The sequence below is a fragment of the Aulostomus chinensis genome, chromosome 1 (genome assembly GCF_037954235.1).
Source record: "Aulostomus chinensis isolate RoL2024-O1b breed Wild chromosome 1, RoL_Achi_v1.0, whole genome shotgun sequence".
NCBI classification, from domain to species: Eukaryota; Metazoa; Chordata; class Actinopteri; order Syngnathiformes; family Aulostomidae; genus Aulostomus; species Aulostomus chinensis.
The window spans coordinates 4,134,614-4,206,702 of NC_141320.1; the positions used below are offsets into that span (position 1 = coordinate 4,134,614).

General features: G+C 44.3%; 6 non-coding genes across 6 annotated transcripts; 2 read left to right on the plus strand and 4 right to left on the minus strand.

The window, feature by feature from the left end:
* Positions 1–5,746: 5,746 nt before the first annotated feature.
* On the minus strand, positions 5,747–5,828 carry trnal-aag (transfer RNA leucine (anticodon AAG)). The gene has a single exon. It is a non-coding gene; the product is annotated as a tRNA-Leu (tRNA).
* Positions 5,829–8,489: 2,661 nt separating this feature from the next.
* Positions 8,490–8,571, minus strand: trnas-gcu (transfer RNA serine (anticodon GCU)). Its single transcript has one exon. It is a non-coding gene; the product is annotated as a tRNA-Ser (tRNA).
* Positions 8,572–40,995: 32,424 nt separating this feature from the next.
* Positions 40,996–41,067, minus strand: trnae-uuc (transfer RNA glutamic acid (anticodon UUC)). Its single transcript has one exon. It is a non-coding gene; the product is annotated as a tRNA-Glu (tRNA).
* A 25,674-nt stretch (positions 41,068–66,741) lies between these two features.
* trnae-cuc (transfer RNA glutamic acid (anticodon CUC)) lies at positions 66,742–66,813 on the minus strand. The gene has a single exon. It is a non-coding gene; the product is annotated as a tRNA-Glu (tRNA).
* A 798-nt stretch (positions 66,814–67,611) lies between these two features.
* trnaa-cgc (transfer RNA alanine (anticodon CGC)) lies at positions 67,612–67,683 on the plus strand. Its single transcript has one exon. It is a non-coding gene; the product is annotated as a tRNA-Ala (tRNA).
* A 2,929-nt stretch (positions 67,684–70,612) lies between these two features.
* Positions 70,613–70,684, plus strand: trnae-uuc (transfer RNA glutamic acid (anticodon UUC)). Its single transcript has one exon. It is a non-coding gene; the product is annotated as a tRNA-Glu (tRNA).
* The last annotated feature ends 1,405 nt before the right edge of the window (positions 70,685–72,089 follow it).

Below are 72,089 nucleotides of genomic sequence, written 5' to 3' on the forward strand. Positions count from 1 at the left end.
GCAACTACCACTACATTACTGTCGCATCATTTGAAGTTCATGGGCAATTCTTCCGACATCACTGTCGCAATATTTTGAGGTTCGTAGCAACTTTTACTACATTACTGTCGCATCATTTTGAGGTTCGTAGCAACTCTCACTACATTACTGTAAGCATCATTTTTAAATTAGTAGCAACTCTCACTACATTTCTGTGGCATCATTTTGAGATTTTTAGCAACTCTTTCTACATTATTGTCAGCATGTTTGAGGTTTTTCGCAACTCTCACCACATCACAGTAGCATCATTTGTTAGGTCAATAGCAACTCTCATTGCATTACTGCAGCATCATTTTGAGGTTAGTAGCAATTCTTACTACATCACTGTCGCATCATTTTGAGATCATTAGCATTTCTTCCGACATCACTGTAGCATTATTTGGAGGTTAGTAGCGACTCTTACTACATGACAGTCAGCATCACTTTGAGGTTGTTCGAAACACTTACTACATGACTGTCAGCATCACTTTGAGGTTATTCGAAAGTTTCACTCCATTACTGTTAGCATCATTTTGAGTTCATTAGCAATTCTTACGACATCACTGTCGCATCATTTTGAGATCATTAGCAATTCTTCCGACATCACTGTCGCAAAATTTTTAAGGTTCGTAGCAACTCTTACTACATTAATGTTGCATTATTTTAAGGTTCGTAGCAACTCTTACTACATTACTGTCAGCATCACTTTGAGTTTATTGGCAACTATCACTACATTACTGTCAGCATCATTTTGAGTTGTTGAGCAATTCTCACGACATCACTGTAGCAGTAAATTGAGTTCATTAGCAACTTTTACTACATGACTGTCAGCATCACTTTGAGGTTATTCGAAACGTTCACTCCATTACTGTTAGCATCATTTTGAGTTCATTAGCAATTCTTACTACATCACTGTCGCATCATTTTGAGATCATTAGCAATTCTTCCGACATCACTGTCGCAATATTTTGAGGTTCGTAGCAACTCTTACTACATTACTGTTGCATTATTTTAAGGTTCGTAGCAACTCTTACTACATTACTGTCAGCATCACTTTGAGTTTATTAGCAACTATAACTACATTACTGTTAGCATCATTTTGAGTTGTTGAGCAATTCTCACTACATCACTGTAGCATTAAATTGAGTTCATTAGCAATTCTTACGACATCACTGTCGCAATATTTTGAGGTTCGTAGCAACTCTTACTACATTACTGTTGCATTATTTTAAGGTTCGTAGCAACTCTTACTACATTACTGTCAGCATCACTGAGTTGATTAGCAACTATCACTACATTACTGTCAGCATCACTGAGTTGATTAGCAACTATCACTACATTACTGTCAGCATCACTGAGTTTATTAGCAACTCTCACTACATTACTGTTAGCATCATATTGAGTTCATTAGCAATTCTTACGACATCACTGTCACAATATTTTGAGGTTCGTAGCAACTTTTACTGCATGACTTTCAGCATCATTTGAAATTATTCGAAACACTTACTACATTACTGTAAGCCTCACTGAGCTTATTAGCAACTATCACTACATTACTGTTAGCATCATTTTGAGTTCATTAGCAATTCTGACCCCATCACTGTCACATCATTTTGAGATCATTAGCAATTCTTCCGACATCACTGTCGCATTTTTTGGAGGTTTGAAGCAACTCTTACTACATGACTGTCAGCATCACTTTGAGGTTATTCGAAACTTTCACTTCATTACTGAAAGAATCACTGAGTTTATAGCAACTATCACTACATTACTGTTAGCATCATTTTGAGTTTATTTGCAATTCTTACTCCATCACTGTCGCATCATTTTGAGATCATTGGCAATGTTTCCAACATCACTGTCGCATTATTTTGAGGTTTGAAGCAACTCTTACTACATCACTGTCAGCATTACTTTGAGGTTATTCGAAACTTTCACTACATTACTGTTAGCATCATTTTGAGTTCATCAGCAATTCTTCCGACATCACTGTATCATTATTTTGTGGTTAGTAACAACTCTTACTACATGACTGTCAGCATCACTTTGAGGTTGTTCGAAACACTTTCTATATTACATTTAGCATCTTTTTTAGTTCATTAGCAATTCTTACCAAATCACTGTCGCATCATTTTGAGATCATTAGCAATTTTTCTGACATCACTGTCGCATTATTTTGAATTTGGTAGCAACTCTTACTACATGACTGTCAGCATCACTTTGAGTTTATTAGCAACTATCACTACATTACTGTTAGCATCATCTTTCGCAATTTTTACAACATCATTGTAGCATTATTTTTAGGTTATTAGCAACTCTTCCTCCATTACTTTCGCATCATTTTGAGATCATGAGCAATTCTTCCGACATCACTGTAGCATTATTTTGAGGTTTTGAGGTACCTTTGTTTGTAACCTCGTCCCCACTGATCCTGGATCTGCTCGACGTTCCTGTCTGTTAAAAGGAAGGTTTTCATCACCACTGTTGCAGGATGTGCTGCTGATGGAGAATTGTTGGGTGGAGGTTCATTGAAGGAGTTTGGTGCTGGACCTGCTCTACTAGTAAAGAGACATGAGAGAACTTTGTTGTGATTTGGTGCAATACAAATAAAAATGACTTGACCAGTGTCATTTGTGGTCTTTTGTTAATTGCATGTCACATGAAATTATTATTGGTCACTTTTCTAGCAACAGTCTCACAGCGTCAAGATAAGAACACTTCTACTTTTGATGATGACAGTTTGTTCAACACTAAACTTCAACCAGGGTGAAGGGTGACTGTCTCATTCAGGTTCAACCCTTTGTTAGACTCTATTAAGTCACTGACTCCTGCAAGGACAAACTCTGTAATCCTCCTTAGTAGCTTTGGTTCCTTGCAGCACAGAAAGTCCATTCACTGATGTAGGAACTGGAAAACTTAGAGCTCCGTTCCTTCCTCCATTGAGCAGAACAAACACAGAACAGAGAGCAGTTCCTCCTACAGTTCTCAGAAAGTCTGAGGGCACCAAAGAAAGGAGGGAAATGCAATCAATGTTGAATTATTTTACATTTCTTATATTTGATCAAAGATAGAACTTAATAAGCGTCCATCAACCTGCAGGACAAACTCCTTCACTGTGTGGGAGGTTCAGAGTCCCTGGTTTGATTGCAGCTTTGACCTGAGCAGGTGTTCATCCACATCTCAGTAACAGGGGACACTTTATCACAGCAGTGGACAAACATCAGCGTTCATCACCCAGCAGCTCCTCTGATCAACAGAACAAGCTGAAGTATTCTGAGAAGGAGGGCATGGATCCCTCTACCTCTCACATGCTAAGCTAGCACTCTACCATTGGAGCTAAGTCCCCTTTTGAGCTTCCATTTGAGTTTTCTGTTCCCATCTCTATGGTAACGGTCAGTTTTGACCCACATCTTCAATCAGCTGTAAAATTCACTAAAAACAATTTTCTATCATCCAAGTTGTTTCCATCTCTTGGTTTCCTTGTTAGGCTTCCTTATCCATGGAAATATTGGTTTGAATATTTTGTTGTGGGCCTCTGGACCTTTTTTTAGTCAGTAAACCCTCGCTTTCAATTAAAAAATGATCAAATGAACCTTTGGGTTTGGCATAAAAGTCTTTTTTTCAGCAACAGAACTTTAATATAAACACTAAATGAAAAGCAGAACAGGCCAGAACACAAACTCTGCTCTGCCGTCCTTCCTGGTTACTGGGCATGGACTGCTGGAAGGGGCATTTTCCTCAGAAAGTGACAAGACGTTCATCCACTCTCACCTCTGGCCCTGGGTTGAATGTTGGTGCAAGGAGCTGCACCCATCTTTCCCAGACATCCCCAATGGGGGCAAGCTTGTCAGTTCTTGCTCCGGTGTCTCTGTCGTCAAATCTGAGGACTCTTGATGTTTATTGAAAGTTCTGAAGTGGCCTTGTGGCCCAGAAAATATTTCTGCCTGTCGATGCGTCCCAGAGACGATCAGTGGCCTCACTGCAGGATCTGAACACTCCAGGAAGAAGAAGAACACCAATAGAAGCATCCAGGTGTCCCTCATCAATGTCTTTCCACTTGTCACCATGGACTTTTTTTCCTTTGAGGTTTGTCACAGCAATGCTGACTCTTTTTAGTGACAGTGGCATGAACAGAACCATCAACCATAAACAGCTCCAAACATGTCTTGATGTCAGTGCCTCTCGTCACAGCAAACCTTGTGATTCCAGGGCTCATTTTGATGACATCAGCAGCAGCTGCCCTGCCATGTACATCAGGAGACACTGAGCTCCAGCCAATGTTCCCTCTAGTTTTTCATGTGTCTGGTTATCCTCACAAGCTCCCTGAGCTCACTGAGGACCACTGTGAGCACCGTCTGAGGTAGGACCTGCATGGAGGGCAGAGAGAGAGAAGAATCAGGGACAAGGATCTGTCGGTTTGCTGCTTTATGAAAATATTGTAAATGATTATTATTCTTCATAATATTGTTTTAGTAACCTGCTTAGGAGTTGTGAATGATGCAGAGTCCATGGGAAACAGCTAATGCTGTGGTACCCCCCCCCCCCAAGTTACTGTACAAACCTCAGAAACCTTTTGCCATAATAAGACAAGATGTTGTTATAGAGATGTAAAGATAAACCTATAGGGATGTACATGTATATAGATGTAGTCAAGTCAAGTCAGTTTTATTTGTATTGAACCAAATCACAACAAAAGTTCTCTCATGACTCTTTACTAGTAGAGCAGGTCTCGAACCAAACTCCTTCAATGAACCTCCACCCAACAGTTCTCCACCAGCAGCACATCCTTCAACAGTGGTGACAAAAACCTTCCTTTTAACAGGCAGGAACATCGAGCAGATCCAGGATCAGTGGGGATGGCCTTCTGCTTTGACCGGTTGGGGGGAAAGAGAGCAGGAGAGCGGGGCAGAGACAAAGACAGAGAATGGAGGAAGACCGATATACAGAAGGAAAGAGAGGGACAGAGATAAAGAGAGAGAGAAGGGAAGAGACTGATGGACAGACGATGAGCAGGTGGAGCTACGGGTGGCAGCTTGAGCCTCTTCAGGTCTGCAGCCTCCTCCAGCAGCACCGACATCTGGGATGAAGGGAGAGGGAGTTAGTGACACATCTGAGTATGATTTATAAATGACAAATAAAGGAGGACAGAGAGGAGTAGAGAGAAGCCCAGTGCACCATGGGAGATCCCCCAGCAGCCTAAGCCTATAGCAGCATATCTAAGGACCACCCTAAGCAGCCCAACTATAAGCCTGATCAAATAGGAAGGTCTTTAGTCCGCTCTTAAAGGTCGAGAGGGTGTCTGCATCCTGGACTGAAACTGGGAGACGGTTCCACTGGAGGGGAGCCTGATAGCTGAAGGCTCTGGCTCCCAGTCTACTTTTAGAACTCTAGGAACCACCAGTAACCCTGCATCTTGGGAGCGAAGGGTTCTAGCTGGATAATAGGGGACTAGGAGCTCTGTCAGGTAGGAAGGAGCCTGATTGTTGAGGACTTTGTATGTTAGAAGGAGAATTTAGAATTCTATTCTAAATTTGACAGGTAGCCATGCAGAGAAGCCAGTACAGGAGTACTGTCTACTAGTTCTAGTCAACACGCGGGCCGCAGCATTCTGGACCAGCTGGAGAGTTTTCAGGACCTACTTCTTCTTTTGGTCACAGGTTTGAAGATACCTGTGGAAGTGAAAGGAAAGGCTGTGAGAGCCACACCTCTCCAGTGACCTGGGACATGATGGCAGTGGTGGGATTTGAACCCACGCCTCCTTAGAGACTGGAGCCTTAATCCAGCGCCTTAGACCGCTCGGCCACACTACCTCACTGTGCTGCTTTCTGAGTTGGTCTGCTAAAGGCATGTTGAAGAGGAAGTAACAATGATATCAAACTTATTCTGAAGGGGGACCCCTTCCCTCCACGGTCACAGGAAGTGACGACAGCGCTGCTAGAAGCAGGAAAGAAATGGTAAAAGGACTCAGTTTGTACAGAGCCTTTCTACCTCAGCAGCACTCAAGGAGCTGAACAATGTCCTCTCATTCACACACTCACACACTGATGCTGAAGGCTGCCATGCAAGGAGCCAACCTACTCATCAGAAGTATTTAGGGGTTCAGTCTCTTACTCAAGGACACTTTGACATGGTCACTGGAGAAAGTGAGGATCAAACCAGCCACCCTTTGGTTGCCAGACGGCCACGCTACTCCTGAGTCATGTGACCTGGATAAGATGGTGAACTACAGCTGATCGCCACGCTAGCAAACCTCTTTTGTTTGGTTTGTTGTTGTTTAGTGACTGTGGATGAATACACAGGAGAAGTTGAGCATAAATTTGTGTTCCCTGTTCACTTGAATATATGTAGGAGTGTGAGGTGGAAATAATACTTGGAGGAGAATGAGAGTTCAGTCTCAGCGCTATGACCTGTGCTGACACTAAAACATGTCAGCCCACAGAACAAAGATGGCAGTCCTCTGGGAGAGCAGGTACACCACACATACATGAAGAAACCCTACAGGAAGCAAATATGTTGCCAGAGACTTTTACTCTGTTTTTGTTGTTTACCCAAGTACAGGATTGGAGGGAGACTGATGGTCGCTGTTTGGGTTTTTGGAAAACAAGGAGGCTGTGGGTTCAAGCTGGATTCTCAGAGATTTCCCCAACCTCTACATTTGCATCTACACTGTCATCTAGTCATGTGACTGAAGTCATCCAGTCACGTGACTGAAGTCATCCAGTCATGTCAGTGATGTCACTTGGCAGGACTGTCATTGCCGTCTCATTCTAGAAAAGAATCCAGACTCCACCTGTGGCTCCATGATAACTGATGGACCTCTGGTTGGAGGCTGGACGATGATGTTTGGACTGGAAGGAAAACTCCTTGTCCAAATTCCATTGTGTTCAAGTTTAAAGTCCCACAATCAGAAGTAGCTGAAGCTGACAGGTGGAGGTTTGGAACTACAAGATGGTGATGTTTTCTTGACTTGATGCTCTGACTGTCAGGGTGGATGACAGCTTCTTCTGCTGCTGCATCTGAGTGGCTAGGATTGGAGGTTTTACCTCCCAAGGTTGTCTGGTTCCAGGGGAAATTTTAAAATTCCAGTCCCCAACCTTGGCTGTTCTGAAACTCTTCTCCTGAATCACTCCTGAGCTGCAGCAAGAACAAATACCAGTGCCAACCAGATCAACTTAATGGCTGCTAACAGCCTCAGACACTTGATTTCCATCAATCTGGAGCCAAGAAGGCACTCACCTGTGGTTCTCCTCCAGGAGGGTCCAGGTTCTGCCATTGGGGCTCCTGGTGCCACTGCCAGAGAGCCTCAGCTGCACACTGCAACATTTCAACAGGAGATTGACATTCCTTCAAATGTCCTGACATCTTATTCCAATGGTTCTGTTCCATATTTATATTTCAAAATAAATCATACAATGAGGGGTGCACGGTGGTGCAGTGGTGCAGTGGTCAGCACTGTGGCCTCACAGCAAAAAGGTTCCGGGTTTGAGTCCCAGCTCTGGCACAGTATCTTTCTGTGTGAGTCTCCATGTTCTCCCTGTTCCTGTGTGGGTTCTCTCTGGTACTCCAGCTTCCTCCACAGTCCAAAGACATCAAGAGAGGACGAGGCTGATAGATTCTCTAAATTGACTGTAGGTATGAATGTGAGTGCGAATGGTTGTTTGTCTCTGTGTGTTGGCCCTGCGATGGACTGGCGACCTGTCCAGGGTGAACCCCGCCTCTTGCCCGTAGATGCTGGTATAGGCTCCACACCCCGCGACCCTTACTAGTAAGGAATAAGTGGAAGATGACGACAACGATCACACAATGAAAGCTGCCACAGCTGGTTTAAGAGAGCGAACAAGCTAAGAGATCTGAAACCAGTAAAAAATGCTTTTCTGTGTGCAAACTAGTGAGGGGCATGGAAGGATATTTTACCACCAATACAGAACCCAGACTTTAGTCATGTGATGAGATGGCGACTCTGATTATGAAGTTCATGGACAAAATGTGAATTGAAAGAAAATACATTAAAAAATACGAACTAAACTAAATAAATAAATAAAGAAGCAGCACAAATAACGTTTTCTTCTGCACAAATTTACTGGAATTAGACTGTATTTTTGGTTAATGAGTCGATGAAAGAGTGTCACATATATATTATATACATGTGATACATGAACGTGGCTTTGGACAAAAGCTCAGTGAAACTGTAGGATTGTAGAATTATTTAAACGTACTAAGTGGACTGTTTCAGGTTTCTTGAAGACGCTTCAGCTCTCATCCAAGAGGTGTCTTCAGTTTTCTTCACTGATGGGAGGATTTTTGCTCTAAGGGGGCGGGACCTTCTCCAGAGGTGATTGACACATGCGAGCTCTGGATTTCAGAGTTGTTTTGGTCAGGTTATGTAAGGGAAGTTGACTCAACTGGTATCTGTGTCAGTTAAAAGCCTCACAGTCATTCCATAATCTAGGAGCAGAAACTAGAGACACTCGCGACGAGGATGGGATTCAAACCCACGCGTGCAGAGCACAATGGATTAGCAGTCCATCACCTTAACCACTCGGCCACCTCGTCTGCCGACAGCAACCCTGACCTCTGAAACAGCTGAACTCTTTGGAGCCCATTTGTCAGACATGGACCCAGCAGGAGCCACTGAACACAACTCTGACATCATCAGGCTTCTTCCCAGCAGCTTGGTGCTCCAGAAGGAAGAATCCAGACCATCGCTACATCATCAGAGTGAACACCAGCTGATGTTGACCAGTTTAACAAGCCTTTGACTGCTAAATGACATCCAAGCTCAGATTCTCTTGTCCTGGTAGAACAAGTCAATGTTGAAGAAGACGAGAGCACCAGTCTCTTTCATCCAATGCTGGAACAGCGTTAGACTGAAGGTCTGAAGGTCCCTGGTCTGGTCCAGGTTTCAACAGGGGACCAGCATCAGCCAGCATTTAAATGTGGACAACAGTGGAGGTGAAGCCCACATCAAGGAAACAAGCCTCCTATCACTGTCCTGTGCTGAGTTTCTTTCAAAAAAAGTGAGACAACCTCAAGATTTTCTGTTTCCTCTTGTAGGATTTTGCCACAGAGAATCAGAGCCAATCAAAAGCTTGTTGGACTTTAACGTTGGAGGACTGAACAAGTCATGACATCATCAGTTTTACCTTCACAGGTGCTCCATTTACTTTACTTTCAATTTTACAGAGGTAGAAGCTGAAATCAAAGCTGTCTGTCCAAAGAAGTGAGAGCTTCCCAGGTTGTGATGTTCTTGTCTACAGACTCTGTCTTGTATGGAGCTTCAGTCTTTAATGAAAAGACTCCTCCATTAATAACATCACTGTGCCTCTGCAGTGAATCAGTCACTCCATCCATTTTCTGTACCACTGATTTGTTAAAGGTTATGGGGGGGGTGACATTTGGTGAGAGGCAGGGTTCACCCTGAACAGGTCACCAGTCCTCAGGTCCACTGAACAGGTCCCCCATGTGAGATGATGGCGTTGAAGGCAGAGGAGAAGTCCAGGAAGAGAAGGCGGACATAGGAGTTCCTGCTCTCCAGATGGGTGAGGGCTCTGTGGACCACTGGTGAAATGGCGTCATCAGTGGAGCGGTGTTGCCTGTAGGCGTACTGGTGGGGGTCCACAGAGACATTGATGGAGACCTCTATGTGGGCCTTGACCAGCCTCTCAAAGTACTTCATGACTACTGGGGTGAGTGCAATGGGTCGGTAGTCATTTTGGCCTGTCACTGTGGAGCACTTGGGGACAGGGACAATAGTGGCAGTCTTTAGGCAGGTGGGGACAGATGGCAGCGCCCGTGAGGTGTTGAAGATGTCCGCCAGCACCTTGGACAGCTGTTGTGCACAGTCCTTCAGTCCTCACCCTGGGATGTTGTCTGGGCCTGCAGCTTTGCGAGGGTTGATTCCCTGAAAGGTCTTCCTCACGTCTGCTGTGGTCACACTGAGGGGCGTGTCGTCAGGTGGTGGTGTGAGTCTGGTGCTGGGGGGGGGGTGTCAGGGTCCTCGAAGCGGAGAAGAAACTGATTGAAGGAGTGAGGCGCTGGACCTGCTCTACTTGTGAAGTGTCATGAGATAACATTTGTTGTGATTTGGCGCTGTACAAATAAAACTTACTACTTAAATGGAAACTGTCTGGGGGGGGGTGTAGCCTCCATCAGGGATGTGTTTGATGTCTGAATTCTGTCTTTGATGTCTGAATTCTGTCTTTGATGTCTGAATTTTGTTCATTGATCTCCTGCTTCAGTCTTTGATCTCTGAGTGATCCTAAACTCATCAAAGTATCACATCACCTTCACAATCTGTAAAGAACCTGGGTGTCATTTTGGACTCTGAGCTGAATTTCATTCCACACGTCAAGAACATAACTAAGAGAGGTTTTTATCATCTTAAGAACAGAGCCAGAATCGCCCGTTCCTCTCAGGCCAACACGGAGGTGCTGATGCATGCTTTTATTTCCAGTCGTTCAGATTCTTGTGGTACCCTGCTGCTCTCTGGTCTCCCCAAAACAACCATCTACAATCTACAATGACTCCAGAATTCTGCAGGACGTGTGCTGACGAGGACCAGAGGGCGGGAGCTCATTACACCAGTTTTAAAGTCGCTGCATCGGCTCCCCGTGTGTTTCAGGATCAATTTTAAGGTTCTTTTAGTAGTTTTTAAGTGTCTTAATGGTCTTGGCCCACCTTATTTATCTGAACTGCTTTTGTCATATCAACCTTCGCGGACCCTGAGGTCCTCTGGCACCGGCCTTTTAGTCATTCCAAGAGTCAGAACTAAAACCCACGGGGAGGCTGCATCCAGCCATTATGGCCCAAAGTTCTGGAACAGCCAGCCAGAGAACATCAGGACAGCAGAGACTGTTGATGTTTTTAAAAGGAGGCTCAAGACTCCCCTTTTTAGCTTAGCTTTTAACTGACTTAGTCTCTCTTATCCTTTGGTAAGAGAGCTCTTAAAACTTTTAGATTTTATATATATTTTATGTCATTCTGATACTTTAATATGATTGTAATTTCTGTTCTTTCCTACTCTACCTTCTTTTAGTCTTTTAGTTTTTAGCTCCAGTGTTTCCTGGTGGGGGCCCTCCACACTGGGAGGTGTGTCTGGTCCGCCTGCGGGGGCGTCGTCCTTGGGATCGTCCAGGCCCGGAGAGCTGGGGGGCTCTGCATTATATGTGGAGTGTACCCGGTCTGTCCGGGTCGGGGGGTCTGGGTGGCGGCGCTCCCTGTGGTTGTGGGCTGTGGCACCTCCTGGTGAGGATGGCTCCCATAGGTGGTCTTTCCTCACTAGGATTTTCAGTGCCCTGCCATGTTCCTACTGACAGTCAGTGTGTGGTTGTGTGTATGCGTGTGTGTGTGTGGGGGGGTAGTGTGTGCATGTATGTGGTCATGTGGGTTGGGAAGGCCGGGTTCTTAACATGTATTTATTGTATTGTTTTATATTTTATTGAATGTTGCCTGTTTTCTCTCAGTTCTGTGAAGCACTTTGTGTTGCAGTCTCTGGATGAAAAGTGCTGTACAAATATAAATAAAGTAAACTAAAGCAGACGGACGACTCGAGAATGAGAGAGGAAAGAGTAAACAAAGCAGACTCTTTTGAGGTCTTCTCCTTGGTTCCTTCATTTTTTGAGAAGACACTGGACTCAACTGCTGTCCATGATTCTGGATTGTGTTGATTGCGTTGTGAACAAGGATTTGGCCAGGTTTTGTAGGCGGGATCACTGGTGTGCGAACACACCTGACGCTGTGGAGAAAAGATGGCGAGCCACCCACAGGAGAGAGACAGTCGGAGTGGAAAATGGCGCTGCAAACCTCACCCACCCAGGTGACACTGACCCTGACGGTGGGATTGTGGTAGGACAGAACTGACAGGTTTCACAGAGACACCTTGAATTTCTTTTGGACTGATAACGGACTGAACGAAAAGACTGGTGATGAACGGGAGAGACTCTGATCATTGATTTGTGAGATTGAGTTGTAAATTGAAATACTTTGGCCCTGAGTTTTATTTTTATAACTTTGTTTTGTTCACGTTTCCTGATTGTGTGCCAAATCGGTGTTCCATGAGTGGGTTTTTGAAAGGGAGTTCAAGCTTGGATAGAGCCGGTGAAACAAACCAACAGGAAGAGGGAACGTAGAACTAAAACTCATAAAAAGGCTGAACCAAGATCAAATGAGAACCTAGACTGAGGAAACTCAAATAGACACCGTGAAGTAAACAAACAATCATAGAAATCCAGCCACCAAATTAAACCTCAACTCAAATAAGTCGGGTTAACTTCAAATAAGACTCAAAAGAGGTCAATAACCTGATTCTCCTGAGGTTTGGTTTCTGTCTGTTGGTTGGAGGGAGACTCCTTTATTGAATGTGTGTGGATGTAAAGGGTTTGGAACCAATAGTTTTTGTTTTTCTGACATTTTCTGTCTATAAAGAAGTCGGCAGTTTTATTCACTGACTAGTCTGTGGTCTGTTATTCTTACATTAGAATCAACCACTCACATGAGCCTAAAATCTCTGGTCCTCCACCTGAAGTGAGCCACATGGGAACTTTGACCCTCATCAACCATGCAGGGAGGAGTTCTCAGAGTCTGATTGTGCTGATGAATCATCAGAACTCTCCATCACGCCGTGACGAGGACATCTCAGTGTCAAAGCTGTCATTTCCTGCTGCCAGTAGGTGGCGCTGTGGTCACTGCTGACCTGTAGATGTGTTCAGACTGGGATGTTGATCAAACCTGGAAGTTTCAAACAGATCTGACAGGTGGAGAGGATTCAGAAGAGTTGAAGCTTCATTTTAGTTGGAGCCTGAAAATGAGGTGAGACTGAGGGCTCACAGGAGTTGCAGGTAGGTGCTGCCCCCTAGTGACCCAGTGGAGAACAACATGTAATGACGTGAACGTTCTACATTTTTCCAGTTCTTGACTTCATTCATCCTCCAACTTCTTCAAGCTGGAAGAGAGTGAGATCATTTAAAGTAGAGAGTCAATAATCAGCATCTCATCACTCATTTGTTCTCTGGTGGTGACCTCACGACTCAGCAGTGTGACATCACACATTTCACTGATGTCATCCTCAAGTGTGTCACTCAGTTCATGCAGCCTTCATTGTTTTATTTTATTATTTCCTTTCACTTTGATCTTCACAAAGACAAAGTGCGTCTGATGGAGGCAACGCTGATAGAGTGGAATGTTTCAATGTTGCCATGACAACGTGAGGCCCCTCACCTCCTCTGTTCCTTCTGCCGGTCGGCGTCAGAAGAGCAAGATGGCTGCTTCTCCATCTGGGTGGATGAGCAGCTCCTCCCATCTCAGGCAGACGCTCCCTGGCTGCATGTCAGCAGCTCCTCAAAGCTCCTTCTGGTTTCTTTGCTCTCCTGATGCTGCGCTGGTGGATTTGTCCACCTCTCATTCTCCAGGGTTCTCAGCCTCATGTTCTCTCCCTCCTGTTCCAGCTCCTCCAAGTTTCCAGTGGAAGTTTGGCTTTTGTTTGCTACTTTGTCTTTTCTCCTCTGTTGGTGCTTTGAGTTCCTTTGTTGTTCTTTGTCTTTTCATCATTCAAGCCTCCTTTTGTTGAACGCTCCTCTCCCCCGTCTGTATTTGGGTCCTGTTCTCCTCCACTTTGGCCAAGAAGGCGGCCCAACAAGAGTCACCAGTGATGTCACAGCTCCTGGATGCCCCGCCCCTTCATCTGGTGCAGGTCGTGTGATGTCACTGAATCCCACTCAGACCAAACCAGTCAGAGATCAGTGTGTTTGTGTCAGTGATGTCATCGCTGCTGACATCACAGCCCTCCATCCACACACGCCAGACTGAGGTGGAGGAGGTGATGTTGGGGTTTTCAAGGTCTTCGTCATGAGTGGGAGGGGCTGAGCTGGTGAATGATCAGCTGACCAGGTCTGGGCTCAGTTCAGATGTTGAGCCACTGCTGACTGCCATTTGCCTGAGGAAGACCCAACGTTCCCCTCAAGAAATGGAGGGCAGTTTTTAGTGCAGCGTTCATTCTGGTTGGAGTTTTCCTTTCCTTTGCCCTGCACCTCTCTGGTGGGGAGGTGCTCCCTGTTGACAAGGACTCAGTGGAGAAGACTGGACCAGGACCTTCACTGGTTCAAGGAGCACCGAGGCAGAGGGAGGCCCAGACCAGCAGCCAGGTTGACCAGTTTGAAAAGCTGTTCCTCTTCCATGCTGACTTGTTGGTGTCTCCTCTTTTATTCCTGAGTGATTTTAATCTCAGCTCTCTGAACCTGAATGGAGCAGAACCAGGAAATCATTGCAGGAAATCATGGAGGAGAAATGAATGAATGAGACTTCCAGTCAAACTGAGACAAACGTCCAGGTTTGGTCATCAAAGATATCTGACATTCATCAGTAGACTGACAAAGATGCTCATTATTATTGCAGCAGATTAAACTAGAGAATAAAGAGGGTCTCACTTTGGAAAAAATATTGCAGGATATTTTTGTTTTATCAGAGAGGCTTTAATGTCTGTCTTTGATGTCTGAACTCTGACTCTGATGTCATTGGTGGTGACTGAATTCTACCCCCTGACAGACTGAAGGCTCATATTGGCGATACAGGTAGGTGCTGCCCCCTAGTGACCCAATGGAGAACGACATGTAATGACATGAAGATTCTACATTTTTCCACTTGTGAGATAAAAATACCTCACAGCAAGAAGGTTCAGGGTTCCAGTCCCGGCTGGAGCACAGGATCTTTCTGTGTGAGTCTCCATGTTCTCCCTGTTCCTGTGTGGGTTCTCTCTGGTACTCTAGCTTCCTCCCACAGTCCAAAGACATCAAGAAGGGACGAGGCTGATTGATACTCTAAATTGACTGTAGTTGTGACTGTGAGTGTGAATGGTTGTCTGTCTCTATGTGTTGGTCCTGTGATGGACTGGTGACCTGTCCAGGGTGAACCCCGCCTCTCGCCTGTAGATGCTGGGATAGGCTCCACCCCCATGACCCTTATCAGGAATAAGAGGAAGAGAATGGATGGATGGATATTGGAAACGACTACAATACAGTATATAAATATTCTAGTTCCATACATGGGAACCTGGTTCTTCTGCTCTTTAACATCCTCCAATAGGAATGGACCGTCTATGACAAAGTATCAATAAATCTATCAAGGAGGAAGAAGAATTCTGATCAAAGAACTGAAGTCAATCTGGAGATCAGTTGATCTCTGGAAGGAGGAGGAGGAGGCATCCTGTGCTTTTATCTCTCTGTTCATGTTTCCTGCTGAGTGTGTGTGTGTGTGTGTGTGTGTGTGTGTGTGTGTGTGTGTGTGTGTGTGTGTGTGTCCCAGCTGCAGCAGTCAGTTCAGGTTCCTTCAGTGTGACTGAGGGAGGTTTCTGTCCGATGGTTTCTCCCAGTGTGAACACAGCCTGACTGCTGATGCTGTGCCGACTCTGACAGTGGTTCAGTTTTTCTCAGTGGCTTTGTTGCTGCTCTCAGATCAGAATGAAAGTTCTCTCAACTCTGAGTTCAGCCTCCACAACATGGAGTCACTTGTTTCTCCTTCCTTTGATCAAATAGCGAACGCTTTTGGACGAGGAGGGAGGAAACCACGGCGTTTCACTGCTTTACATTTAGAATCTCACGCCAAGCCGGAGAAGCAGGTCCTGAATCAGTCACGTGGTCACTGCCGGATGGAGAGGCTTTGGACGTCACCACATACGTCATCAAAATGCGCTTCGAAAGAAGAAGAAGCGGAAGGTTTTCGTTTTCAAACAACAAGGAAAGAAGGAGAAGTCCGTGAACCACCGGCCTCGGTCTTTGTCTCCTGAAGGCTGAGTGGCGCACGCACACACGCACACACACACATAAACACACACACACACACACACACACACACAGCCTGTCTTCAGTATAAAATGGTCTTTCACGTTCTCTCACGTTGGAAGATTTCTCTGACTCCATTGTGAATACAGAGATTCTTCATCTGCCACCTGAGTCTTGATCCACTGATTCCTCTGATCCACCTCTTTCTGCTCCAACAAGGCTGACATGGATCAGGTGGGTCCATGTCAGCCAATCAGGAGGTTTCTCCTCTCAGTTAATTTTCTTCATCCCAGTTTAGATTGATTCTTCTCAGCCTGATGAAGGAGCATCTGATCAGGTGTTTGACTGCTTGTTGGTTGTAATTCCATAGATTTTAATCTCAGATGTTATAGAATTAATAAGAACATCATAAAGACCTTTGTCCAACACTTGAAACTCACCTGTCTGTCCAGGCCCAACTGGCCTTTGGTAGTGAGGTGGTGGATGCATGTGAATGAAATGAGGCTGGTGTTGCTGTGAGGAGCCACTAGAGGGAGACACCTGTCGTTCCTCCCAGCTGACAATGAGGCTTCACAGCTGCATTTGAAGCTGTCCTTTATTGGTCCCAACTGTCTTGAGCTCAGGAGCCAAACTCACCAACAACACTTCCTCCTGGTCATGTGGTCTGTTTGTCAGGAGATTCCCAATCCAAAGTTGTTGACACACAAGAGAAGAAAACACGTCAAAGTTTGTTCATTTTTATGAATCAAACTGAAAATGAACAGAAGAGTGACGATGAAAATGGATTCAAAAATAATAAATAATCATGAATAATGAATAAATGCTCAGAATTTACTGGCATTTGACTGCATTTTGTGGTTAATCAGTCGATGAAAGAGGAACATATATATTCTATACATGTGATGTACGTACGTGGCTGTGGACAAAAGCGTCTGCTCAATGAAATTGTAGGATTGTAGACTTCTATAAATGTAGAATATAATTGTAGAAATGCTCTCTCTCACCACCCCCAACGTCTGTGCCAGGGTCTCTGGCCAGTGGTCAGTGGCTCCTATCACCTGCCCAGGATGGATCCAGCTTGCTTGTCTTTGTAATTCTGCACTTATTAGAGACCTGGAAACAAAGGAATGCTGAAAAAGAGAAAATAGGACCTCACACAAATGGGCTTGTGACAGAAATTAAGATCATTTTGTGAATTTCCATCCTCTTCAAATGTGTGTGTGAATGTGGTCGTTGTGGCTGAGTGGTGAAGGCGATGGACTAGAAATCCATTAGGGTCTCCCTGCTCAGGTTGGAGTCCTGCCAGCAACGTTAAGCTGCTGATGTTCCATGTCAGGGTGAACGTCCTACCTGTGCCTGATTCAGTGTGGTGGCTCACACCTGAATTTATCCTAACAAGCTAACTTCTTAACGCCAATCTACACAGTTTGAATCATCAAAACCTCAAACTGCAGTAAGAATTTTCAATTCTCTCATCCACAACAATCCTCATCAATAAAATCTGGAAGAAGGAACCGCAGAAAGTCTGCAGGAGAACGTAGACGAGTGCTGCCACCGACCCGTCATGGGGAGGACCGGTAACGTGGCGACCCCACTTCCCAAAAGAAGCCGACCGTCCAGCGCACCCTCATCACCCAATAAGGACCTCGGGGACATCCTGGACTCAGTTGACAGGAAACTAACAAGTTCCGATGCTTGACTCTCTCGTGGAAATCCTCCACGAAGAGCCTCCATGAGTCTCTGGGACTCAGCCAGCAAAAGGTGGCTTCACTGGCCGCTAGAAATCAAGCCCTTCAAGCCTCCAGCCTCCCATCACTGTTTCCTCCCTCTCAAATATGTATCCTGAAATATGGATTTGAGTCTTTAGATGCTGTAACGTCCAAAGATCATATTCTTATTGACCCTCCCCCTTCTTTGTTCCACCATGGAAAGAGGAGAACTCTATTCTAGTTTAGTGGATGAACATAGAGGGACTACACCTGGATCTCTGTGTTTAACAAACAATTGAGTTAAACATCAGGAGTCATGAGTTTGCTCAAAACTAATGACTTGGACTGACTTCAATGAGTTCATAGCCAACAATTCTCCATCAGCCAGCACATCCTGCAAAAGCAATGATGACAATTTTCCTTTTAAAAAGCAGGAACGTTGCGCAGATCCAGGATCAGTGGGAACGGCTGTTTGCTTTAAACGGTTGGGGGGAAAGAGTCGATTTATTGTCGAGTCAATGTTATTTATATTGTGCCACATCACAACAAAAGTTCTCTCAAGACACTTGACAGGTAGAGCAGGTCCAGAACCACACTCCTTCAATGAATTCACGTATGTGAAGATATTCAACTGATGTGACAAATTCTCATGACAATGAGTCCAGAGAGCCTGTCAGCATTGACATTCCCCTGGTGTCAGGGAAGTCATGTCAACGGACCTGGGGCCTGTAGTTGGTGTCCATCCTTGATATCCTCACAAACAGGTCATCAAACTTGGCCCTCGTCAGCTTGAAGGACAGCTGGAAACGGCCTTCGTCCAGGCACAGTTTTTGGAGAAAGTGAGTTAAGAAGTTTAGAGTTCCAAGAGGCTTCTTCAGTTCGTTCAGTTTGGTCCTGGAGAACTGTTCAATGTGTCAGGACTTCAGAAGCTCCAATCCTCTCTAAGGTCCAGTGAGAGTGGAAGAGATTATAAATGACAGAAGCAGGGCCCTCCCTCAGAACTGAACCAGCTCAGTTGGGAGAGCCTTAGACTGAAGATCTAAAGGTCCCTGGTCCGATCCCAGGTTTCAGCAGAGGAGCAGCATTGACTTTACTTTCCAGTGGAGGAACTGCAGACATGAAGGAAACTAACATCTTGTCCTGTGCATTCTTGTGACATTCAGGACATTTTTGGAGCCTCTTGTTGGATTTTGCCACAGAGAATCAGAGCCAATCAAAAGCCTGGTGGACTTCAACATGGAGGACTGAACAAGTCAAGAAAGCATCAGTTTGACCTTCACAGGTGTTTCTGTTCCTGTCTCAATGCTGTAGAAAGAGCCTGAGGAGCTCAGACGGTAGAGCATCAGACTTTTAATCTGAGGGTCCAGGGTTCAAGTCCCTGTTCAGGTGCTGTGGAGGTTCCACTGTTTGACAACATGGTACTGGATGAAGTTTAGTGTTGAACAAACTGTCATCATCAAAAGTAGAAGTGTTCTTGTCTTGACGCTGTGAGACTGTTGCTAGAAAAGTGACCAACAATAATTTCATGTGGCATGCAATTAACAAAAGACCACAAATGACACTGGTCAAGTTAATTTTATTTGTATTGCACCAAATCACAACAAAGTTCTCTCATGACTCTTTACTAGTAGAGCAGGTCCAGCACCAAACTCCTTCAATGAACCTCCACCCAACAATTCTCCATCAGCAGCACATCCTGCAACAGTGGTGATGAAAACCTTCCTATTAACAGGCAGGAACGTCGAGCAGATCCAGGATCAGTGGGGACGAGGTTACAAACAAAGGTACCTCAAAACCTCAAAATAATGCTACAGTGATGTCGGAAGAATTGCTCATGATCTCAAAATGATGCGACAGTAATGGAAGAAGAGTTGCTAATAACCTCAAAATAATGCTACAATGATGTTGTAAAAATTGCTATTGAACTCAAAATGATGCTAACAGTAATGTAGTGAAAGTTTCGAATAACCTCAAAGTGATGCTGACAGTCATGTAGTAAGAGTTGCTACTAACCTCAAAATAATGCTACAGTAATGTAGTAAAAGTTGCTACGAACCTCAAAATATTGCTACAGTGATGTCGGAAGAATTCCTAATGATCTCAAAATGATGCGATAGTGATGTCATAAAAATTGCTAATGAACTCAAAATGATGCTAACAGTAATGTAGTGATAGTTGCTAATAAACTCAAAGTGATGCTGACACTAATATAGTAAGAGTAGCTACCAACCTCAAAATGATGCGACAGTGATTTAGTATGAATTGCTAATGAACTAAAAAAGATGCTAAATGTAATGTAGAAAGTGTTTCGAACAACCTCAAAGTGATGCTGACAGTCATGTAGTAAGAGTTGCTACTAACCACAAAATAATGATACAGTGATGTCGGAAGAATTGCTAATGAACTCAAAGTGATGCTAACAGTAATGTAGTGAAAGTTTCGAATGACCTCAAAGTAATGCTGACAGTGATGTAGTAAGAGTTGCTTCGAACCTCAAAATGATGAGACAGTGATGGAGTAAGAATTGCTAATAAACTCAAAATGATGCTAACAGTAATGTAGTGATAGTTGCTATAAACTCAGTGATTCTTTCAGCAATGAAGTAAAAGTTTCGAACAACCTCAAAGTGATGCTGACAGTCATGTAGTAAGAGTTGCTACGAACCTCCAAAAAATGCGACAGTAATGTAGTAAGAGTTACTACGAACCTCAAAATATTGCGACAGTGATGTCAGAAGAATTGCTAATGATCTCAAAATGATGCGACAGTGATGTAGTAAGAATTGCTAATGAACTCAAAATGATGCTAACAGTAATGGAGTGAAACTTTCGAATAACCTCAAAGTGATGCTGACAGTCATGTAGTAAGTGTTGCTACGAACCTCAAAATATTGCGACGGTGATGTCGGAAGAATTGCTAATGAACTCAAGATGATGCTAACAGTAATGTAGTGGTAGTTGCTAATCAAGTCAGTGATGCTTACAGTAATGTAGTAAGAGTTGCTACGAACCTCAAAATAATGCGACAGTGATGTCAGAAGAATTGCTAAAGATCTTAAAATGATGCGACAGTGATGTAGTAAGAATTGCTCATGAACTTAAAATGATGCTAACAGTAATGTAGTGATAGTTGCTAATCAAGTCAGTGATGCTTACAGTAATGTAGTAAGAGTTGCTACGAACCTCAAAATATTGCGACAGTGATGTCGGAAGAATTGCTAATGAACTCAAGATGATGCTAACAGTAATGTAGTGATAGTTGCTAAGAAACTCAGTCATGCTTACAGTAATGTAGTAAGTGTTTTGAATAACCTCAAAGTGATGCTGACAGTCATGTAGTAAGAGTTGCTACGAACCTCAAAATAATGCAAAAGTAATGTAGTAAAAGTTGCTACGAACCTCAAAATATTGCGACAGTGATGTCGGAAGAATTGCTAATGAACTCAAGATGATGCTAACAGTAATGTAGTGGTAGTTGCTACGAACCTCAAAATAATGCGACAGTGATGTCAGAAGAATTGCTAAAGATCTTAAAATGATGCGACAGTGATGTAGTAAGAATTGCTCATGAACTTAAAATGATGCTAACAGTAATGTAGTGATAGTTGCTAATAAACTCAAAGTGATGCTGACAGTAATGTAGTAGGAGTTGCTACGAACCTTAAAATAATGCAACAGTAATGTACTAAGAGTTGCTACGAACCTCAAAATATTGCGACAGTGATGTAGGAAGAATTGCTAATGAACTTAAAATGATGCTAACAGTAATGTAGTGATAGTTGCTAATCAACTCAGTGATGCTTTCAGTAATGTAGTAAGTGTTTTGAATAACCTCAAAGTGATGGTGACAGTCATTAGGAAGAGTTGCTAAGAACCTCAAAATAATGTGACAGTGATGTCAGAAGAATTGCTAATGATCTCAAAATGATGCTACAGTGATTTAGTAAGAATTGCTAATGAACTCAAAATGATGCTAACAGTAATGGAGTGAACGTTTCGAATAACCTCAAAGTGATGCTGACAGTCATGTACTAAGAGTTGCCACGAACCTCAAAATAATGCGACAGTAATGTAGTTAAAGTTGCTACGAACATAAAATATTGCGACAGTAATGTCGGAAGAATTGCTAATGAACTCAAGATGATGCTAACAGTCATGTAGTGATAGTTGCTCAGAAACTCAGTGATGCTTACAGTCATGTAGTAAGAGTTTCGAAGAACCTCAAAGTGATGCTGACAGTCATTTAGTAAGAGTTGCTAATGAACTCAATTCAATGCTACAGTGACGTCGTGAGAATTGCTGATGAACTCAAAATGATGCTAACAGTAATGTAGTGATAGTTGCTAATAAACTCAAAGTGATGCTGACAGTAATGTAGTAAGAGTTGCTACGAACCTTAAAATAATGAAACAATAATGTAGTAAGAGTTGCTACGAACCTAAAAACATTGTGACAGTGATATCGGAAGAATTGCTAATGAACTCAAGATAATGCTAACAGTCATGTAGTGATAGTTGCTAAGAAACTCAGTGGTGCTTACAGTAATGTAGTAAGAGTTTCGAATAACTTCAAAGTGATGCTGACAGTCATTTAGTAAGAGTTGCTAATGAACTCAATTCAATGCTACAGTGATGTCGTGAGAATTGCTGATAAACTCAAAAGGATGCAAACAGTAATGAAGTGATAGTTGCTAATCAACTCAGTGATGCTTACAGTAATGTAGTAAGTGTTCCGAACAACCTCAAAGTGATGGTGACAGTCATATAGAAAGAATTGCTACGAACCTCAAAATAATGTTACAGTGATGTCAGAAGAATTGCTAATGATCTCAAAATGATGCGACAGTGATTTAGTAAGAATTGCTAATGAACTCAAAATGATGCTAACAGTAATGGAGTGAACGTTTCGAATAACCTCAAAGTGATGCTGACAGTCATGTACTAAGAGTTGCTACGAACCTCAAAATAATGCGACAGTAATGTAGTAAAAGTTGCTACGAACCTCAAAATAATGTGACAGTTACATAAGAAGAATTGCTAATGATCTCAAAATGATGCGACAGTGATTTAGTAAGAATTGCTAATGAACTCAAAATGATGCTAACAGTAATGGAGTGATAGTTGCTAATCAACTCAGTGATGCTTACAGTAATGTGGTAAGTGTTTCGAATAACCTCAAAGTGATGCTGACAGTCATGTAGTAAGAGTTGCTACGGACCTCAATATAATGCGACAGTAATGTTGTAAAAGTCGCTACGAACCTCAAAATATTTCGACAGTGATGTCGGAAGAATTGCTAATCAACTAAAAATGATGCTAACAGTAATGTAGTGATTGTTGCTAATCAACTCAGTGATGCTTACAGTAATGTAGTAGGTGTTTCGAATAACCTCAAAGTGATGCTGACAATCATTAGGAAGAGTTGCTACGAACCTCAAAATAATACGACAGTGATGTCAGAAGAATTGCTCAAGATCTAAAAATGATGCGACAGTGATGTAGTAAGAATTGCTCATGAACTCAAAATGATGCTAACAGTAATGTAGTGAAAGTTTCGAATTACCTCAAAGTGATGCTGACAGTCATGTAGTCAGAGTTGCAACGAACCTCAAAATGATGCGACAGTGATGGAGTAAGAATTGCTAATGAACTCGAAACGATGCTAACAGTAATGTCTTGAAAGTTGCGAGTAACCTAAAAATGATGCTGACAGTCATGTAGTAAGAGCTGCTGATAACCTCAAAATAATGCTACAGTGATGTCGGAAGAATTGCTAATGATCTCAAAATGATGCGACAGTGATGTAGTAAGAATTACTTATGAACTCAAAATGATGCTGACAGTAATGTAGTGAAAGTTTTGAATAACCTCAAAGTGATGCTGACAGTCATTTAGTTAGAGTTGCTACAAACCTCAAAATAATGCGAAACTGATGTCGGAAGAATTGCTAATGATCTCAAAATGATGCGACAGTGATGTAGTAAGAATTGCTAATGATCTCAAAATGATGCAACAGTGATGTAGTAAGAATTACTTATGAACTCAAAATGATGCTGACAGTAATGTAGTAAGAGTTGCTACGAACCTTAAAATAATGCGACAGTTATGTCGGAAGAATTTCTAATGATCCCAAAAAAATGTGACAATGATGTCGTAAGAATTGCTAATGAACTCGAAATGATGCTAAAAATAATTGAGTGAACGTTTCAAATGACCTCAAAGTGATGCTGACAGTCATGTAGTAAGAGTTGCTACGAACCTTAAAATAATGCGACAGTGATGTCGGAAGAATTTCTAACGATCTCAAAATGATGCGACAGTGATGTAGTGAAAGTTGCGAATAACCTAAAAATGATGCTGAGAGTCATGTAGTAAGAGTTGAAACTAGAACAACAAACTGTCCTCTGATGGTTGGACAGGTTGCTTTGGTCCGTCCTCTCACTCATCATTAAAAGCCCTTATTACTAATCATTCATCCAATCTGACACTCACGTCTGCAGTGGGGAATCCCCAGCAACCCGCGGCCCACATGGAGCAGTCTCGGCCAATCACGTGGGGCCTGCAGCGGCACCGACCACCAAATGACTCGCAGGTGTCACTCTCAGCTCCAACCTCATGGCAGGCACAAGGCAGGGCGCCGTTGTTGAAGAGAGCCCAAGAGACACAGCTGAGCTGAGACAGAATGGAGACGAAGGACAGGAGGGACGACAGAGAAAAAGGAAATGTTAGCGAGACATTTTAGGAAAATTAGTTTAGTGGGGAAACGGTTCTTAGCCAAACTTGCTAAATGGAAGGACAACAAAAAAAACAAGATCTTAACAAGAAAATTAGCACAAAATGAAACCCTGCAAGAGAAAGTAAATCAAGAACTAAATATTCTTGAGGCTCAGGTCTTTAGTTCCAATGCTTGTAAATGACATCTGAATGCATTCACAACCCAAATCTGAGCAGACAGAAGCGTCCCAGTCAGGCCCAGTTTAGTTCCTCTAGAACATTCAGGGATACAGAACATGGACCAACTCAGGCTGAGAGACACCGACTTGACATGAAAGCTGTTGAGGCCACAGTTGCTGATGAAGTGGTCAGATTTCTCCAGTGGTTCTTGGTTCAGGGAGCTGGAGCTGGAGCTGCTCTCAGGCACCACCAGGACGTAATCCTGGAGAGACAGAAGGAAGAAGTCCAGGCCTGACAGAGGAGAAGGAGGCACAGAGTAGAAACAGCAGATACGTGTGGGGAAAGGGAGAGGGTATCAGTCCAGCAGAGGAGCAGGAAACCTACCACCACAGGGCTCTGCCTGCAGGAACCTGCAGGTGAGGAGGACCTGGTGGTCCGGCACATCCACAATGATCTGGTTTTCAGACACCGGCACGTTTCGGCAGCCGTAAGCGTGGGGACAGAAGGAGGCGTTGGCGTGGCCTTAAAGACACAAACAACCATCTCCATTTTAATGTTTCTCAAACAGCCGGAGCAGGAAAGCTAAGATGAATCAAAGATCCTCCACCCTGCCAGATCCGACCCTGGTAATGTAGACCTGCACAGGGTGGGTGGGGTAGAGCGGCTGGTGGTGGTGGAGGATGAAGACGTATCTGCCCAAAGCCTGGACACGGTGGAGTCCACCGCAGCGTTCTGAGTAGAAGGATGAGAGCGATGTTCAATGGTACATGTTTTCTTTCCTGAACCGCCGATGTTTCCAATCACGAATCGAGGGGACACAGGAGGAGCTACAGGGGGACGGAAGGTGGATCAGAACCGTTCTAACAAGAGCGCTGAGGGGACACAGGAGGAGCTACAGGGGGAGGGAAGGTGGATCAGAACCGTTCTAACAAGAGCGCTGAGGGGACACAGGAGGAGCTACAGGGGGAGGGAAGGTGGATCAGAACCGTTCTAACAAGAGCGCTGAGGGGACACAGGAGGAGCTACAGGGGGAGGGAAGGTGGATCAGAACCCTTCTAACAAGAGCGCTGAGGGGACACAGGAGGAGCTACAGGGGGAGGGAAGGTGGATCAGAACCGTTCTAACAAGAGCCTGAGGGGACACAGGAGGAGCTACAGGGGGAGGGAAGGTGGATCAGAACCGTTCTAACAAGAGCGCTGAGGGGTCACAGGAGGAGCTACAGGGGGAGGGAAGGTGGATCAGAACCGTTCTAACAAGAGCCTGAGGGGACACAGGAGGAGCTACAGGGGGAGGGAAGGTGGATCAGAACCCTTCTAACAAGAGCGCTGTCCCACTAATGTTCCTCCTGTCCTCCTGTCAGGGGGGAACCGTCCATGGGTGCTGATGCAGCGGACTGAAGGTTCAACGTAGTCCATGCTGAACTGGTCTTTAGGCACCAGGTGGACTTTGTGCTAAAAACAGCAGAAAAAAAAGACAAAAAGGGGAGAATTTTAACAAAAGTATGCAAATGAGCTGAAGATCAAAATACAAAAAGTAAATCAAGTTTTTCTTCAAATGATTGCCAGCTATTTAGCTAAGAGAAGGACAAATGTCAATCAAGATGTCAGAATGGAACGATCCCACTGGTTTCTGGTCCAGGGAACCATGGAGATGCTAACTTCCTGTTGGACGATAAGGGTGTCTCATCCCTGACATGCTAACTTCCTGTTGGACGATCAGGGTGTCTCATCCCTGACATGCTAACTTCCTGTTGGACGATCAGGGTGTCTCATCCCTGACATGCTAACTTCCTGTTGGACGATAAGCGTGTCTCATCCCTGACATGCTAACTTCCTGTTGGACGAGAAGCGTGTCTCATCCCTGACATGCTAACTTCCTGTTGGACGATAAGCGTGTCTCATCCCTGACATGCTAACTTCCTGTTGGACGATAAGCGTGTCTCATCCCTCACATGCTAACTACCTGTTGGACTATCAGGGTGTCTCATCCCTGACATGCTAACTACCTTTTCGACTTTCAAGCCTAATTTCAGCCTGATTTATGCTTCTGCGTCGCGTAGTATTCGTACCTCCGCCGTCGACGCAGACCCCTAAAGACGCTGTAGCCTGACACGCGCCTCCAAAAAATCCTGCTTACGCATCGCGTCGACGCGTGGTGACGTCAACGTCGAGGACTGTGATTGGTCCGCTCAGAACGTCATTTCTGGTTCAGTCGCAGCACAACACCGCCATTTTCAAAGTTTCTGTGGTGAAGGCTCCAAGAAAAAATGGACCAAGCTGAAGAAAGGATTATCGAGGAGGTGCTCAAGTACGACCACCTCTACAACGCCTCTTCGCGGCACTACAAAGACTGACAAATGGCCAACAATTGTTGTCTGTGACCGGAAGAAAACCAAGGAATCCGACAAGAGCCCGTAAACAATACAAAGACAAAGCCACACCCCCTAGCGGCTTGGCGGTGTATTGCAGAGCAACGCGTTCCCTCGACGCAGAATAAACCAGGCTTTCCAGTCGCACCTGTTTTACGCCCCCGTGCCAGATAAGGACCCCCATCGGGCTGTGCCACTCTGGAGGGAGCGCGTCTCACAGTCAGTCAGCGGAACCATGCGGATCCGGGCCGGAGCTGTGGGAAGGAGCGCCAATTGTATCGGGTTGTTGTTTTCTGGACTGCAGCAGAACAGGAGCAGCCGGGACTGGAATGTAGAAGTAGGTTATCTTGAAGTTGACTCAGTTATGGTGAACGATATTGTGGTTCAACACTTTAATGAGCTTTAAGGCAAACATATTTCATGAGGAAACAACGCCGGAATTGGACGGATTTCAGCGGCACACAACAACGTATCCGGTACACCTCATTGGAAACCTGGTGGTCTAAGACTAAGAAACACCAGTCACCATGAAGAAAGGAACTTTTAGCTGAGTACTCATGTTCTTTTCTGCAGGTTGAATGTGGCATTTGTTGGACAGAAGCGTCTCATCTCAACAAAAGCACCTCTTCAGTGCTGAGGCATGATGGGGCCAGGCATGAGAATGAAGTCCCAGATCCACCAGGATGAACTCAGGTATACAGCCACTCTCCAACTGACTCACAGTTGCTTCATTGATCATTAATTCCTCTTCATTTCTTCTCTCCTTCATCTTTAACCATCCAGCTTCCAGGAAGCAGATGCTGGATGAGGCTCTGCTGAATTTGATCCTGAAGGACTGCCAGCCCCTCAGCACTGTTGAGAGGGAAGGGTTCAGGGAACTGGTTCAGGTCCTTGAGCCTCATATGTTTGCCAACCAGAAAGGTTTGTGTGGAAATGATCTAAAGCAGTAGTTGATATCTCCAGTTTATTTCATCTCTAATTTCAATGTATTGATTTACTCTGGGTGTCATTTTCAGACCATCAAACAAACGGTGGCCAAAAAGTACCAGGAGGAACGGGAAGGAGTGAAAAAGGAAGTCCAGCTGCCATGTGGACATCTGTGGACATGGAGGCTCCCTTGGCTCTGACCTGTCACTGCATTCGTGAGAATGATTGTGTTGGGAGTGCAAGACTTTCCACAAAGTCACCCTGCATCATTTTGAGGTTTTAAGCAACTCTTAATACATCACTGTAGTTTCATTTTGAGCTTCATCGCAATTATCGCATCACTGTAGCATCATTTTGAGGATCGTAGCAACTCTCACGACATTACTGTAGCATCATTTTGAGATTCGTAGCAAGTCTCACCACATCACTGTAGCATCATTTTGAGGATAGTCGCAACTCTCACGACATTACTGTAGCATCGTTTTGAGATTCGTAGCAACTCTCATTACATCACTGTAGCATCATTTCTTAGGTAAGTAGCAACTCCCATGACATTACTGTAGCATCGTTTTGAGATTCGTAGCAACTCTCATTACATCACTGCAGCATCATTTCTTAGGTAAGTAGCAACTCCCATGACATTACTGTAGCATCATTTTGAGATTCGTAGCAACTCCCACTACATCACTGGAGCATCATTTTGAGATTCGGAGCAACTCTCACTACATCACTGTCACCTCATTTTGAGGATAGTAGCAACTCTCACCACATCACTTTAGCATCATTTTGAGGATCGTAGCAACTCTCATTACATCACTGTCGCATCATTTTGAGGATAGTCGCAACTCTCACCACATCACTGCAGCATCATTTTGAGATTCGTAGCAACTCTCATTACATCACTGTAGCATAATTTTGAGGATAGTCGCAACTCTCACCACATCACTGTAGCATCATTTCTTAGGTAAGTAGCAACTCTCATTACATCACTTTAGCGTGATTTTTAAATTACTATCAACTCTCACCACATCACTGTCAGCATCATTTTGAGATTAGTATCAACTCTCACTACATCACTGCCACCTCATTTTGAGGATCGTAGCAGCTCTCATTACATCACTGTCGCATCATTTTCAGGTAATTAACAACTCTCACCACATCACTGGAGCATCATTTCTTTGGTTAGTAGCAATTCTTAAGACATCACTATAGCATCGTTTTTGAGGTTTTTAGCCACTCTCACTACATCACTTTCAACATCATTTTGAGGTTAGTAGCAACTCTCACTACATCACTGTAATTTCATTATGAGCTTCATCGTAATTACCACATCACTGTCGCATCATTTTTAGGATAGTAGCAACTCTCACGTCATTACTGTAGCATCATTTTGAGATTCGTAGCAACTCTCACTACATCACTGTAGCATCATTTCTTCGGTTAGTAGCAACTCTCATTACATCACTGTTGAATCATTTTGAGGTTCGTAGCAACTCTCACCACATCACTGTAGCATCATTTCTTAGGTATGTAGCAACTTTCATTACATCACTTTAGCATGATTTTGAAATGACTATCAACTCTCACCACATGAATGTAGCATCATTTTGAGGATCATAGCAACTCTCACTACATCAGTCGCATCATTTTGACATTTGTAGCAACTCTCAATTCATCACTGTAGCATCATTTCTTAGGTCAGGAGCAACTCCCATGACATCACTGTAGCATCATTTCTTAGGTAAGTAGCAACTCTCATTACATCACTTTAGCATGATTTTGAAATTACTATCAACTCTCACCACATCACTGTAGCATCATTTCTTAGGTTTGTAGCAAATCTCATTACATCACTCTAGCATCATTTTGAGATTAGTAGCAACTCTCATTACATCACTGTAGCATCATTTCTTAGGGAAGTAGCAACTCTCATTACACCGCTTTAGCGTTATTTTGAAATTACTATCAACTCTCACCACATCACTGTCGCATTACTTCTTAGATTTGTAGCAACTCTCATTACATCACTTTAGCATCATTTTGAGATTAGTATCAACTCTCACTACATCACTGTCAGCATCATTTTGAGATTTGTTTCAACTCTCACTACATCATTGCCACCTCATTTTGAGGATCGTAGCAACTCTCACTACATCACTGTCGCATCATTTTGAGGATAGTCGCAACTCTCGCAACATTACTGCAGCATCATTTTGAGATTCGTAGGAACTCCCATTACATCACTGTCGCATCATTTTGAGGATAGTCGCAACTCTCACGACATTACTGTAGCATCATTTTAGGATTCGTGGCAACTCTCACCACATCACTGCAGCATCATTTCTGAGGTAAGTAGCAACTCTCAATACATCACTCTAGAATCATTTTGAGATTCGGAGCAACTCTCATTACATCACTTTAGCATCATTTTGAAGTTCCTAGCAACTCTCACCACATCACTGTAACATCATTTCTTAGGTAAGTAGCAACTCTCATTACATCACTTTAGCATCATTTTGAGGATCGTAGCAACTCTCAAGACATCACTTTAGCGTGATTTTGAAATTACTATCAACTCTCACCACATCACTGTTGCATCATTTTGACATTTGTAGCAACTCTCATTATATAACTGTAGCATCATTTCTTAGGTTAGTAGCAACTCCCATGACATCACTGCAGCATCATTTTGAGGTTTGTAGCAACTCTCACGACATTACTGGAAGTATCAGTTTGAGGTTCGTAGCAACTCTCACCACATCACTGTAGCATCATTTGTTTGGTTAGAAGCAACTCTCATGACATCGCTTTAGCATGATTTTGAAATTACTATCAACTGTCACCACAACACTGTCAGCATAATTTCTTAGGTTAGTAGCAACTGTCATAACATCACTGTAGAATCATTTTGAGGATCGTAGCAACTATCACTACATCATTGTCGCATCATTTTGAGGATAGTCGCAACTCTCACGACATTACTGTAGCATCATTTCTTAGTTAAATAGCAACCCTCATTACATCACTTCAGCGTGATTTTGAAATTACTATCAACTCTCACCACATCACTGTAGCATCATTTCTTAGGTTTGTAGCAACTCTCATTACATCACTGTAGCATCATTTGGACATTTGTAGCAACTCTCATTACATCACTGTAGCATAATTTTGAGGATAGTCGCAACTCTCACAACATTACTGGAGCATCATTTTGAGATTCCTAGCAACTCTCATTACATCACTGTCGCATCATTTTTAGGTTCGTAGCAACTCTCACCACATCACTGTAGCATCATTTCTGAGGTAAGTAGCAACTCTCACGACATCACTGTAGCATCACTTCTTAGGTTTGTCGCAACTCTCATTACATCACTTTAGCATCATTTTGAGGATCGTCGCAACTCTCACGACATTACTGTAGCATCATTTTGAGGTTCGTAGCAACTCTCACCACATCACTGTAGCATCATTTATTAGGTAAGTAGCAACTCTCACCACATCACTTTAGCATCATTTCTTAGGTATGTAGCAACTCTCATTACATCACTTTAGCGTGATTTTGAAATTACTATCAACTCTCACACATCACTGCAGCATTAAATTGAGGTTAGTAGCAACTCTAACTACATGACTGTCAGCATCACTTTGAGGTTATTCGAAACTTTCACTCCTTTGTTGTTAGCATCATTTTGAGTTCATTAGCAATTCTTACTACATCAGTGTCGCATCATTTTGAGATCATTAGCAATTCTTCCGACATCACTTTCGCATTATTTTGATGTTCGTAGCAACTCTTACTACATTATTTTTGCATTATTTAAAGGTTCGTAGCAACTCTCACTACATTACTGTTAGCATCATTTTGAGTTTATTAGCAATTCTTCCTAAATCACTGTCGCATCATTTTGAGATCTTTAGCAATTCTTCTGACATCACTGTCTCAATATTTTTAGGTTCGTAGCAACTTTTACTACATTACTGTCGCATTATTTTGAGGTTCATAGCAACTCTTACTACATTATTGTTGCATTATTTAAAGGTTCGTAGCAACTCTTACTACATTACTGTCAGCATCACTTTGAGTTTATTAGCAACTATCACTACATTACTGTTAGCATCATTTTGAGTTTTTTAGCAATTCTTACGACATCACTGTCGCATTATTTTGAGGTTAGTAGGAACTCTTACTACATGACTGTCAGCATCACTTTGAGGTTGTTCAAAACACTTACTACATTACTGTAAGCATCACTGAGTTTATTAGTAACTATCATTACGTTACTGTTAGCATCGTTTTGAGGTCAAAAGCAATTCGTACGACATCACTGTCAGGATCATTTTTAATTTACTCGCAACTCAAACCACATGACTGTCAGCATCACTTTGAGGTTTTTCGAAACTTTCACTCCATTACTGTTAGCATCATTTTGAGTTCATTAGCAATTCTTACTACATCACTGTCACATCATTTTGAGATCATTAGCAATTCTTCCGACATCACTGTCGCATTATTTTGAGGTTCGTAGCAACTCTTACGACATGACTTTCAGCATCACTTTGAGGTTATTCGAAACGTTCACTCCATTACTGTTAGCATCACTGAGTTGAATAGCAATTATCAGTACATTACTGTTAGCATCATTTTGAGTTCATTAGCAATTCTTACTACATCACTGTCGCATCATTTTGAGATCATTAGCAATTCTTCCGACATCACTGTCGCAATATTTTGAGGTTCGTAGCAACTCTTACTACATTATTTTTGCATTATGTTAAAGTTCGTAGCAACTCTTACTACATTACTGTGAGCATCACTTTGAGTTTATTAGCAACTATCACTACATTACTGTTCGCATCATTTTGAGTTTTTTAGCAATTCTTACGACATCACTGTAGCATTAAATTGAGTTCATTAGCAACTCTTACTAAATGACTGTCAGCATCACTTTGAGGTTGTTCGAAACTCTTACTACATTACTGAATGCATCACTGAGTTTCTTAGCAACTGTCACTACATTACTGTTAGCATAATCTTGAGTTAATTAGCAATTCTTCCGACATCACTGTCACATTATTTTGAGGTTCGTAGCAACTCTTAGTACAAGACTGTCAGCATCACTTTGAGGTTATTCGAAACGTTCACTCCATTACTGTTAGCATCATTTTGAGTTCATGAGCAATTCTTACAAAATCACAGTCGCATCATTTTGAGATCTTTAGCAATTCTTCTGACATCACTGTCGCATTATTTTGAGGTTCGTAGCGACTTTTACTACATTACTGTCGCATTATATTGAGGTTTGTAGCAACACTTACTACATGACTGTCAGCATCACTGACTTGATTAGCAACTATCACTACATTACTGTTAGCATCATTTTGAGTTCATTAGCAATTCTTCCGACATCACTGTCGCAATATTTTGAGGTTCCTTGCAACTTTTACTACATTACTGTCGCATTATTTCGAGGTTCGAAGCAACACTTACTACATGACTGTAAGCATAACTTTGAGGTTATTCGAAAGTTTCACTCCATTACTGTTAGCATCATCTTGAGTTCATTAGCAATTCTTCTGACATTACTGTCACGTTATTTTGAGGTTCGTAGCAACTTTTACTGCATTACTGTCGCATCATTTTGAGATCATTAGCAATTCTTCTGACATCACTGTAACATTATTTTGAGGTTCGTAGCAACTCTTACTACATTATTGTTGCATTATTTTAAGGATAGTCGTAACTCTCGCAACATTACTGCAGCATCATTTTGAGATTCGTAGGAACTCCCATTACATCACTGTCGCATCATTTTGAGGATAGTCGCAACTCTCACGACATTACTGTAGCATCATTTTAGGATTCGTGGCAACTCTCACCACATCACTGCAGCATCATTTCTGAGGTAAGTAGCAACTCTCAATGCATCACTCTAGAATCATTTTGAGATTCGGAGCAACTCTCATTACATCACTTTAGCATCATTTTGAAGTTCCTAGCAACTCTCACCACATCACTGCAGCATCATTTCTGAGGTAAGTAGCAACTCTCAATGCATCACTCTAGAATCATTTTGAGATTCGGAGCAACTCTCATTACATCACTTTAGCATCATTTTGAAGTTCCTAGCAACTCTCACCACATCACTGTAACATCATTTCTTAGGTAAGTAGCAACTCTCATTACATCACTTTAGCATCATTTTGAGGATCGTAGCAACTCTCAAGACATCACTTTAGCGTGATTTTGAAATTACTATCAACTCTCACCACATCGCTGGAGCATCATTTTGAGGATCGTAGCAACTCTCACGACATCACTTTAGCGTGATTTTGAAATTACTATCAACTCTCACTACATCACTGTTGCATCATTTTGACATTTGTAGCAACTCTCATTATATAACTGTAGCATCATTTCTTAGGTTAGTAGCAACTCCCATGACATCACTGCAGCATCATTTTGAGGTTTGTAGCAACTCTCACGACATTACTGGAAGTATCAGTTTGAGGTTCGTAGCAACTCTCACCACATCACTGTAGCATCATTTGTTTGGTTAGAAGCAACTCTCATGACATCGCTTTAGCATGATTTTGAAATTACTATCAACTGTCACCACAACACTGTCAGCATAATTTCTTAGGTTAGTAGCAACTGTCATAACATCACTGTAGAATCATTTTGAGGATCGTAGCAACTATCACTACATCATTGTCGCATCATTTTGAGGATAGTCGCAACTCTCACGACATTACTGTAGCATCATTTCTTAGTTAAATAGCAACCCTCATTACATCACTTCAGCGTGATTTTGAAATTACTATCAACTCTCACCACATCACTGTAGCATCATTTCTTAGGTTTGTAGCAACTCTCATTACATCACTGTAGCATCATTTGGACATTTGTAGCAACTCTCATTACATCACTGCAGCATAATTTTGAGGATAGTCGCAACTCTCACAACATTACTGGAGCATCATTTTGAGATTCCTAGCAACTCTCATTACATCACTGTCGCATCATTTTTAGGTTCGTAGCAACTCTCACCACATCACTGTAGCATCATTTCTGAGGTAAGTAGCAACTCTCACGACATCACTGTAGCATCACTTCTTAGGTTTGTCGCAACTCTCATTACATCACTTTAGCATCATTTTGAGGATCGTCGCAACTCTCACGACATTACTGTAGCATCATTTTGAGGTTCGTAGCAACTCTCACCACATCACTGTAGCATCATTTATTAGGTAAGTAGCAACTCTCACCACATCACTTTAGCATCATTTCTTAGGTATGTAGCAACTCTCATTACATCACTTTAGCGTGATTTTGAAATTACTATCAACTCTCACACATCACTGCAGCATTAAATTGAGGTTAGTAGCAACTCTAACTACATGACTGTCAGCATCACTTTGAGGTTATTCGAAACTTTCACTCCTTTGTTGTTAGCATCATTTTGAGTTCATTAGCAATTCTTACTACATCAGTGTCGCATCATTTTGAGATCATTAGCAATTCTTCCGACATCACTTTCGCATTATTTTGATGTTCGTAGCAACTCTTACTACATTATATTTGCATTATTTAAAGGTTCGTAGCAACTCTCACTACATTACTGTTAGCATCATTTTGAGTTTATTAGCAATTCTTCCTAAATCACTGTCGCATCATTTTGAGATCTTTAGCAATTCTTCTGACATCACTGTCTCAATATTTTGAGGTTCGTAGCAACTCTTACTACATTATTGTTGCATTATTTAAAGGTTCGTAGCAACTCTTACTACATTACTGTCAGCATCACTTTGAGTTTATTAGCAACTATCACTACATTACTGTTAGCATCATTTTGAGTTTTTTAGCAATTCTTACGACATCACTGTCGCATTATTTTGAGGTTAGTAGGAACTCTTACTACATGACTGTCAGCATCACTTTGTGGTTGTTCAAAACACTTACTACATTACTGTAAGCATCACTGAGTTTATTAGTAACTATCATTACGTTACTGTGAGCATCGTTTTGAGGTCAAAAGCAATTCGTACGACATCACTGTCAGGATCATTTTTAATTTACTCGCAACTCAAACCACATGACTGTCAGCATCACTTTGAGGTTTTTCGAAACTTTCACTCCATTACTGTTTGCATCATTTTGAGTTCATTAGCAATTCTTACTACATCACTGTCACATCATTTTGAGATCATTAGCAATTCTTCCGACATCACTGTCGCATTATTTTGAGGTTCGTAGCAACTCTTACGACATGACTTTCAGCATCACTTTGAGGTTATTCGAAACGTTCACTCCATTACTGTTAGCATCACTGAGTTGAATAGCAATTATCAGTACATTACTGTTAGCATCATTTTGAGTTCATTAGCAATTCTTACTACATCACTGTCGCATCATTTTGAGATCATTAGCAATTCTTCCGACATCACTGTCGCAATATTTTGAGGTTCGTAGCAACTCTTACTACATTATTTTTGCATTATGTTAAAGTTCGTAGCAACTCTTACTACATTACTGTGAGCATCACTTTGAGTTTATTAGCAACTATCACTACATTACTGTGAGCATCATTTTGAGTTTTTTAGCAATTCTTACGACATCACTGTAGCATTAAATTGAGTTCATTAGCAACTCTTACTAAATGACTGTCAGCATCACTTTGAGGTTGTTCGAAACTCTTACTACATTACTGAAAGCATCACTGAGTTTCTTAGCAACTGTCACTACATTACTGTTAGCATAATCTTGAGTTAATTAGCAATTCTTCCGACATCACTGTCACATTATTTTGAGGTTCGTAGCAACTCTTAGTACAAGACTGTCAGCATCACTTTGAGGTTATTCGAAACGTTCACTCCATTACTGTTAGCATCATTTTGAGTTCATGAGCAATTCTTACAAAATCACAGTCGCATCATTTTGAGATCTTTAGCAATTCTTCTGACATCACTGTCGCATTATTTTGAGGTTCGTAGCGACTTTTACTACATTACTGTCGCATTATATTGAGGTTTGTAGCAACACTTACTACATGACTGTCAGCATCACTGACTTGATTTGCAACTATCACTACATTACTGTTAGCATCATTTTGAGTTCATTAGCAATTCTTCCGACATCACTGTCGCAATATTTTGAGGTTCCTTGCAACTTTTACTACATTACTGTCGCATTATTTCGAGGTTCGAAGCAACACTTACTACATGACTGTAAGCATAACTTTGAGGTTATTCGAAAGTTTCACTCCATTACTGTTAGCATCATCTTGAGTTCATTAGCAATTCTTCTGACATTACTGTCACGTTATTTTGAGGTTCGTAGCAACTTTTACTGCATTACTGTCGCATCATTTTGAGATCATTAGCAATTCTTCTGACATCACTGTAACATTATTTTGAGGTTCGTAGCGACTCTTACGACATTATTGTTGCATTATTTTAAGGTTCGTAGCAACTCTTACAACATTACTGTCAGCATCACTTTGAGTTTATTAGCAACTGTCACTACATCACTGTCGCATCATTTTGAGTTCATTAGCAATTCTTACTCAATCACTGTCGCATCATTTTGAGGTTCGTTGCAACTCTGACTACATGACTGTCAGCATCACTTTGAGGTTATTCGAAACTTTCACCACATTACTGTTAGCATCATTTTGAGTTCATTTGCAATTCTCACTACATCACTGTCCCATCATTTCATATCATAAGCAATTCTTACTACATCACTGTCACATCATTTTGAAGTTCGTAGTAACTCTTACTACATTACTGTTGCATTATTTAGAGGTTAGTAGCAACTCTTACTACATGACTGTCAGCTTCACTTTGAGGTTATTCGAAACTTTCACTACATTACTGTTAGCATCATTTTGAGTTCATTTGCAATAATTATTACATCACTGTCCCATCATTTCAAATCATAAGCAATTCTTGCTCCATCACTGTCACATCATTTTGAAGTTCGTAGTAAGTCTTACTACATTAGTGTTGCATTATTTTAAGGTTCGTAGCAACTCTTCCTACATGACTGTCAGCATCACTTTGAGGTTATTCGAAACTTTCACTACATCGCCGTTAGCATCATTTTGAGTTCATTACAATTCTTACTACGTCACTGTCGCATCATTTTGAGTTCATTAGCAATTCTGACTACATCACTGTCGCATCATTTTGAGATCATTAGCAATTCTTCCAAAAATCACTGTCGCATTATTTTGAGGTTCGTAGCAACTCTTACTACATTAGTCAGCATCACTTTGAGTTCATTGGCAACTTTCACTCCATTACTGTTAGCATCATTTTGAGTTCATTAGCAATTCTTACGACATCACTGTCGCATCATTTTTAGATGATTAGCAATTCTTACGACATCACTGTAGCATTATTTTGAGGTTCTCTCTGACCACATGACTGTCAGCATCACTTTGAGGTTGTTCAAAACACAACACTTACTACATTACTGTAAGCATCACTGAGTTTATAGCAACTATCATTACGTTACTGTTAGCATCATCTTGAGTTCATTAGCAATTCTTCCGACATCACTGTCGCAATATTTTGAGGTTCGTAGCAATTTTTACTACATTACTGTCGCATTATTTTGAGGTTTTTAGCAACACTTACTACTGACCCTGGTCGGAGAGTCTCTGACCAGCTCTCCTGCTCTCTTTCCTCCTACCAGTCAAAGCAGACATCTTCACCTACTGATCTTGGATCTGCTGCCCGTTCCTGCCTGGTAAAAGAAGGAACCAGCACCTGGTTCTCCAGGCTGAATGAACTCCAGGACGTTGGCCGGCCGTGTCAGTTGGAACCTTTTTTGTCCAAATAGAGAAAAAATAAGTCTGATTGTTGATGAAAGATGTCATCATGGCTTTGAAACTGTGGTTGGGGACCAGCCAACATGAGCACATTCATGGAAGAATCGCAGTAAAAACAGGAAGTGTCAGTTAGCAAGTACTCACCAGTCTGTCACTATCATACTTGATTCTCGTGGAACAAAATGGCTGCTGCTGACTGTGCTGCCTGGTGGAGGATCACTCTTCACCATCCTCTCAGGCCTTGATGGAACCAAAAAGGCCAGTTCCTGGAGAAGATCTTCTAGGGGTCCAGGTTAAAGCGGTGCCCCAGCTGGCACCAGGCGCTGACCCAGGTCCTGCATGGGAGATACTGTCAGTTCTGTTCTGCCCTGCTCACAACCACAGGCTGGTGTTGAGGCCTGCAGCAACCAGGGCCCCAGTCACCAAGAGTATAAAGGCTGGTCATTGTGGCAGTGGGAGGAGTCAAAATGAAGACAGACCAATGTGAGCAGGACGTTCCTGGAGAAGTCAGAAGAACTTGACCATGTTTCCTACAGTACCCAGGAGGCCTGGTAGTTGTTGAAGGAAGCTCCAAAAGCAAAGAGCAGACAGCAGGACATCAAAAGAAAAGATCCAGACATTAAAACTACAAGTAGAAAGAAGAAGAAATACTAAAAGCTTTGGAAAGATACTACAAGGTTGGATATACATTATTATATACACTACTATTCTCATTGACTCCTAAAGAGGGACAGGAAACATTAGAATGTGGATCAGATCAGCTGATTTCAGTGTTGAGTCCATCCCTCCATCCACTTTCTGTTCTTATCCTTTAAGGGTCATGGGGGGGGGGGGCGATCCCAGGTGACATTGTTCAAGAGGCAGGGTTCACCCTGGACAGGTCACCAGTCCATCAGGAGAAATGAGGTGGTCGGTTTCATGCAACCTAAACTAAAACATTAGTCGGATCAAATTCAGATTAAAGCAAGAGTCTCCAGATCAAAGTCAGAATTCCTGATGATGTCATCAGGGCTTTGACAGTAACTAGAATTCTGTGTTTGATCTCAGGAGGACATGAAAGAAACACAATTTAGAAAAGTATATGAGACCACGGCAGCATGATGGTGCAGTGGTGAGCACTGTGGCCTCACAGCAAGAAGGTTCTGGATTTGAGTCCAGGCTCGGGTGCAGAATCTGCATGTTCTCCCCGTGCATGCGTGGGTTCTCTCTGGGTACTCCGGCTTCTTCCCACCGTCCAAAGATGTGTAATTTGGGATGAGGCTGATTGGACACTCTAAATTAACTGTAGATGTGAGTGTGAATGGTTTTGGCGACCTGTCCAGGGTGAACCCCGCCTCTGGCCCGTAGATGCTGGGATAGGCTCCAGACCCCTCGACCATCAACGTGGGTGTTTTGTTAATTGCATGCCACATGAAATTATTAGTGGTCACTTTTCTAGCAACTGTCTCACAGTGGCAAGACAAGAACACTTCTACTTTTGATGATGACAGTTTGTTCAACACTGAACTTCATCCAGTACCATGTTGTCAAACACTGGAACCTCCACAGCACCTGAACAGGGACTTGAACCCTGGACCCTCACATTAAAAGTCTGATGCTCTACCGTCTGAGCTCCTCAGGCTCTTTCTACAGCATTGAGACAGGAAAAGAAACACCTGTGAAGGTCAAACTGATGCTTTCTTGACTTGTTCAGTCCTCCATGTTAAAGTCCTCCATGCTTTTGATTGGCTCTGATTCTCTGTGGAAAAATCCAACAAGAGGCTCCAAAAATGTCCTGAATGTCACAAGAATGCACAGGACAAGATGTTAGTTTCCTTCATGTCTGCAGTTCCTCCACTGGAAAGTAAAGTCAATGCTGTTCCTCTGCTGAAACCTGGGATCGGACCAGGGACCTTTAGATCTTCAGTCTAAGGCTCTCCCAACTGAGCTGGTTCAGTTCTGAGGGAGGGCCCTGCTTCTCTCATTTATAATCTCTTCCACTCTCACTAGAACTAAGAGAGGATTGGAGCTTCTGAAGTCCTGACACAAATCAAACCAGGGACTTTGAACTACACAGTGAAGGAGTTGGTCATCAAGGTCGATGGCAGCTTATTAAGTTCTAGCTTTGATCAAATATAAGAAATGTAAATGAATTCAACATTGATTGCATTTCCCTCCTTTCTTTGGTGCAAGGAACCGAGGACCAGAGCTCTAAGTTTTCCAGTTCCTACATCAGTGAATGGACTTTCTGTGCTGCAAGGAACCAAAGCTACGAAGGAGGATTACAGTTTGTCCTTGCAGGAGTCAGTGACTTCATAGAGTCTAACAAAGGGTTGAACCTGAATGAGACAGTCACCCTTCAACATGGGGCCATGGCAGAGTAAACCAAGAACACTACAATGGGGGTGAGAGTGGAGCCATGATGGATTCACAGTTCATCACCTCCACCATCATGTGGACCACCTGATCACCTCTCCCTCAACCTCTAAATAACTCATTCCCTGACCGGGAATCGAACCCGGGCCGCGGCGGTGAAAGCGCCAAATCCTAGCCACTAGACCATCAGGGACCACACCAAGCTGTCCAACAACAGAGACTATAGACAATGACTCAAGAACACAGGACTCTGTGGTCTCAGCTTGAGATACAGAGGGTCCACCAAGACCACCAGACACCTCAGCCCCCTAAAGACAGTCCACCCCGAGGATCAGCTTCTATCACTCAGTGGTCCAGAACCATGATGAAGCCTGATCAGGAATGTGAGCAAAGCTCTTGGAACAGGCCTGCTGCCACCACAACTAAGATCCTGCAGGTCACTAGAACTCCAGTGTCCAGCTGACAAGTGGACTTTCCTCTGATCTGTGGTGGTGCTGAGTTTAGCAAACACCTCCAACAAGAAGATGAAGGAGGCCATCAACTCCTCCAAGCTCAACATCTATACTGGCTTTACTGGGAGGTCAGGAGGTCAAAGCAGACCTTCCACCTCAGATGGTTTCTACTCACAGAGATGAGGGACCAGTTCAAACCAGCTCCCTGGAGCTCCCGTAAGCCATTGTTCCCCTCAGCAAACATCTGGATCTGGACCTGCACCGGTGCTGACTTGTGTCTTGAGTCCCCAGAGTTTGTTGAACCAGAGAAGCTTCAACTGGTGGCGGTCGTACAACCAAGCGTGAAGGTGAGCCTGCATTGTCTGATCTGGAGCTAACAGGAATTAGCAAGTTAGCAACGGTTCTAGAGTTGCTGCTGAGTTGAATTTGAATTTATTTGTTGAAATGTTCCAGTTTCTATGAGGTCAGGGAAGACTGGTGTGGATCTAAAGGTCCCTGGTTGGATTCCCACCTCCCAGCCATTGGTTTGGCTCATTGGAACATTTTCAAACCCTGGTTGCTCAGATTTTACATGAATTTGATCATGACTTTAGACACATGTTCTGTTTATTAATTAAATAATCGCTTCAGTTATGAATTTAGTGAGTCAACCAGACTTGGTCAATGATAAAAGTTAGTCTGGTCATTATTCAGTTTCCAGTCAGTAGGGACACACACACACACACACACACACACACACACACACACAAACACACACACACACACACACACACACACACACACACACACACACACACAGCCTGTCTTCAGTATAAAATGGTCTGTCACGTTCTCTCATGTTGGAAGATTTCTCTGACTCCATTGTGAATACAGAGATTCTTCATCTGCCACCTGAGTCTTGATCCACTGATTCCTCTGATCCACCTCTTTCTGCTCCAACAAGGCTGACATGGATCAGGTGGGTCCATGTCAGCCAACCAGGAGGTTTCTCCTCTCAGTTAATTTTCTTCATCCCAGTTTAGATTGATTCTCCTCAGCCTGATGAAGGAGCATCTGATCAGGTGTTTGGGTGCTTGTTGGTTGTAATTCCATAGATTTTAATCTCAGATGTTATAGAATTAATAATGCAATGGCAGTCCTGCCAAGTGACATCACTGACATGACAGGATGGCCCAGTCATGTGACTGAAGGAGCTGAGAGCTAAACATCATTGTTGATGGTGTCTTCCACTGTAGTCAGCAGCCACAACTCCTCTATCAACACCTGTCAGAGACCTGCTGGAGGCCCCACTGAGGTTTGAACTGGGATCACTGGATTCAGAGTCCAGAGTGCTTACCATTCCACCATGGAACCATCAAAGATGAAAGGTGTGAGACAAACTATGGCACTAATCATGTATGAAGGACTGCAGTGGTTTTCTGGATCTAATTTCCACAAACAAATGATGATTTGGGGAAAGGTCTGACAAAGTCTGACAAACATACCCTGATTTTTTCACAAACAAATGATGATTTTTAGACAGTGACACAGGGCTCTTATTTTGGAGGGCCATCAGGATGTGAAATATCCCAGACCTCTGAGATCAGAGCGCTCACTTTGATCTCAGGGTCCTGAATTTGGAGGTTCCTTCTTTGGTCTCCAAGTTCTAACTCCCATCTGACTGAATCCTTTTTTCAATGAACTCCTCAGACCCTGATGATGTCAGGAAGAAATCCAGACATTCAGTTCTCATCTCAGCTGTTCTGACTGAGACATCAAGCAGTCAGGAAAAAAGTGTTACGACCCAAAGTGGGACCTTTACAGGAGCTAACAAAGTGTCTTTTTTCCTAAACTACTTGAGGAACTGGTGAAACCAGTAAAATATGCATTTCTGTGTGCAGACCAGTGAGGAGCCTGGGTGAGTGGAAGGATGTTTACCACCAACACAGAACCCAGACTTTAGTCATGTGATGAGATGGAGACTCTGATGATGAAGTTAATGGACAAAATGTGAATTGAAGGATGAACACAAATGGGTTTTTGAACCAAACACATTCCTTCAGTAGACTTTGATCCAACATTGAAGTTAGAGTTTGGTGGCTGCTCCATGTTGGAGGAAACCAGGCGATGTTAGGACGTCACAGGGAAGCTCCTTTGCCTCCTCTGCTGCCAGTTCAACCACTCACTCCCCTCAGTGGAGAGCAGCTTCAACTGGGTTTGGAATGTACCACTGTGGATGCATAGGAATGTGGAGAAAATGTCTTTTGTCAGAAGTGGGATTTGAACCCACGCCTCCAGGAGAGACTGCAACCTGACCGCAGCGCCTTAGACCGCTCTGCCATCCTGACATAAACTTAGATGCAGACTGAATTAATTCACTGACAAAGTAGAATTTTTGTTAACATTAAACACACAGTCTGAGTTCATGGCAGGAAGAAATGAATGTGTGTGTGTGTGTGTGTGTGTGTGTGTGTGTGTGTGTGTGTCAAGTCACAACAAAAGTTCTCTCATGACTCTTTACGAGTAGAGCAGGTCCAGCACCAAACTCCTTCAATGAATCTACATCAACAATTCTCCATCAGCAGCACATCCTGCAACAGTGGTGATGAAAACCTTCCTTTTAACAGGCAGGAACGTGGAGCAGATCCAGGATCAGTGGGGACGGCCTTCTGCTTTGACCGGTTGGGGGGAAAGAGAGCAGGAGAGCAGGGCAGAGACAAACACAGAGAATGCTCTCCTAAAACAAGGACTGTTCGGTCAATGGTAGAGCAGAGTGGAGCAGAGGAAGCGTGCTGGGCCCAGAACCCAGAGGTCGATGGATCGAAACCATCCTCTGCTAAAAGAACAAAATAAAATTAACCTGCATCTTTAGAAATGTGTGTCTGTTAAAAAGAGGTTCATAAGGGTTTTTTCTTCCTCCACAATCACCAACCATTGTGAGAGTTAACAACAGTCCACTTTCTGACTGAAGCAAAAGTAGACTTCAAAAGGTTTTTCTGATTCAACATAGCAGCTAAATTTCCATTTCCTGAACAGGAACGTTCAGCAACACAGAAAAAGGAGTTGAGGTCACACGCTTCCTGCAACCAAGGTCTAAAATCCAGGACGGACGAATGGCAGGACAACAAAGACAAAGACACAAGAAACAGAGATAATAACCATAAACTCCATAACAACCATAACAAATATAACCATACAGAACATATATAACAAATATAACAAGAAAAGCATTAAAAGATATGTCACCTCTGGTCAGATACCCTGATTTGCATTTATGTCTCTCAGCATTTTCATTTTCATGTTAAAGCCTCCAGAATGAGGGGAGGGGTCAGGGGCAGTTTTCTGTGTTGTCTGCAAACTGAATTACAGGAAACCTGAACTTCCACTGTCAATGTATCCAACTGATGAATAATTGTTTGATCTATACATAGACAACTTGTAGTTATTGCCCACACACACACACACACAGACACACACACACACACACACACATACACACACACACACACACATTTTGTGAAACAACTCAGGAGTCATCAGGTGTTTTACTCAGAGGGATTCATTCATGATAAATGAGCATGGAGGAGACCCAGTAATCATCAACACAAGCGTCACATGAGCAGGTCACCACCCACTTTTATTGATTGGTTCTTGTAAGAATCACTCCTAACGCCATCAGGGTGTCATTTTTTGTCCTGCCCTGTCTCAACTGTTGGAGCACAACTACAGCCTGAACTCTGCCACTACCTTATCCCTCCCTAACAACCTCATACAGACCCACTATCTGGACTAGCCTGACCCCCCTGACCCTCATCAGTCACTCCTAGTGCCTCACACTGGAGGGAATAGGAGCATCTGTGAGCTCTGACTGTTGGGATGCACATCCATGTGATGAAGAGCTGTTTTAAACAAGGAATCATTTGACCTCTTGACCTGTGTGGGCAGGTACAGAGGGACGATTCCATCATGAAAAATAATATTACTAAACAAATGGGTCTTTAGCTTCTTTCTGAAGGCGTCCTCAGCGTCCTCATGTCCAGTGGGAGAGCGTTCCAGAGTCTCGGAGCTGCAACCTGGAAGGTTCCCTCTCCTTCAGTGAGGCTGAATCCCTGTGGTCAGGGAGGATAAGGGACCCCACAGGTATCACTAAAGTGCTTTAGACTGCAAAGCACTCAGCTAATCAAGCTGGGATCAACTGCTGTGGTGATCAAGGTATCATCATATATAACAAACAAAGAAAACAAAGTTGAGGAAAAGCACACAAAGAAAAAACGATGAACATAAACAGAGCATCTTCTACACCAGATGTCACACGGCTCAGTAGACTTCTGGTTTGACCCGCAGCAGGTCCAGTCTCCAGGGTGCCCCCATCATTCTGCTTTTCAGTTGCAGGACATGCAGCAGAATCCCATCGCTCCTCTGCAGAAGAACATATGAGAGCGTCTGCTTGCTCTTCTCTGGCTGGACGTAGGGGAGAGTCTGCTTGCTCTTCTCTGGCTGGACGTCGGGGAGAGTCTGTTTGCTCTTCTCTGGCTGGACGTAGGGGAGAGTCTGCTTGCTCTTCTCTGGCTGGACGTAGGGGAGAGTCTGCTTGCTCTTCTCTGGCTGGACGTAGGGGAGAGTCTGTTTGCTCTTCTCTGGCTGGACGTAGGGGAGAGTCTGCTTGCTCTTCTCTGGCTGGACGTAGGGGAGAGTCTGTTTGCTCTTCTCTGGCAGGACATAGGGGAGAGTCTGCTTGCTCTTCTCTGGCAGGACATAGGGGAGAGTCTGCTTGCTCTTCTCTGGCTGGATGTAGGGGAGAGTCTGCTTGCTCTTCTCTGGCTGGACGTAGGGGAGAGTCTGCTTGCTCTTCTCTGGCTGGATGTAGTGGAGAGTCTGCTTGCTCTTCTCTAGCTGGACGTAGGGGAGAGTCTGCTTGCTCTTCTCTGGCTGGACGTAGGGGAGAGTCTGTTTGCTCTTCTCTGGCTGGACGTAGGGGAGAGTCTGTTTGCTCTTCCCTGGCTGGACGTAGGGGAGAGTCTGCTTGCTCTTCAGAAGTTTGCTGGACCTTCACTTGAAGGTCATGATTTTCCTCTTTCAAACAGCTTTTTAAATCATGAAGATTTCCCAGGATTTCCCACTGAGCACTGCTCCTTTTCTTCTTTTGTGTTCTCACTGCATATAGAAGACTCTGAACTTCACCGTTCAGACTGTCACTCTTTGTGGGGTCCTGGTCCTTCCTTGATTCAAGGTGGGCCAACTCAGCAGTGAAGGTCTCTGTCTCCTGAGATGCAGTAGAAACTCGTCTCCTCAAACATCCATTTTCTGCCTCTCTCTCCTCACTCTGGGATCTCAGCTGTTCAAGAGTCGTCTTCTTCTCAGTGAGTTCTTCTCTCATTTTGTTCTTCTCTGCCTGGATGGAGTTGAGCTCACACTTGAGGTCACACTTCTCCTTGTAAACCATCTTCACCTCAAGCTGAAGATTGTGGACTTGTGTGTTCAGGTCTCTGATCTGAGTCTGGTTCTCCTCCCTCACAGATTCAAGGTTGCCCACCATGGCAGACATGTTCTCTACCAGCTGATATGCAATGATCTTCTCTTGTCCAAGACTAGAAACCTGTCCCCACAAATTCTGGTTTTCTGTCCATCTCTTGTCACACAGAGACTGAAGCTGATCAAGTGCACTTTTCTTCTCAGTCAGGTCTTCCTCAAGACATTTCATCTCCACCAGTTCTCTCTCCCTCAGAGACTGAACCTGGGTCAGCTCTTTTCTGAGCACATTGTTCTCTCCATCAACCTTCCTCCCCTCACACTGAAGACTGTGGACTGTTACGTTCAGATCTTCTATCTGAGTCTGGTTCTTGTCCTGGACCGTTTGGAGGTTGGCCACCACAGCAGTGAGGTTCTGTAGCTCCTGGATTGCTCTTTTATTCTCACGTTCAAGAGTAGAAACTTGTTCCCTCAAGTTCTGGTTTTCTGCCTGTGTGTTGTCACTCAGAGACTGAAGCTGCTCAAGGGCAGCTTTCTTCTCAGTCAGGTCCTCCTGCTCTGTCAGCCTGAGAGATGGAGGAGCAGGATCACATTGACCAGGATCATTCAGTGGATAAATACAGCTCCTACTGAGATCCACCAGATCTCTGAATGCTCCAACTACACAATCCAATGGAGTCATAGCCTTCTGTCCTGGGTTGATCTGAAGATCTTGAGCCAGACTAAATCTCCTGGAACTGTCAAGTGTTTAAAGACCAAAACTGCCCCATAAATGTGGAGTCTGGATTCTTTTCTATAATGTGATGGCAGTGACAGTCCTGCAGAGTGACATCACTGACATGACTGATGACTTCAGTCACATGACTGGATGACTTCAGTCACATGACTGGATGACAGTGTGGATGCCAATGTAGAGGTTGGGGAAATAGTCTCTGAGAATCCAGCTTGAACCCACGCCCTCCTTGTTCTTCAAAAACCCAAACAGCGACCATTAGTCTCCCTCCAATCCTGTACTTGGTTCAATGTTGCTGTTCCATTTTGCAGCAGCAGGTGTCGCTGTGATACCAGGTTCAGTTCAAGATTCCCAACTCCAGTTCATGTTGGTGACCTCAGTGGCAGGTAAAATGGTGCTTCAGTGGATCATGTGATCAACTCATGTCTGTCCTCACTGCTCCACAGGTCTGTCAAATGTTCTGTAAAATAGTTGGACCCAGCAGAGCTGCTAGATTAGGAGTTGATGGAGTCGTTGCAGATACCAGGGTCCAAAGTCCAGCTTGAACCTGGTTTGTGCAGTTCTTTGTCAAGCTAGCAGCCATTCTTTTCACTGCCAAGCTAAAGTGACTTCTGTCAACAAAGGTCAACATGCAAAAGGATATTTCTACTGGCAGTTCAAGATTTTGATCAAACTCCTTTTTCAGAGCTGGAACCTTCCTCTTGTGTCAGCTTTCTGTTCCCATCTCTATGGTAACAGTCAGTTTTGACCCACGTCTTCAATCAGCTGTCAAATAAACTAAAACAATTTTCTATCCTCCAAGTTGTTTCCATCTCTTGGTGACCTTGTTAGGCTTCCTTATCCATGGAAATATTGGTTTGAATATTTAGTTGTGGGCCTCTGGACCTTTTTTTAGTCACTAAATCTTCAATTTCAGTTAAAAAAAATGGCAAAATGAACCTCAAGAAAATCCTAGAAATAAACCAAAGGTTGTTGTGTTTGCTGACCGTTACTGAGGGTGTTAGAACACATCTCTGACATGGACTGGTTTGATTTAGTATTCATTTTAATATCATTAACTATTGGAACATCCATGGTGTTACGGGTCAGTTTAGACCCTCATATATTTACTTCAAGAAAAAGGCAAAAAAGTCTCTTTTTCAGCAACAGAACTTTAATACAAACACAAAATGAAAAGCAGAACAAGCCAGAACCCAAAATATGGATTTTCAAGGTCAACAAACAACAACCAGTCAAGCAAACCAAACCAACAGAAACCAGTTACTGGTTCAAAACCAGGAAAAAACAAAAACAGAGTAAGAGTCGTTTAAAGTTCAGATGCTTGTGTGTCACTTCTGTGTGTTCTTTCCAGAGATGTTCCTGCAGTTGAAGCACCATCCGTCCGTCCTGCTGTCTTGACTGCTTGGGCAGTCCTGACCCTCTTTCGTCTTGAACCAGGTCCTGAGGGGGTTGTGGCTGTGGCTGTTCTGGTTGGTGTTGAGGCAGGGCTGCTGAGGAGGACGCTGGTGTGGATGCTCTCTGTGTTGCTGATGGCATGGATGGAGTGCTGCTGAGCTCTGCAGCTGTCTGAGCAAGGCTGCAGCGTCTGGGTCTCGGGGCGTCCGTTCCCTTCCCTCAGTGTGTGGCTTGACCAGGGAACTTCCCGGCTCCTCCAGAAACATTCCCCTCTTGCTCTTCTTGGTTGAGCTCCACTCCTGGTGGATGTGGGTCCACAACACCAATGTTTCTATGCAGACTCATCAAGGATGCTGCAAAACACAAGAATCCACCCCAAGACTTTCTCTTCAACTGTGTTGAGGTCTTCATGGCTGGGATGATGCAGGTTCTCTTTCTTATTTTCTTCTTAAAAAAGTCAGTAGTTTCATGTTAAATAATTAATGTTTATTAAAAAAGTTGATCATCTTTTATTAATTACTGTATTCTGTTTTGATGTTCCAGTGTTAATTTGATGATCTAAACCTGATATTTAGACAATCAGAGAGTGAAAGTGTGGGCTGGCTGGGAGCAACTGCCTGCTTCAGAGTGGGAGGAGCCTCAGGACTTTCCAGTGAGAGCTGCAAACTTCCACCAGCGCCCAGTGCCAGCAGGTCTTCATGATGAAGCTGAGAAGAGCACAACAACACCAGAGCACTGGAGAGGAGCACAACACTTCTTTGCTTCCTGGCCACTCTCATGTCTGTCTGTCCATCTGGAGCTGGGGGGAGGAGCTTCACATGTTTGTTTTCTTGTTTTGTTTTCCAAAAGGGAATGACATGACTTCCTCTGTATGTTAGAATATGAACCACTAAAAATGTTCATGCACAGTTTAAAGTTAGAATTAAATTTAAATTAGAAAACTCTTCCCTCTTCAATCCTGTCACTCAGTGTTGTAAACTGTTTCCAACAAATTCTACTGTTCAACAGTTCAAGTGTTTCTAATGAAGCTGAATGTTGTCCTCTACTTTCCTCAGTTGTGTTTCTTTCATGTCCTCCTGAGATCAAAGACAGAATTCTAGCTACTGTCAAAGCCCTGATGACATCATTAGGAATTCTGACCTGTCCAGGGTGAACCCTGCCTCTTGTCCAATGTCACCTGGGATCGCCCCCCCGTGACCCTTAAAGGATAAGAACAGAAAGTGGATGGAGGGATGGACTCAACACTGAAATCAGCTGATCTGATCCACATTCTAATGTTTCCTGTCCCTCTTTAGGAGTCAATGAGAATAGTAGTGTATATAATAATGTATATCCAACCTTGTAGTATCTTTCCAAAGCTTTTAGTATTTCTTCTTCTTTCTACTTGTAGTTTTAGTGTCTGGATCTTTTCTTTTGATGTCCTGCTGTCTACTCTTTGCTTTTGGAGCTTCCTTCAACAACTACCAAGCCTCCTGGGTACTGTAGGAAACATGGTCAAGTTCTTCTGACTTCTCCAGGAACGTCCTGCTCACATTGGTCTGTCTTCATTTTGACTCCTCCCACTGCTACAATGTCCAGCCTTTATACTGTTGGTGACTGGGGCCCTGGTTGCTGCAGGCCTCAACACCAGCCTGTGGTTGTGAGCAGGGCAGAACAGAACTGACAGTATCTCCCATGCAGGACCTGGGTCAGCGCCTGGTGCCAGCTGGGGCACCACTTTAACCTGGACCCCTAGAAGATCTTCTCCAGGAACTGGCCTTTTTCAATCGAAACAGCGTGAAACTTCAAGTAAAGAATTAAAATTATTTAATTCACAATGAGGCCTCTGTCATAAAACAAAGGAACACCTGACTACCTCACCATGACTTCACCCTGATAACCAGGAGGTAACCTGGTAGTCAGAGCAGCGATGCTCAGGTCTGTGGACTCAGAGGAGGGTTCTTCTTTTGGTCACAGGTTTGAAGATATCAGTGAAAGAGAGAGGAGAGGCTGTGAGAGACCTGCCACACCTCTCCACCCCCGCCTCCTCCACCCTCCTCAGAGACTGGAACCTTAATCCAGCGCCTTAGACCGCTCGGCCACACTACCTCACTGAGCTGTTCACTGAGTTGGTCTGCTAAAGGCATGTTGAAGAGGAAGTAACAATGATATCAAACTTATTCTGAAGGGGGACCCCTTTCCCCCCACGGTCACAGGAAGTGACAACAGCGCCGCTAGAAGCAGGAAAGAAATGGTAAAAGGACTCAGTTTGTACAGAGCCTTTCTACCTCAGCAGCACTCAAGGAGCTGAACAATGTCCTCTCATTCACACACACTCACACACTGATGCTGAAGGCTGCCATGCAAGGAGCCAACCTACTCATCAGAAGTATTTAGGGGTTCAGTCTCTCACTCAAGGACACTTTGACATGGTCACTGGAGAAAGTGAGGATCAAACCAGCCACCCTTTGGTTGCCAGACGGCCACGCTACTCCTGAGTCATGTGACCTGGATAAGATGGTGAACTACAGCTGATCGCCATGCTAGCAAACCTCTTTTGTTTGGTTTGGTTGTTGTTTAGTGACTGTGGATGAATACACAGGAGAAGTTGTGCATAAATTTGTGTTCCCTGTTCACTTGAATATCTGCAGGAGTGTGAGGTGGAAATAATACTTGGAGGAGAATGAGAGTTCAGTCTCAGCGCTATGACCTGTGCTGACACTAAAACATGTCAGCCCACAGAACAAAGATGGCAGTCCTCTGGGAAAGCAAGTACACCACACATACATGAAGAAACCCTACAGGAAACAAATATGTTGCCAGAGACTTTTACTTGTTGTTTACCCAAGTACAGGATTGGAGGGAGACTGATGGTCGCTGTTTGGGTTTTTGGAAAACAAGGAGGCTGTGGGTTCAAGCTGGATTCTCAGAGACTATTTCCCCAACCTCTACATTGGCATCTACACTGTCATCCAGTCATGTGACTGAAGTCATCCAGTCATGTGACTGAGGTCATCCAGTCATGTGACTGAAGTCATCCAGTCACGTGACTGAAGTCATCCATTCATGTCAGTGATGTCACTTGGCAGGACTCTCATTGCCGTCTCATTCTAGAAAAGAATCCAGACTCCACCTGTGGCTCCATGATAACTGATGGACCTCTGGTTGGAGGCTGGACGATGATGTTTGGACTGGAAGGAAAACTCCTTGTCCAAATTCCATTGTGTTCAAGTTTAAAGTCCCACAATAAGAAGTAGCTGAATCTGACAGGTGGAGGTTTGGAACTACAAGATGGTGATGTTTCCTTGACTTGATGCTCTGACTGTCAGGGTGGATGACAGCTTCTTCTGCTGCTGCATCTGAGTGGCTATGATTGGAGCTTTTACCCTCCAAGGTTGTCTGGTTCCAGGGGAAATTTTAGAATTCCAGTCCCCAACCTGGGCTGTTCTGAAACTCTTCTCCTGAATCACTCCTGAGCTGCAGCAAGAACAAATACCAGTGCCAACCAGATCAACTTCATGGCTGCTAACAGCCTCAGACACTTGATTTCCATCAATCTGGTCCCGGCTCGGGCGCAGTACCTTTCTGTGTGAGTCTCCATGTTCTCCCCGTGCCTGCATGGGTTCTCTCCGGGTACTCCAGCTTCCTACCACAGTCGAAAGACATCAAGAGGGGACGAGGCTGATTGATTCTCTAAATTGACCGTAGGTGTGAATGTGAGTGTGAATGGTTGTTCGTCTCTGTATGTTGGCCCTGCGATGGACTGGTGACCTGTCTAGGGTGAACCCCACCTCTTGCCCGTAGATGCTGGGATAGGCTCCAGCCCCCCCGCGACCCTTACTAGTAAGGAGTAAACGGAAGACGACGACAACGATCACACAATGAAAGCTGCCTCAGCTGGTTTAAGAGAGAGAACAAGCTAAGAGATCTGAAACCAGTAAAATATGCTTTTCTGTGTGCAAACTAGTGAGGGGCATGGAAGGATATTTTACCACCAATACAGAACCCAGACTTTAGTCATGTGATGAGATGGAGACTCTGATTATGAAGTTAATGGACAAAATGACTTGAAAGAAAACACATTAAAAAATACGAACTAAACTAAATAAATGAATAAAGAAGCAGCACAAATAACGTTTTCTTCTGCACAAATTTACTGGTATGAGACTGCATTTTTGGTTAATGAGTAGATGAAAGAGTGTCACATATATATTATATACATGTGAGACATGCACGTGGCTTTGGACAAAAGCTCAGTGAAACTGTAGGATTGTAGAATGATTTAAACGTTCCAAGTGGACTGTTTCAGGTTTCTAGAAGACGCTTCAGCTCTCATCCAAGAGGTGTCTTCAGTTTTCTTCACTGATGGGAGGATTTATGGCTCTAAGGGGGCGGGACCTTCTCCAGAGGTGATTGACACATGTGAGCTCTGGGTGTCAGAGTTGTTTTGGTCAGGTTGTGAAAGGGAAGTTGACTCAACTGGTATCTGTGTCAGTTAAAAGCCTCACAGCAATTCCATAATCTAGGGGTAGAAACCAAAGTCTCCTGCAACGAGGATGGGATTGGAACCCACGCCTGCAGAGCTCAATGGATCAGCAGTCCATCACCTTAACCACTCGGCCACCTCGTCTCCTGACCACCATGAGGTGCTGCTTTCTCTGAGCCTTTTAAACAGTGAACTCTTTGGAGCCCAGTTGTCAGAAATGGACCCAGCAGGAGCCACTGAACACAACTCTGACATCATCAGGCTTCTTCCCAGCAGCTTGGTGCTCCAGAAGGAAGAATCCAGACCATCGCTACATCATCAGAGTGAACACCAGCTGATGTTGACCAGTTTAACAAGCCTTTGACTGCTAAATGACATCCAAGCTCAGATTCTCTTGTCCTGATAGAACAAGTCAATGTTGAAGAAGATGAGAGCACCAGTCTCTTTCATCAAGGAAACAAGCCTCCTATCACTGTCCTATGCAGAGTTTCTTTAAAAAAAAGTGAGACAACCTCAAGATTTTCTGTTTCCTCTTGTAGGATTTTGCCACAGAGAATCAGAGCCAATCAAAAGCTTGTTGGACTTTAACGTTGGAGGACTGAACAAGTCATGACATCATCAGTTTTACCTTCACAGGTGCTCCATTTACTTTACTTTCAATTTTACAGAGGTAGAAGCTGAAATCAAAGCTGTCTGTCCAAAGAAGTGAAAGCTTCCCAGGTTGTGATGTTCTGGTCTACAGACTCTGTCTTGTATGGAGCTTCAGTCTTTAATGAAAAGACTCCTCCATTAATAACATCACTGTGCCTCTGCAGTGAATCAGTCACTCCATCCATTTTCTGTACCACTGATTTGTTAAAGGTTATGGGGGGGGTGACATTTGGTGAGAGCAGGGTTCACCCTGAACAGGTCACCAGTCCTCAGGTCCACTGAACAGGTCCCCCATGTGGGATGATGGTGTTGAAGGCAGAGGAGAAGTCCAGGAAGAGAAGGCGGACATAGGAGTTCCTGCTCTCCAGATGGGTGAGGGCTCTGTGGACCACTGATGAAATGGCGTCATCAGTGGAGCGGTGTTGCCTGTAGGCGTACTGGTGGGGGTCCACAGAGACATTGATGGAGGCCTCTATGTGGGCCTTGACCAGCCTCTCCAAGTACTTCATGACTACTGGGGTGAGTGCAATGGGTCGGTAGTCATTTAGGCCTGTCACTGTGGAGCACTTGGGGACAGGGACAATAGTGGCAGTCTTTAGGCAGGTGGGAACAGGTGACAGCGCCAGTGAGGTGTTGAAGGACCGCGAGACTGTTGATGTTTTTAAAAGGAGGCTCAAGACTCCCCTTTTTAGCTTAGCTTTTAACTGACTTAGTCTCTCTTATCCTTTCATTTTATCACAATATCTTATTGTTACTTTAGTCTTTTAATTATTTTATTCTACTTTTTTATTAGTTCTTAAAACTTTTAGATTTTATATATATTTTATGTCATTCTGATACTTTAATATCATTGTAATTTCTGTTCTTTCCTACTCTACCTTCTTTGAGTCTTTTAGTTTTTAGCTCCAGTGTGTCCTGGTGGGGGCCCTCCACACTGGGAGGTGTGTCTGGTCCGCCCACAGGGGCGTCGTCCTTGGGATCGTCCAGGCCCGGAGAGCTGGGGGGCTCTGCATTATATGTGGAGTGTACCCGGTCTGTCCGGGTCGGGGGGTCTGGGTGGCGGCGCTCCCTGTGGTTGTGGGCTGTGGCACCTCCTGGTGAGGATGGCCCCCATAGGTGGTCTTTCCTCACTAGGATTTTCAGTGCCCTGCCATGTTCCTACTGACAGTCAGTGTGTGTATGTGTGTATACGTGTGTGTATTTGTGTGTGTGGGGGGGGTGGTGTGTGCATGTATGAGGTCATGTGGGTTGGGAAGGCCGGGTTCTTAACATGTATTTAATGTATTGTTTTATATTTTATTGAACGTTGCCTGTTTTCTCTCAGTTCTGTGAAGCACTTTGTGTTGCAGTCTCTGGATGAAAAGTGCTGTACAAATATAAATAAACTAAACTAAAGCAGACGGACGACTCGAGAATGAGAGAGGAAAGAGTAAACAAAGCAGACTCTTTTGAGGTCTTCTCCTTGGTCCCTTCATTTTTTGAGAAGACACTGGACTCAACTGCTGTCCATGATTCTGGATTGTGTTGATCGCGTTGTGAACGAGGATTTGGCCAGGTTTTGTAGGCGGGATCACTGGTGTGCAAACACACCTGACGCTGTGGAGAAAAGATGGCGAGCCACCCACAGGAGAGAGAGAGTCGGAGTGGAAAATGGCGCTGCAAACCTCACCCACCCAGGTGACACTGACCCTGACGGTGGGATTGTGGTAGGACAGAACAGACAGGTTTCACAGAGACACCTTGAATTTCTTTTGGACTGATAACGGACTGAACGAAAAGACTGCTGATGAACGGGAGAGACTCTGATTATTGATTTGTGAGATTGAGTTGTAAATTGAAATACTTTGGCCCTGAGTTTTATTTTTATGACTTTGTTTTGTTCACGTTTCCTGATTGTGTGCCAAATCGGTGTTACATGAGTGGGTTGTTGAAAGGGAGTTCAAGCTTGGATAGAGCCGGTGAAACAAACCAACAGGAAGAGGGAACGTAGAACTAAAACTCATCAATAGGCTGAACCAAGATCAAATGAGAACCTAGACTGAGGAAACTCAAATAGACACCGTGAAGTAAACAAACAATCATAGAAATCCAGCCACCAAATTAAACCTCAACTCAAATAAGTCGGGTTAACTTCAAATAAGACTCAAAAGAGGTCAATAACCTGATTCTCCTGAGGTCTGGTTTCTGTCTGTTGGTTGGAGGGAGACTCCTTTATTGAATGTGTGTGGATGTAAAGGGTTTGGAACCAATAGTTTTTGTTTTTCTGACATTTTCTGTCTATAAAGAAGTCGGCAGTTTTATTCACTGACTAGTCTGTGGTCTGTTATTCTTACATTAGAATCAACCACTCACATGAGCCTAAAATCTCTGGTCCTCCACCTGAAGTGAGACACATGGGAACTTTGACCCTCATCAACCATGCAGGGAGGAGTTCTCAGAGTTTGATTGTGCTGATGAATCATCAGAACTCTCCATCACGCCGTGACGAGGACATCTCAGTGTCAAATCTGTCATTTCCTGCTGCCAGTAGGTGGCGCTGTGGTCACTGCTGACCTGTAGATGTGTTCAGACTGGGATGTTGATCAAACCTGGAAGTTTCAAACAGATCTGACAGGTGGAGAGGATTCAGAAGAGTTGAAGCTTCATTTTAGTTGGAGCCTGAAAATGAGGTGAGACTGAGGGCTCCCAGGAGTTGCAGGTGGGTGCTGCCCCCTAGTGACCCAGTGGAGAACAACATGTAATGACATGAATGTTCTCCATTTTTCCAGTTCTTGACTTCATTCATCCTCAAACTTCTTCAAGCTGGAAGAGAGTGAGATCATTTAAAGTAGAGAGTCAATAATCAGCATCTCATCACTCATTTGTTCTCTGGTGGTGACCTCACGACTCAGCAGTGTGACATCACACATTTCGCTGATGTCATCCTCAAGTGTGTCACTCAGTTCATGCAGCCTTCATTGTTTTATTTTATTATTTCCTTTCACTTTGATCTTCACAAAGACAAAGTGCGTCTGATGGAGGCACCACTGACAGAGTGGAATGTTTCCATGTCGCCATGACAACGTGAGGCCCCTCACCTCCTCTGTTCCTTCTGCCGGTCGGCGTCAGAAGAGCAAGATGGCTGCTTCTCCATCTGGGTGGATGAGCAGCTCCTCCCATCTCAGGCAGACGCTCCCTGGCTGCATGTCAGCAGCTCCTCAAAGCTCCTTCTGGTTTCTTTGCTCTCCTGATGCTGCGCTGGTGGATTTGTCCACCTCTCATTCTCCAGGGTTCTCAGCCTCATGTTCTCTCCCTCCTGTTCCAGCTCCTCCAAGTTTCCAGTGGAAGTTTGGCTTTTGTTTGCTACTTTGTCTTTTCTCCTCTGTTGGTGCTTTGAGTTCCTTTGTTGTTCTTTGTCTTTTCATCATTCAAGCCTCCTTTTGTTGAACGCTCCTCTCCCCCGTCTGTATTTGGGTCCTGTTCTCCTCCACTTTGGCCAAGAAGGCGGCCCAACAAGAGTCACCAGTGATGTCACAGCTCCTGGATGCCCCGCCCCTTCATCTGGTGCAGGTTGTGTGATGTCACTGAATCCCACTCAGACCAGACCAGTCAGAGATCAGTGTGTTTGTGTCAGTGATGTCATCGCCGCTGACGTCACAGCCCTCCATCCACACACGCCAGACTGAGGTGGAGGAGGTGATGTTGGGGTTTTCAAGGTCTTCGTCATGAGTGGGAGGGGCTGAGCTGGTGAATGATCAGCTGACCTGGTCTGGGCTCAGTTCAGATGTTGAGCCACTGCTGACTGCCATTTGCCTGAGGAAGACCCAACGTTCCCCTCAAGAAATGGAGGGCAGTTTTTAGTGCAGCGTTCATTCTGGTTGGAGTTTTCCTTTCCTTTGCCCTGCACCTCTCCGGTGGGGAGGTGCTCCCTGTTGACGAGGACTCAGTGGAGAAGACTGGACCAGGACCTTCACTGGTTCAAGGAGCACCGAGGCAAAGGGAGGCCCAGACCAGCAGCCAGGGTGACCAGTTTGAAAAGCTGCTCCTCTTCCATGCTGACTTGTTGGTGTCTCCTCTTTTATTCCTGAGTGATTTTAATCTCAGCTCTCTGAACCTGAATGGAGCAGAACCAGGAAATCATTGCAGGAAATCATGGAGGAGAAATGAATGAATGAGACTTCCAGTCAAACTGAGACAAACGTCCAGGTTTGGTCATCAAAGATATCTGACATTCATCAGTAGACTGACAAAGATGCTCATTATTATTGCAGCAGATTATACTAGAGAATAAAGAGGGTCTCACTTTGGAAAAAAATATTGCAGTATATTTTTGTTTTATCAGAGAGGCTTTAATGTCTGTCTTTGATGTCTAAACTCTGACTCTGATGTCATTGGTGGTGACTGAATTCTACCCCCTGACAGACTGAAGGCTCATATTGGTGATGCAGGTAGGTGCTGCCCCCTAGTGACCCAATGGAGAACGACATGTAATGACATGAAGATTCTACATTTTTCCACTTGTGAGATAAAAATACCTCACAGCAAGAAGGTTCAGGGTTCCAGTCCCGGCTGGAGCACAGGATCTTTCTGTGTGAGTCTGCATGTTCTCCTGTTCCTGTGTGGGTTCTCTCTGGTACTCCAGCTTCCTCCCACAGTCCAAAGACATCAAGAGGGGACGAGGCTGATTGATACTCTAAATTGACTGTAGGTGTGACTGTGAGAGTGAATGGTTGTCTGTCTCTATGTGTTGGTCCTGTGATGGACTGGTGACCTGTCCAGGGTGAACCCCGCCTCTCACCTGTAGACTCTGCGATAGGCTCCACCCCCATGACCCTTAACAGGAATAAGTGGAAGACAATGGATGGATGGATGTTGGAAACGACTGCAATACAGTATATAAATATTCTAGTTCCATACATGGGAACCTGGTTCTTCTGCTCTTTAACATCCTGCAATAGGAATGGACCGTCTATGACAAAGTATCAATAAATCTATCAAGGAGGAAGAAGAATTCTGATCAAAGAATTGAAGTCAATCTGGAGATCAGTTGATCTCTGGAAGGAGGAGGAGGAGGCATCCTGTGCTTTTATCTCTCTGTTCATGTTTCCTGCTGAGTGTGTGTGTGTGTGTGTGTGTGTGTGTGTGTCCCAGCTGCAGCAGTCAGTTCAGGTTCCTTCAGTGTGACTGAGGGAGGTTTCTGTCCGATGGTTTCTCCCAGTGTGAACACAGCCTGACTGCTGATGCTGTGCCGACTCTGACAGTGGTTCAGTTTTTCTCAGTGGCTTTGTTGCTGCTCTCAGATCAGAATGAAAGTTCTCTCAACTCTGAGTTCAGCCTCCACAACATGGAGTCACTTGTTTCTCCTTCCTTTGATCAAATAGCGAACGCTTTTGGACGAGGAGGGAGGAAACCACGGCGTTTCACTGCTTTACATTTAGAATCTCAGGCCAAGCCGGAGAAGCAGGTCCTGAATCAGTCACGTGGTCACTGCCGGCTGAAGAGGCTTCGGACGTCACCACATACGTCATCAAAACGCGCTTCACAGAACGAGACGAAGACGCGGGAGGTTTTCAAACAACAAGGAATGAAGGAGAAGTCCGTGAACCCCCGGCCTCGGTCTTTGTCTCCTGGAGGCTGAGTGGCGCCGGTAGAACCTCAACATGTGCGCCGCGCAGCTGCTGCGGGTGTCGGTCCAGGAGCGGATCCTCGCCGCCGCTGAAGACTTCCTGCTGCAGCTGGGAGAAGGAGACTCAGCGGCTGGAGTCCCGGTGCTGAGAGCGCTGCTCACCGAGCGGCTGGCGGCGGCCGCGGAGCAGATCGTGGCTCTGCTGGAGGAAACCGTGGCGGAGTACGAGCGGGAGAACCGCCGGCAGAGGTTGCTGCTCGATGCCGTGCTGAAGCCCCGAGTCAGGCTGGACAGAGCAGGTGAGTCCCCGCAGGGACCTGCTGCATTGTTCCCAACATAAAGGGAGGTTTTAGTAGCTCAGAAACAAAGTCTAGGAATTCTAGCTGGAGCTTCATCAGACCAAGTGGTCCAGACCAGCTGGAAAAACCCCTGAGACAAAGTCAAAGAGCAGGCAGCACAATGTTGGTGGGACTCAGTCAGCACACACACACACACACACACACACACACACACACACACGTGTCAGCAGTCTCTCTGTCTCCAGCAAGTCACATGATATCCAAATGAGTCCCGTCAGAATGAACCAATGTTACAGTCGATTTAGGGGACAAAATCCAAAGGCAAACCTCCTGCAGACACCAGTGAAGCTCTGTTGTTTCATTTCAATGCAGTTTCAGTCCAGATCAGTGAGTCCAGAGCTGCTAGCTTGACAGCTAAACATGAGCATCACAACACTCAGCAGAACCATAGCTTTTCTTTAATCTCTTCTTTTTAATCCTCCCTTTTCTTTCTCACCTGTCTTCATTCTTTTTGACAGTTTTTCCACACTATCATCACGTTCAAGTCAAGTCAATTTTATTTGTTTGAACCAAATCACAACAAAGTTCTCTCATGACTCTTTACTAGTAGAGCAGGTCTCGAACCAAACTCCTTCAATGAACCTCCACCCAACAATTCTCCACCAGCAGCACATCCTGCAACAGTGGTGATGAAAACCTTCCTTTTAACAGGCAGGAACGTCGAGCAGATCCAGGATCAGTGGGGACGGCCTTCTGCTTTGACTGGTTGGGGGGAAAGAGAGCAGGAGAGCAGGGCAGAGACAAAGACAGAGAATGGAGGAAGACAGATATGCAGAAGGAAAGAGAGGGACAGAGATAAAGAGAGAGAGAAAGGAAGAGACTGATGGACAGACGGGGACGTGAGCAGGTGGAGCTACGGGTGGCAGCTTGAGCCTCTTCAGGTCTGCAGCCTCCTCAGCAGCACCAGGATCTGGGATGAGGGGAGAAGAGGAGTTAGTAATGTGTGTGATTTATGTATGACACATATAGGAGGACAGAGAGGAGGAGAGAGAAGCCCAGTGCCCAGTTCTGTGTTGAGGGAATGCGTTGCTCTGCAGCTCACCTCCAAGCTGCTAGGGGGTGTGGCTGTGTCTTTCTATGGTTTCGGGGGCTCTTGTCAGATTCCAAAACAAAACTATTTCCAACAGAAAGTCCAGTGCTTCTCTTTGAACGACTTTGTTTTCATGAATCAAACTTAAAACCTTGAACATGAAAAACACGACTTGTGGCCATTTTCTTCCGGAGACGCACATTTTGTCGTGGAGGTTCTTCCACCTCTAAATGCATTCGGCGACTCCTCTGAACGGACCAATCACAGTCCTTGATGTTCACGTCACGACGTGTCGACACAATGAATAGTCAGGACATTTTGGAGGTGCACGTCTGCTGCGGCGTAGGGTCCATGTAGGTCTGCGTCAACAGTGTAGGTACGGCGTTGATGCCATGCAGAAGCATAAACCAGGTTGAAGCCTACAGCAAAATATCGAAGGGCCGGTTTAAGCTGTCCTAACTATAAGTTTGATCAAAAAGGAAGGTCTTGGGGGGGGGGGGGGGCATCCCGGACTCAAACCGTTCCACAGGAGGGGAGCCTGATAGCTGAAGGCTCTGGCTCCCATTCTACTTTTAGAACTCTAGGAACCACCAGTAACCCTCCATCCTGGGAGCGAAGGGTTCTAGCTGGATAATAGGGGACTAGGACTGCTTCACTCAGCCTTGCCGTGTCGTGTGTGTGTGTCAGGCTGGCCCAGGATGCTGTGCATGTTGCTTCTTTTGTGACATTAAGATGTAGGCTGACACGGATATTATAAAGGCCTACTTTAAAAAAAGAAAGATTTTTCTTGGCGACCTTGGGTTGGACTGGCCGTTCAAGAATTGTCCATTTGTCCCATTATAGACACTAACATTCCAACGAGTGAATGTGATTATGAATGGACAAAGGCATTCAGCAGAGGGGACCTATGACCTTTGACCTGGGTGACACAACGTTGATCCAAGCATCTGAAGCCAGCGTTTCTGTTCCCAGTTTGCTGACTGGTCGTCAGTAGCAGGACGTCTCTTTTCATTGAGTTGATTTCTGTTTCTGTCTGTTGCTCCGCTGTTTCAGAGTCAAATGAAGAGATTTCTGATGTTGCTGTTTGTGTCCTGCAGATGTGGAGCAGCTGCTGGTGATTAAAGAAGAGGTTCCCCCTGAGCTGCAGGACCCAGAGCCCCCCCACATTAAAGAGGAGTGGGAGGAGCTCTGGACCAGTGAGGAGGGAGGGCAGCTTCAAGGGCAGGAGGAGGCTGATATCACCACGTTCCCCTTCACTCTGGTCCCTGTGAAGAGTGAAGGGGACGAAGAGAAACCTCAGTTCCCACAGCTTCATCAGAGTCTAACTGAGGAGAACTTGAAAGAAGAGTCTCTGAGCAGGAGCCCAATTCATCCTCTGAAAACAGAAGCTGATGGAGAAGAGAGTGGAGGACCAGAACCAGAACCAGCCAGCAAGGTAGATCCAGATACACTTGTACAACCTAAGACTGAAGACCAGATGTCAGACTCTTCTGAAGCTGAGACTGAAGTCAGTGAGGATGATTGGGTCAGACCTGATAACACGGCCACCTCTGAGCACAAGGAACCCTTTGGCTCAAGGAGGAATTTGCTTCAGAAACTGAGCCCAGGACAGGAAGTGAGTCATTGCAGCTCAAAAGAGCAAAAACTAAAAACTGGAAGAGAATCAGAAATCATCAGGAACGTGACCTTTGGTCCTTCTGAATCTGAGACAGAAGTCAGTGAGGATGAGCGTCCATTTAGGTGCTCAACATGCAGTAAAGGTTTTCGTTACAGAAGTAGTTTGGATACTCACATGAGAACACACTCTGGTGTGAAACCATTCCCATGCTCAGTGTGTGGCAAAAGATTCTCAGAAAAGCGACATCTTAAAACGCACATGAGAACACATACTGGAGAAAAACCATTCCCCTGCTCAGTTTGCGGCAAAAGATTTTCTGTAAAGGGATGTCTGAATAGACACATGAGAACACATACTGGAGTGAAACCATTCCCATGCCCAGTTTGTGGTAAAAGATTCTCAACGGGGAATCTGAAATCACACATGAGAACACACACTTTGGAGAAACCATTCCCCTGCTCAGTTTGTGGCAGAACGTTTTCAGAAAAGGGATGTCTGAAAAGACACATGAGAACACACACTGGAGAGAAACCTTTTCCATGCTTACTTTGTATCAAAAAATTTTCAGAAAAGGGATGTCTGAAAAGACACATGAGAACGCACACTGGGGAGAAACCATTCCCCTGCTCTGTTTGTGGCATAAAATTTTCAGATAAGGGATGTGTGAAAAGACACATGAGAACACATACTGGGGAGAAACCATTCCCTTGCTCAGTTTGTGGCACAAGATTCTCAGTGAAGGCACATCTAGAATCACACATGAGAGCACACACTGGGGAGAAACCATTCCCCTGCTCAGTGTGTAGTAAAAGATTCTCAGAAAAGGGACATCTGAAAAGACACATGAGAATGCACACTGGGGAGAAACCATTCCCCTGCTCAGTTTGTTGCAAAAGATTTTCAGAAAGGGGATGTCTGAAAAGACACATGAAAGTGCACACTGGGGAGAAACCATTCCCTTGCTCAATATGTCATAAAAGATTCCCAGAAAAGGGACATCTGAAAAGACATATGAAAATGCACACTGGGGAGAAACCATTCCCCTGCACTGTGTGTGGCAAAAGATTCTCAGAAAAGGGATGTCTGAAAAGACACACGAGAATGCACACTGAGGAGAACCCTTCCCCTGCTCAGTTTGTGGTAAAAAATTCTCAGAATAGGGACATCTGAAAAGTCACATGAGAACCCACACTGGGGAGAAACCATTTCTCACGACTTGGCTCTGAAGCAATGGCAAAACAGTGGGAGATGTGGGTAGGAAGCCAAATAATGTTTTTTTTAACCAAGAAAACAACAACAAAACAAAATAGAACAAAAAGAGCCATGGGATTTGACAGGCAATGGAGTCAATGTTATGGTTGCATGAGTGTAAGGGAGCTGTAAGGAAGAGATGTTGGCTGCTGAAAATGAAAGTGACAATGGATGAGGAGGAAGAGCGGCTCCTGGCCGGCAAGGCGGGTTCTTTATGAAGAGAGCAACTAACCAACTAGGAGGAATGAACAGCTCCCCACTCTCCAGCTCCCTGCTGCAACACAAGAAACATCATGAAAGACATCAGCCAAGGGACCATCACACCCCCCTACAAGAACAGGGTCCTGAAGGGAATCCCGCTACCAAAATACCATGAATGTAATTTTTCTTGAATCCCAAAATGATAATTCACTAAACCTCTAAAAACCATATACGTCCCCCATTGGACTGCTCAGATAAGGTCAAACTATCAGGAGGGGAACCAGTGGCCTGCTCCGGTGGTCCAGCATCTCTTGTTGCAATTTAAGAGGCTAGGAAAAGACAAGAGGAGAACCAGAGAGAGGAAAACCGGTCACAATCAAATACCACACTGAGGAACTCTAGACAACACGTCCACCACCACTTTGTTGGTCCCCTTCACATAGCGAATATCCAGTATGACTGCAGGAACAGAGACCACCTGACTGGTCTCTGGTTGGGACACTGCAACGAATGAAGGAAGGTGAGTGGATTATGGTCAGTGGAGACGTGTCTACATGGAGAACAATGATGAGAACACACAGCTGAGAGACATCAGTCTTGCTGAGTTAGTTAACAAAGCTCCTCAGGTCAGGAAAACTTGAGACGACGCAACAGAGAAACTTCCTTTGTCCATCCTGTGTTGTGTGACTGAAGCTGAGGAGAAACTGAAACTAATCATGGTGGTGGAGGCCAGACATGAAGGTTGTGGGTGTAAAGAGTTTTTGAAAGCAGAAGGGAAAACACATCAGGAAAGAGACAGGATGAAGCTGAAATCATGGAGCCACCATTGGACAGGAGGGTGTGAGGGCTGATCTGATTTCTCTTAGGTCACCATCAAAGATCCACTTGGCACCAATTACTGATCTTTATATTGATGTATTGATCCCTGATCAAACACTGAATTGTCTTTGAGATGTGTGAAAATAAATGAGTGGGCGGAGTCTCTGATATCAGTGATGTCATCCAGCTGATGGAGAAATATGTGACATCAGCTGGAGCCTCCGGTGAAGTACCTTTAGTAGTAGTACACATGCAGTATACGCTCAGTACTGGCTCCTACACAGACACAGCGAGCGCTGCTTTAACAAATACATGGTTCCTATGGGAGGGATTGGTTGGATTTCCGGTGTATCAGGACCAGGACTGAAGTTGGTCCCTGACCGTCCTGGAGGGGCGGCTGTAACACAGGATGAGTTTTCACAGTGAAGGTCTTCTTCTTCTACAGCTGAATTAAAGTGTAAACAGCCGTCTACACACCTTTAACTGTCCTTATAAACTTGTCTTTTAATAAACTTTCTGTTCTCTTTTAAAGTTGTCAGTGCTTTTGTTGACATGCAGAGGCTCTACTTGATCACCACCCTGGTGTTTGACTATTTGGAGTGGATGTTCTTGTTATGATTTGTCTGTTTATCTGCTGCCCCCACGACCTGCGGTGGGAGCTAATTAGCAGTATGCACCAAAACCTAGTTAGACATGGATGCTCTCAAACCAAATCCCTGCCATCGTTCGAAATAATAAAAACACAAGAACACATCTGAGGTTCCTTTTTAGCTGGAATGTTCCTTTCAGAGCTTTAAGACTGAGGAGAAGGATTTTAAACTCTGTTCTGGATTGGTGATGTGGTCTCTCCTCCTAGTTCCTGTCCATGCACTTCTTCCTCCACTTCAAGACTGCAGCTGCTTTCTGGAGCAGCTGCAGTCTTGAAGTGGAGGTTCACTTTTCTGGACCTTTGGCCTTCCCAGCTCACCAGGGTGCTCCCAGCAACTGGAGACAGTTCTGGACCCATTGGGTCTGGTCCTGCTGACGCTATCTGCAATGCTCGTGCTAGCGCGAGTGGATAGGCCTGCCATTTAAATACCATCTTACTCACTCCACAGCAAATTCCAGGCGACTGAAATAAAACTCCAGAATATCAATTTAAAGTGTTTGTTGATAGAATCATTCTGGGGAGGAAACTTTTAGTACATCGCGGTTCTTTTTGAGGGACAAACCTCAGATTTCAGGTGTAATTTTACCTCTCCTCTAGTCGGTAGAAGTGGGCTCACGTTACAGCTTCAGAGGACTGTCATGCTACTGACTGAATGTATTCCTCAGCCATTGATGAGTCGGCCGATATTTATCTATAATATATATTTATATATCCAGTGACTTCTACCAGTGCTGTCTCTGTGCTGGGCTCTAAAACCAGACTGAAACCCTCAAATCAACTCTTGTTATGGAGGAAGTCACTCAGCTGATTAGCAGCTGCTTTCTCCAGGATTTTAGAGAGGAGGGGAGGTCAGCTATCAGTCCATAGTTGGCTAGAACCTCAGGGTATCCACAGCTTCCCTGACCAGGACTTGAACCCTAGGCTGTGGCAGTGAGAGCACCAATTCTAGCCACTAGACCATCAGAGACCACACTGACTAGAGTTTGTCCTTGCAGGAGTCAGTGACTTAATAGAGTCTAACAAAGGGTTGAACCTGAATGAGACAGTTTCCCTTCAACGTGGGGCCATGGCAGAGTGAACCAAGAACACTACAATGGGGGTGAGAGTGGAGCCATGATGGACTCACAGTTCATCACCTCCACCATCATGTGGACCACCTGATCACCTCTCCCTCAACCTCTAAATAACTCATTCCCTGACCGGGAATCGAACCCGGGCCGCGGCGGTGAGAGCGCCGAATCCTAACCACTAGACCATCAGGGACCACACTGAGCTCTCCAACAACAGAGACTATAAACAATGACTCAAGAACACAGGACTCTGTGGTCTCAGCTTGAGATGCAGAGGGTCCACCAAGACCACCAGACACCTCAGCCCCCTAAAGACAGTCCACCCCCAGGATCCTGTCCCCCTCTGCTCCAACTCAGCCCTCCATTCATAACGTGACTTTGTCTCAGTCTCTTCACAATGCCAGTCACTGAAACACTGACAATGTGATGGGGGCTTCCTGTCTTTACTGCATTTTTTTCAAGGCTCACAACTGCTACTTCCTACAGTCGTCTCTACTGTGTACTTGTACTACCAGTTGTTATGAGCAACTGTGGATTTCTAAATATTCCAGTCCTCAGTTTGCAACTGTATAGTGATGATGGGTCAGTTTAGAGCTGTCAATCAATGTTAATAATTGATCTTAACATCTGAAGATTATTTTAGGAACACAAATACTTTTACTTCATTCTGAGGATGAGCAGACGTTCAATATAATTCTCATTTCCTGGTCAAAGACTCCTGCTAGTCAGAGAGGATCTGGGCTGGATTGGAAAGCTTCAGAGAGGAAAACCTTCACTCTGGACAGGACTGAGAACGGAGCAGCCTCAGCTTCCTGGAGCCTTACTTGCCTCTGTGGTCTAAGGCTGTGTGGGCTGACATCACAGTGAAACTACTGAGATCACAGAGCCTTTGAGATCACAGGCTGACTTCCTTTTTATCCCTAAAATGAAGGAGAAAAATGTTGTGTCTGTGTTTGTGTTGCTGCATCAGTTAAACAGTGACTCTGACAGAGGGGATGTAGCTCAGTGGTAGAGGGCATGCTTCGCATGTATGAGGCCCCGGGTTCAATCCCCGGCATCTCCAGCTGGTCCTTTGGAGCCTTCATCTTACCAGCTAAATTGATCCATAAATGTGACAACAGTTGATAACAAACTACCAGAAGAGAAACCAGTCTGTTGCATATCAAAGTATTTGTAGCTGGGTCAGTGTGACTGTGAGCCTTCATAGCCAGCATGAAGGAGCTGGTTTTATCTTTGCTGGGGAAATCCCACACACAGCTGCTCTCAGTTCCAAATGTGTGTGTCCTCACTCCTCCGTCCTCCTGCTGCCCTCAGAATACAGACACAATTCAACCTGGCAAGTTTGGAGCATAGAAGTGCTCCTGAAGAGATGTGTGTCAGCCCACAGCTGGCTGTTCTTACCTGGAACCTCAAGATGAAACTGCTTCCACAGATTGGAAATGAATCTGATGTTGACTTTTGGACAAATCACCTGTTCATCAGTTCATCATCACTTCCATCCATTTTCTACTGCTTATCTTGTTATAGAAAGGAGTCTATCTGCTGTGTGACTGAGGCAGTTACTGTGAGCTGCTGCATGTCTCAGTGTGTGTGTGTGGGGGGGGGGGCTGTGTGTGACTGGTCGGCTGCCAAGGATTATTGATGAGATCAATCATGATCAGCTCAGAGATCACGGCACAGAAGAAGGAGACTTTTTGATTTTTGGGGGTTCAGTTTCTAAGTCAGACACATCATCACAATTTGAAGTTTTCCTCCAGTAAAAAACAAAACAACACAAAACCAAACAAAAACATGATTTGACTTTTGATGTCTACATTTTTTGGAAATTGTGAGTCCAACAAGCAGGAGGCCGTTTGAGCTTGGAAACTGTGAAGCATCACCAGTAACTGCTGGTTAATTTACAGTTGTTTCCTCCAAAAAGTTTAAAATGAATGAATAAACCTTTAATACTACAGTTAGAAAGTAGTATTTTGCTATCATCTAATTTGATAGGTGGCGCTGTCACCAAAAAACAAAAGTCCAACAAATGCATTTTATCATCCAATTCAGTAGGTGGTGCTGTGGGGTCCTGGAACTGCAGCTCTCAGGTGCTGCAGAATCTCCTCTTGCAAAGCCTCACAGTTCAGAGTCGTTCCAGAATCTAGGAGCAGAAACCAAAGTCTCCTACGACGAGGATGGGATTGGAACCCACGCCTGCAGAGCTCAATGGATCAGCAGTCCATCACCTTAACCACTCGGCCACCTCGTCTCCTGACCGCCATGATGTGCTGCTTTCTCTTAGCCTTTGAAACAGCTGAACTCTTTGGAGCCCATTTGTCAGAAATGGACCCAGCAGGAGCCACTGAACACAACTCTGACATCATCAGGCTTCTTCCCAGCAGCTTGGTGCTCCAGAAGGAAGAATCCAGACCATCGCTACATCATCAGAGTGAACACCAGCTGATGTTGACCAGTTTAACAAGCCTTTGACTGCTAAATGACATCCAAGCTCAGATTCTCTTGTCCTGGTAGAACAAGTCAATGTTGAAGAAGATGAGAGGACCAGACTTTTTCATCCAATGCTGGAACAGCGTTAGACTGAAGGTCTGAAGGTCCCTGGTCTGGTCCAGGTTTCAACAGGGGACCAGCATCAGCCAGCATTTAAATGTGGACAGCAGTGGAGGTGAAGCCCACATCAAGGAAACCAGCCTCCTATCACTGTCCTGTGCTGAGTTTCTTTAAAAAATGTGAGACAACCTCAAGAGTTTCTGTTTCCTGTGTTGGATTTTGGCTCAGAGAATCAGAGCCAATCAGAAGCTTGTTGGTCTTGGATGCTGGTCATCAGGGGCAATGAGGGGCTCAGTGTCTTGCTCAAGGACACTTCAACATGGTCACCAGCTGAAGTGAGAACTGAACCAGCAACTCTGCTAGACGGCCACTCTTCCTCCAGGCCGTGCCCCCCGAACCTGAATCATCATGATGTCATTATTTGTTGCTTTAATTCACCAAATGTGTGACGTGGTGAGTTTGTCAGGAGTTTAAAGACCAAAGTTGTGAACACACAGAGAAGTAAACCTGTCAAAGCTGCTTCACTTGATGAGTGAAACTGAGGAACTGATAGAAGAGCAACAAAGAAAATGGAGTCAGAAGGTCGTCTTCTTCACCGCTCAGTCACAACACTGACACACACACACACACACACACACACACACACACACAAATAGTTTGTCTTTGAGAGAGGACAAAAAATGTTTGACTGTGCTGACATGAACTTTCATTGTCTAATTTCAGTCTCCTACAAAAGTGTGTGAATGTGGTCGTTGTGGCCGAGTGGTGAAGGCGATGGACTAGAAATCCATTGGGGTCTCCCTGCTCAGGTTGGAGTCCTGCCAACAACGTTAAACTGTTTAAAATTTAAATTTGACGCATTTTTCCTCTACACTGTCCTTCATCACAGCATTTAACATCAGGACTGCTCCCAGATCAGCTCCATGACCTCATCTTTGCACCAGAGTACCGCCCAAGTTCATCAAAAACGGCCAAGCATAAATATATAATATGTATATAATGTGAACACACCTTTACAGGTGCGTTAACGTGCTTAATAATAGAGAATGAGTGAAGGGTGCGTTCAGAGTGGAGTGCAGTACCACAGTCAGGCCAGCAGGTGGGGCTTTCGTTGGTGCTGTCTACCTAATTGCGGTGTCTGTGCTCTGCCAGCAGAGGTCGTGCTTCCCCACCAATCTTCTCGGGTGTCTGAGTGGTGCCGCCATGTTCAGGTCGTAGCAGGAGGACGTAGGTTGGTACTTGGCAGTTCGGACGTAGCGAAAGTCACGTTATGAATGGAGGGCTGAGTTGGAGCAGAGGGGGCAGGATCCTGGGGGTGGACTGTCTTTAGGGGGCTGAGGTGTCTGGTGGTCTTGGTGGACCTTCTGCATCTCAAGCTGAGACCACAGAGTCCTGTGTTCTTGAGTCATTGTGTATAGTCTCTGTTGTTGGAGAGCTCAGTGTGGTCCCTGATGGTCTAGTGGCTAGGATTCGGCGCTTTCACCGCCGCGGCCCGGGTTCGATTCCCGGTCAGGGAATGAGTTGTTTAGAGGTTGAGGGAGAGGTGATCAGGTGGTCCACATGATGGTGGAGGTGATGAACTGTGAGTCCATCATGGCTCCACTCTCACCCCCATTGTAGTGTTCTTGGTTCACTCTGCCATGGCCCCATGTTGAAGGGTGACTGTCTCATTCAGGTCCAACCCTTTGTTAGACTCTATTAAGTCACTGACTCCCAAACTCTGTAATCCTCCTTAGTAGCTTTGGTTATTGATGATCTGCAATGGTTCGTGGGGGTGGAGCCTATCCCTCAGGTGAGGGGCGGGGTTTATCCTGGACAGGTCACCAGTCCATGGCAGGGCCATCACATAGAGACAGATTGATTATAAAAATGTTCATCCCCAGTTTGAAGTTAGAGACAGGATTTAAGTGTGGAAGGTTTTTGTATCTTCAATTTAATTCTGAGTGTTGTAAACTGTTTCTAACAAACTCTACTGTTGAACAGTCAAAATGTTTTCTAACCAAGCTGAATGCTCTCATATACTTTTTAAAGTTGAGTTTCTCTCACATCCTCCTGAGATCAAAGACAGAATTCTAGGTACAAATAAATACACTATCAAAGCCCTGATGACATCATCATCAATTCTGACTTTGATCTGGAGGCTCTTGCTTTCTTGCTTCAAATAAAAAACGTTGTTCCAGGGAAAAGTCTGCACATAAACACACACACACACACACACACACACACACACACACACACGCACACACACACGCACAGCCTGTCTTCAGTATAAAATGGTCTGTCACGTTCTCTCACGTTGGAAGATTTCTCTGACTCCATTGTGAATACAGAGATTCTTCATCTGCCACCTGAGTCTTGATCCACTGATTCCTCTGATCCACCTCTTTCTGCTCCAACAAGGCTGACATGGATCAGGTGGGTCCATGTCATCCAATCAGGAGGTTTCTCCTCTCAGTTAATTTTCTTCATCCCAGTTTAGATTGATTCTTCTCAGCCTCATGAAGGAGCATCTGATCAGGTGTTTGGCTGCTTGTTGGTTGTAATTCCATAGATTTTAATCTCAGATGTTATAGAATTAATAAGAACATCTTAAAGACCTTTGTCCAACACTTGAAACTCTCCTGTCTGTGGAGGCCCAACTGGCCTTTGGTAGTGAGGTGGTGGATGCATGTGAATGAAATGAGGCTGGTGTTGCTGTGAGGAGCCACTAGAGGGAGACACCTGTCGTTCCTCCCAGCTGACAACGAGGCTTCACAGCTGCATTGGAAGCTGTCCTTTATTGGTCCCAACTGTCTTGAGCTCAGGGGCCAAACTCACCAACAACACTTCCTCCTGGTCATGTGGTCTGTTTGTCAGGAGATTCAATCCAAAGTTGTTGACACACAAGAGAAGAAAACACGTCAAAGTTTGTTCATTTTTATG